Source organism: Lissotriton vulgaris, chromosome 10 (assembly GCF_964263255.1).
Source record: "Lissotriton vulgaris chromosome 10, aLisVul1.2, whole genome shotgun sequence".
NCBI lineage: Eukaryota > Metazoa > Chordata > Amphibia > Caudata > Salamandridae > Lissotriton > Lissotriton vulgaris.
Window position 1 is genome coordinate 29,642,489 of NC_141698.1, and position 72,089 is coordinate 29,714,577.

The 72,089-nt window shown below is 43.4% G+C and overlaps 1 protein-coding gene across 1 annotated transcript; it reads right to left on the reverse strand.

Annotated features, from left to right (window-relative positions):
• Positions 1-11,993: 11,993 nt before the first annotated feature.
• LOC147684408 (myosin-4-like) lies at positions 11,994-59,881 on the reverse strand. Its single transcript, XM_086940333.1, has 40 exons — positions 59,789-59,881; positions 48,294-48,512; positions 48,039-48,182; positions 39,209-39,365; positions 39,095-39,122; positions 38,866-38,986; positions 38,683-38,775; positions 38,521-38,584; positions 38,318-38,416; positions 37,724-37,827; positions 37,447-37,585; positions 33,188-33,306; positions 32,909-33,058; positions 32,647-32,817; positions 31,891-32,197; positions 31,698-31,777; positions 31,451-31,538; positions 31,229-31,346; positions 30,799-30,922; positions 30,576-30,712; positions 30,229-30,484; positions 29,899-30,141; positions 29,637-29,813; positions 27,703-27,848; positions 27,145-27,235; positions 26,643-27,032; positions 26,436-26,562; positions 25,273-25,391; positions 23,327-23,523; positions 23,055-23,238; positions 22,800-22,965; positions 22,364-22,488; positions 21,936-22,244; positions 20,283-20,486; positions 20,074-20,199; positions 18,490-18,660; positions 18,305-18,409; positions 17,998-18,093; positions 12,784-12,918; positions 11,994-12,142 (listed from the first exon to the last, which is right to left on the reverse strand). The coding sequence occupies exons 2-40, from the start codon at positions 48,495-48,497 to the stop codon at positions 12,122-12,124; spliced, it is 5,835 nt and encodes a 1,944-aa protein (XP_086796459.1). The 5' UTR covers positions 48,498-48,512; positions 59,789-59,881; the 3' UTR covers positions 11,994-12,121.
• Between the last annotated feature and the right edge of the window lie 12,208 nt (positions 59,882-72,089).

Genomic DNA, 72,089 nt, shown 5'->3' on the forward strand with positions numbered 1-72,089 from the left:
TGTTAGCTGAATCCTATAGGCCTGAAATGCATTTCCCTTGGAAGCTCTCGCATTAGAATTATTAGGTGAATTTCATGTGCACGTTGGATTCTGTTCTTTCTCATGTTTCTGTTGCAGGTTGAAGAATCATCCTTGTTAGTTAGATTACTGTCTTTTTTTAGGAGTTAGGCAAGGAAAGAAGGGGATACTTTGAGTGTTGATGCTGATAATGAAGAACTTTCTCACCGGAGAGACCCTGGAAAGCAAGGTTATCTCACCAAGCTCGGGAGCATCATTGCCCAATGGAAAAGTACCTATGAGGAGGCTGCCTGACCAGATAGCGTGGCTTGTGAAGGATCCTGGAACGCCACCTGCCCTATTGATGTATCGTAACTAGGGAAAGAGCCCTGGATCTTCTTCCTTGCCTCAAGAGAGAGAGCATGTTAGAACGAGCTCTGTCTTAGTAGCTGTATGCTGCTTGACCCAACTAATGTGGGGAGGCTTCTAAGGAAGACTCCCATGCTGACACCTTAAGTGATCCTGACCCGAGAGTGCTTAATTAGGGATGTCACATTAGTGCTAGTGTAGGGACAGATTAATGCTTTATTCCCACGATTCCTCGATGCAGGGAAACTTGGAAGTTTTTTCACTAATCTTTTGCATCCTGATCCTTGAACTAATTATCTTGTGCATGTTGCACCGCCTTAATTTCATTCGTAGATTTGGCTTTGTATTAGTCCCAATGTATTCCTAAACCCTCATCTTGATGTGCCTGTACGTTCAGTTATTTTTGGCTTTGTAATAAACCAACTAACTTCATTTGGTATTCTGTGATTCTTAAGAGTTGTAGTGAATTGAAATTAAAAAGATTGACCCGCTAACGAATCCTCTCCCCTCAATGCTTTCATGCGGAGAAAATATACAATTGACTAGAGGTTCTAGAGCCGATTTAGAATGTGGAAAACCCGACTCCTTCATGCTTGAAGGTGGGAGGTTCGAGGAAGAGCAATGGAGCATTTCATGAATCTCTGTCAGTGCCTGAAATTTTCAGTTTCTTAAGTAAGGTGGGGTGAAGGACTTTATAAGTGGTAAAGGCAGCTTTAAATTGAGCCCTCCCTCTATGGCCAACCACTGAATGGAACGAAAAATGGGTGGGATCTGTCCTGACATGAAGCATAGTGCTGCATGTAGGACTGCTCTGAGTGGACCTAAGTGGCCTTTAGGAATGCCAGAAAGGAGTGCAATCCAGAAGTTAAGTCTGGAGAGCATCAGTGCCTGGACGACAGATTTAAGGTCTTGTGCTGGGAAGACGTTCCTGATTCCCCAAAGCAGCTTTAGCTGGAACCGGGCATTTTAAGGCATAGAGGAGAAGACTCTTTCAAGGTTAAGATACTTGTTGAGGGTGAATCCAAAAGATTTGGCATTCTATACGATGAAAGGCTGGATGAAAGAGTTCCATCCAGTCTTGGATTTGAGTAGTACCTTTCTACTGTCATTTAAACCTGTGTAGGATACCCTATGTTACAAGGACCAGCTAATCTCTTATAATGGACCTCAGGTTTTCTTGGAATTTCTCCCTGTCCCAGCAGAGAAGACACTGACAGAACTTATGAAATGTAAATCGGTCTCTCTAGAAGACCCTGGCCCAGAGAAATGGTTCAGGTCTCAGGCCTTACAGCTTAATCTTGCACTTAACGAAATTTGGTGGAATGTGTCTTTCGAGACAGGAATTTTTTCAGCCGCATGGAAGGAAGCCGATTTGCTATCTTTGTTAAAAAAGCCCAATGCTGATCCCAAAGTTCTTAATAACTTTAGACTAATCTCTCTACTGGCAGCTCCGGACAAAATACTGGAGAAAGCGTAAAAGCGAATGGACTTCTACATTACTCCTACTCTGTCTTCCGGTTTCACAATAGAACAGAGAGAGTGCTGGTAGAAGTAGCTGATTCAGTGAGAATATCCGTGGACAGCTGCTCGGCTGCCATGTTAGTGCTGCTGAATCTTTCAGCTGCTTTCGATATGGTGTCTCACTCAATCCTGCTGGAAAGATTGGAACAGATGGGCATTAAGGGACTGGCACATGACTGGATCCGGTCTTTTCTTGAAGACCACATTCAAAGGGTTTTTCTGCACCCTTTATCTTCTACTGTCAAACAACTCACCTGCGGAGTGCCCCAAGGCTCAGCTTTAAGCCTACTGCTTTTTAATATTTATCTTGCTCCGTTGGCGGCCTTCATCTCTTCGAGAGGGGTGAAAGTAGTCTCTTATGCAGATGACAGCTGGTGTTCTCTTTTAAGGAACATTCCGCTGCAGCCTTTGATAAATTTAAGGACTGCCTGAAGGACATTGCTGGCTGGATGAACAAAGATTGTTTGAAGTTAAATGCAGATAAAACCAAGGTCTTGTTTTTTAACCGTATATCTCCTCCGCCGCTGTGCCTCTGGTGGCCAGAGGGGTTGGGTCCCCTGCCCACCCCAAGGATTCGGTTAAAACCTCGGAATTAGATTGGAGACAGAGCTTACCTTTGCGACACAAGTCAGGCGCATTTCCGCTGCGTGCTTTGGAAAAATGAGAACTATTAGGACATTCCTACGCTTCCTGTCATAGGATCACAGTCCATGCTCTGGTTCCTTTCCAACTAGATTGTGGCAACTGTCTCTACTCTGGGTTGCCAGTTTATTTGATCCACAGGTTACAGACAGTGCAGAATGCATCCAAGGCTAATCGTAGGGTCCATTTTCTCCAGGACATTTCACCACATCTGAGACTACTACACTGGCTCCCTGTGACCAGGAGGATTGAGTTTAAGGCACTCACCCTGGCTTTACGAGCCTACCAAGCCAAAGGACCTGGCTATCTATGTCAAAGCTCATTCCATATTGTTAGGACCGGACTTTGAGATCCTATCAGCAGCGCCTTCTCACTGTCCCCCGTTTCGCAATAATGCAACAAGGAGGTAGGTCCTTGAGAGTTAAGACTTCCAAACTGTGAAATTACAAATTCCTTGCCCAGCCACCTGTGTTGATTGGATACAGAACAGGATTTCAGAAAGGCTTTAAAAACCTGGCATTTCAGGAAGGGGCAGTAGTATCTGGAACCTCCCAGTTTGACCTGTCTGCTATCGCCGGGACACCTCTTCTGAGGTAGCTGTGCATAGGTGGCCATTCATTCATTCTGTTTGCTCTAGGTTTAGTTTGAGGTGATTGTTTGCCATCAAAGTTTCAATTCTGTTCAGGGGATGGGATAAGCAGGTGAGTCTTTCAGGCTCGATACCTTGAGGTAAATTTGGGTGTCGTCAGTGCAGAGGGATTCGAAGTAGAGGTTGAAAACATTTGGGGAGAAAATAGAAAATTGGGGTACCCCTTGTTTATAGGCTGACTGGATCTGAGACGGCGTTCCCAATTTTTACTAGTGGAGAGTTGTTTGTTAAGTATGAGGTGAACCCTTTAAGACCAACACCATCAATACCCATTTGATGCGTCATGGTGTCTAACTAAGCCTAGTGGTTGAGTGTGTCAATCTCAGCAGAGAGGTCTAAGGAGCACAATCAAACTTTCTTTCTGCCCATAACCAAAAAGTCATAATGTCATTTGAATCTTTCACTTGTCTTGTGCCCTACAGGATTCCAATGGTCATCCTTTTCCTCTTTGCTGAATAACATTTACATGTGTCCTTTTGCTATCCAGTGAATTTCCAAATGTATACAGCAACATAGAAGTAACAATTACTCCTACACTTTTAAGTAACTTTACTACTTTGGGCTTTTCACAAAACCAAGTGTAATGCTGGTCAAAAGTGTAGACTTAAACGTTGCCACTCGCTGAAAATGGGGGTTTAGCCACATTTAAAAAGTGAAAGTTACTACTGCCAAAAAAGAAATAGTAGTAAATCAAGCACCACACATGGACAAATACTGGTACTGCTTTACCCTCCCATAAAAACGTATGAAGAAAGGGACTTAAAATAAAAACCGGTATGAAATAATTTTCAATTAATTTATTTAAAATTGTTTACATTAATATCATACATGCAAATAATGTAATATTTAAAAAATATATATATAAACTTATTAGTTGATTATTAACTATTTTAACCGTGTTTGAATTTATAAATGAAAGATTACATTTTTAAACTAATTAAATTATTTTGATTTAATTCTATGCATCCCTTTTAATATAATTGAATGCATAAAAAACATGTTTTCTTTTACTTTATGTGGGAATTGATTTTTCTTAATCTTGACTTCAGGAAAATTATGTTAATTTAATATATTTAAATTATTGTCAGTGAAGTTAATTGTGTTAAAACATTTCGTCTTTTATTCTATATCTGCAATACATATATAAAATTAATAAACCTTATTCTTTAACTTAAACATATTTTCACTATTTTTTTAATGTTTAATAATTGTTTTAACTTTCCCTTGTACAGGGGGATCTCCATTCTGACTGTGGAGTCTCCCTACTGGAAAGTAAAAAGTTTACTTAACTCAAAAACAATTAGTATAAAGTGTTCTTGTTAAACATGAATGTAAATTAAGTGTATGTATTTATTTCAAATTTAGAACAAAAAATGCTTCTGCACCATTAAGTTACCTATTAATGAAATCATTAATCAATTTAAATATATTAGGTTAAATAAAAATGTTTTTCTGCAGTTTAAATGTAAAAATAATTTCTCACCGAAAGTGAAAAACTTATATTTTAAAATTGTTATTTCGCGTTAATAATTATTAACAATGTTTGATAGAATTAACTAAGAATAATTTAATTTTATTTTAATAAACATGAATCTGATATTAAGTTATGAATTTAAAGACGTTTTTTAAAATATTTGATAATTAAATAGGAAATATGTTTTATCATTGGATTTTTTTAAACATTAAATTATATTTATTTCTATTTTTAAATATTTGGAATTGTTTAATTTATTTTAACATTATTCATATGGGGTATTATTTTAACTCCCTGTCTCAACTCGTTTCTATGGGAGTGTGTTGCAGCACCAGTGGCTGCCCATGTGTGGTGCTAGACTTGCTCAAGCTCTGAGCTGGAAAAATTTACTAATTTTTTTTGGCTCCCTTTTTCATAGTACTATTAGACTTGCCAATTTTAGGGTGTTCTCCCCTCCAACTTTTTGCCGCCTTCCATTTTTTCTGAGCTTGTTTTTGCTGGCATTAGAACTCTGCGCTTGTTACCATACATAGCCAGTACTAAAGTGCATGTGCTGTCTCTTTAAAACATGGTAATATATCTGCTTGTCCCCAATTGGCATATTAATTGTAAGAAATTGGGTTTCTGGTTGGCAAAGGTACGCACTCTGTCCGAACAGGATCTACAATCCTAGTCAGGGTAAGTCAGATACACACCACAAATTAACCTGTGCTCACCCTTTGGTCGCTGGGTCCAGAGCAGTCAGGCTTAACTTTTTTTTTTTTTTTTACTTTATTTAGCATTTTGGTAAAGACAAAGTAAAGCACTGGGTTCATATAAATAAAATGTGGGGTACAGTCGCAATCTATTACTGAGAGCATTATTTGCAAAATGCAGCAGGTAGAACAGACGTAGAAGGTCACAGAAATGATACACACAAGATTTATCCCACAATTCCTCTCTGTTTACCAGGCCAAGCATACCTCTGCATCATCTCCACCACTGTATATATAGCGGGCAGATTGATTCTCCCTAGCCCACCCCAGTTGGCTCCAAACCCTGTTCTTGTTGAGTGGGAGAGTCTTGCTGCTGCGCCAAACGGGAAGCTCTGAGCGAACCCCAGATGTCTTTGGGTCTGGAGGACGGAGGGATAGTGCCGGCATATAAGTCACTTCTCGTTGAACAGGAAGCTAAGCTCTGGAGCCAGCCATGTATTGTCGAAGCCTTCTTGCCACCCCAGTGTATTGCAACTTCTCTTTTAGCCAGGAGTAGTGCAACAGAGACAAATCTGCGAGTCTTAGGGGAAACTGGACCACGTATCCCAAAAGGGCAATCTCGGGCAAGGGCTTTATCGGCATCTGTATCATTTTACTTAATGTTTTGTGTACTGCTACCCAGAACGTGTGTATGCGTGGACATGTCCAGGCAAGGTGTGCAATGTCAGCTTGGGGGGACTGGCACCGCTGGCATTGGTGCGACCTAGTAGAATCTATTTTGTGTGCTCGGGCAGGTGTAACATAAATTCTGCGTAAAAACTTGAAATGTATCAATTTATGTCAGCTATTGAGGGACACCGTTTTTGTAACCCTGCAGCATGCCGTCCACTGCTCGTCCGTGATTGGGTTGCCCAAGTCTGCCTCCCAAGCACTAGGGACCCTGTCGTCTTTGATTGGGACTAGGTCAGCACACGTCTTGTACAGTTGAGATATAAGATGTACTCCCTTGCTGCTGCCGATTACCAATGTGAGGGGAAAGAACGATTGAGGTTCTAACGGATATTCTGGGAACTGAGCCTGCAGGGCTGAACGCAGTCTAGCTAACACAAATCTGTCAATAAATGTGATGTCTGGAAACGTGGCTACGTAGTCTGGATCGAATATGTGGCCCCCCGGAAACAGATCCCCCATCGTGACAATATTAAATTTAGCACAAGTCCTTTGCACCAATTGTTCCCCTGTTATTGGCAACCATTTGGGTTAGGGAGTGGAAGGGCAGAGGAGTACAACCCCTGAGCGGTTAAGATACGACTCAACTTTGCCCATGCCCAGATTGTGGTGGAGACAGGCTGTATGTCTTTCGGATCCTTAGGGATGCCAGTGGGTAAAATGGAGGCCAGAGCGTTCGGCAAAACGAAGTCTGACTCTGGTCGCAAAAATGTAATCCTAGCATCTGGGTGGTACCATGTTTGTGCGAAACTACATTGTGCTGCCAGATAGTACAATGCAGATCTGGAACCCCAAACCCTCCTCTATCGCAAGGGAGCGTCATTATCTGCCATCTCACCCTGGGTGTCCTGTTGCCCCACACTAGTCTGAGCAGGTGTGAGCGGAGAGTGTAAAAGAATTTGTTCGTGAGTGGGATTGGAATTTTATTGAAGAGGTACAGCAACCTCAGGAGTACAACCATTTTGATAAGAGCTACTCGCCCCGCCATGGAGAGTGGGAGTTTAAGCCAATAGTCTATCTGTGCCTCAAGTTTAGAGATCACTACTCCGTAATTGCGACGTATAAACTGGTCCGATTCCAGATGGATGTGCACCCCAAGATACTTAACTGAATCCGTACCCCATTCCAGCGGACATTGCGGATCCCATTGAGTCGTGCCCACCGTGAGGAGGAAGATAACTGATTTATTCCAGTTGATCCCCAGACCAGAGAAGGTGCAAAAACGGAGGATCTCTCGGATAAGTGGGTTCAGGTTTGTTTGGGGGTCATCTGCATACAAAGAAACCAGTAATGGACCCGTGTTGAACTGTAGGCCTCTGTGTAGGTGTTTTTCCTGGAAATGTCGTATCAAGGGGTCCATTGCTAATATAAATACTAACGGTGACAGTGGGCAGCCTTGCCTTGTGCCTTGCGATAAGGGAAAGGGAGCTGACAGGGTACCATTAAGCTGGAGCCTAGCCGTGAGTTGACTGTATAACAGAGCTGTGGTGTCAATGAATCCCGAGGCATTCCCATACGTTGCATTATGGACAGGAAAAAGGGCCATTCCAGAGATTCAAAGGCTTTCTCGGTGGCTAGAAGAATTGCTGCAGCAGGAGTTTCAGGGTTTATTCTGTGTAAAGTGTTAAATAAGGTGCGTAGATTGAAGGCAGTGGACTGATGTGGAATGAAACCTGATTGCGCTGGTGAAATGATGGACTCCATAAGCAGGGCTAGACGACATGCCAATGCCTTAGCAAGAATTTTGTAATCTAAATTTGGGGAGACTGGATTCTTTTTTAAGCCTGGTAGGCAGAGAGTTCCACAGGCTAGCAGTTGTAGCCAAGAAACTCTTGCCTCCCCATCTAACCTTGTTGACTGCTAGGAACAATTAAAGTTCCCAGTTCGGCAGATCTAAGGGCTCTGGCGGGAGTGTATGGTTTTAGAAGTTTCTTCAGCTGTGTAAGACCCATGTTGTTAAGAGATTTAAAAGTAATACTTAGTGATTTAAAATGAATTCTCTTGGCCACAGGTAGCCAGTGGAGTTGGACAAAAGCTGTGGAGACTGAATCAAATTTAGAAATGCCCAACAGTATTCTTATTGCTTCATTATGAGCCGTTTGACGTTTGTTAATGCTACGCCTTGGAGCACTGGAGAAGAGGACGTTGCAGTAGTCCAGTCTTGAGAATATCAGCACTGAGGCCACAGGTATTGCAGGAAGAATTTTCCTCAACATTTTCATGATAGAGAAAGAAGTAGTAGTGACCAAGTTGATTTGTACCTCAGAGGACAGCTTGGTGTCAAAGATGACTCCTAGGTTTTTGGCTTTGTACATTGGATTGGGTAGGGAGCCAAGTTAGACCAGCCACCAGTTGTCTGTCCAAAAAGATGAAATGTTCCCCAGCAGCAAGTCCTAAGTCTTGGAAGAGTTCAATTTCAGACAGTTGTCTGTCATCCATTTTGATATATGACTTATACAAGCGCGGAACCTGGATGCTGTCTGGCTGGCAGAACTGCTCACCGAGACGACAATTTGAGTGTCGTCCACTTACGACACTATGGCAAAGCCATAGCTTCTTACTAGGATGGCAAGAGGGGTGCATAGAGGTTAAAAAGCGTTGGACTCAAAGAAGAGCCCTGGGGAACCCCGCAGGGCAGCATGAAGGGGGATGACACTATGTTACCCAAAGCAACTTCCTGAGATCGCTCAGACAGAAAAGATTTTAGTAGGGACAGCTCCTTGCCCCTTATCAGATGGAACTTAGCCGGTCCTGCAGCAGCCCATGATTAACAGTATCAAAGTCCGCTGACAGCTCCTGGAGGTTCAGAGCTGCATTCCCCCCACTGTCTAAGATCTGACTAAGCTCCGCCATGGCGGTTAAAAGAGCCAGCTCTGTGCTATGCTGAGCGCGGAATCCAAACTGGGGGGAATCCAAGATGGCGTTGTTATTAATAAAAACTGATTGTTCAGTATTTATCACCCTTTCAATTACTTTTGCAGTAAAAGGAAGTCTTGATATCGGTCTATAGTTGAGGGGCTCCCTAGCATCCAAGTTAGGTTTTCTTTCGTAAAGGAAGTATAGAGGCCTTCTTCCAGTCCGTTGAAAAATGCCCTGTCGTGAACATGGAGTTAAAAATCACTGTTAATGGAATGGTTATCATTTCTGGTGCGATGTGCAAAATCTTAGGAGGGCATGGGTCTGAAGGAGAGACAGATTTAGTAGCAGCAATAAGTTTGGCAGTTTGTTCGACGGTTAAAGTAGTGAAGGAAGAAAAGGTCTGGGGGGCTGATGCCGAAGGATCCTGACAGGGGAGGTTGACAGAAACCTTTTGAGTTCTGTTCTGTTGGAGTAATTAGGTTATCTTCAAGTAGCCACCTCCTCTCTAATTTGCAAAACAGTTGTTTCTGGGCTCTCAGGGTGTCATTGAACCATGGTTCTAATTGTGTTCTTCTGGACCGATGACACTGTTTAGGGGGGAGCTAATTGTATCATAGCTGAGTCAAGCCAAGAGTAGTATTGAGCAGCCGCTTGGTTGGAATCAGTGGACAGATTAAGAAGTGTTTTTAGAAGATTTGAGTTTGAAGAACTAGTCTCAACTTTCTTCCAAGGGCGACTGAAACAGAGTTCTCTGGGTGCTTTAGGTTTTTATGCGCCAATTGAATATCGAATAGAACAGCCTTATGATTGGACCAGACAATAGGCAGAGCTCCGGTCCAGCTTAAAAGGGGATTGTCTGTGAAACTACCTTCTAAACAGTGTCTCACAATGTGGGTTGAATCCAACACAAGTTGTCTCATGTCTGCGCTATCCATTTGATCTAAAAGTGCTTTTGTGTCTTGATCGGAAATTTTTCCCAGATGGAAATTAAAATCCGCCAGCACCATGAAATTGGGGTGATCGACTTTATGAGCTAAAAAGGTACCTAGATTATAAAAAAAAAGTGACCTTGGATTTAGGTGGGTAATAGGTAAAAATTCCATTAAAGGAGTGTTGGCCATACAGTTCGATTTTACAATCAAAGGCTTCACAGTCCTTATTGTCTGTATTCTCTTTAATATAGGACTTGAAGTTGGATTTGAGAATAAGGGCAATGCCCCCGCCTTTCTTCCCCGCCCGGTCTATTTTATGAATTTTGTACCCTATAGGTAAGGCCAACAATAGATTCGGGTCCGAGGAGGTGTCTGCCCAAGTCTCTGTAAGAAAGGCTATTTCTATCTGGTTACCCTCCATGAATTTTCAAAACTCAATATTGTTCTTGATTAGCGATCTCACATTAATAAGAGCGCAAGATATTCCTCTGGCGTGTGCCTTAATAGTGGTGTAGGTTTGTGTAGTTATTGAGGAATGCTGGATACTTAGGTTGCAGTTTATGCACCGAAATCCGCCTTGAGCTACGTTGGGGTCAATGCATCGTCCAGAACATGTTTTACCTGCCTGTTGTAGTTAGATAAGTGCGTCTTGGCTGTATTGTATTCTAGGTTTCGGACTGGAGATAACTGGCTCAAAACCAGACGCATGCCTGGCGCCGGTTGTATTAGCTTGTATTAGCTCCATTTGTTACGAATGAAATACATGATTTTACACAACTTATTTACATACACAGCTGAGACAACTAGATTTCACTTTTCTTCTTCCTTGAAGCTTTCTTGTTGTATCATTGTATATATGTTAAAATTAGTTGGTAATTATTCAACCTCATCTAAGGCTGTTATTCAGTCTACCTCTTCAAACATCCCATCTGTTCATTGAGCCTGTTCATTGACATTTTAGATGTTGGGCTTCATTTTGGCACCCACCTAGTCTGTAACCAGCCAGATCATTGTAACTGTGGGGCTCATTAGGATGGCGGTCGGACACCCTATCGGAGGTGGGATCGCCCGGCAGGATGTCAGCAGACCCACCAATAAAATTACAACACAACTGCCTCCAAGGCAGTCACTATGTCTATGTTTTGTACTGCGGCAAGTGCTGCCTGCTGCAGCACACGCCGCAGTGCAAAACATAGACATAAATCATATCACTGCACTATGCAGCAGGTATCATGCAGTGCCTGCCACATGGTGCAGGGCTATGTAGGGGGAACCTCAATGTCCCTTTCTGCCAGCCTTTGCATGTTGTGTAAACCGCCATAAAACGGCTGGCAGGGAGGGACATCATAATCCCTACGGCGGTGCCTGACAGGCACTGCCACCATTGTAGGTATTATGGCTGCCTCTTACTCAACGGCAGTCTCAAGGAGCCTGCCGGATGCATGGCAGTTGGTCTTTTCGACCGCCCGTTGAGATCAGTGATTGTGGCGGAGACGGCGGTCTTCCCCCTGACCGCTGTGGGTTGTAATTCGGCAGTCGGACCTATGGGCTGTCAGCAGTTGGACCGCCTGTTGGTGTGCGGTCCGACCTTCATCAAAATCAGGCCCTATATTTTTTTAAATAGACGTTTAGATAAAAATACCTCATACATGTGGTTAGTACACAAATACATAAACAGTTTTCTTTTGAAAATGTAGTAAACTGCAAATATCTATTGTAATTAAACACAAACACTGGATTCTTAGAGATAGACATCTAATCGTTGAGCCAAGATGACACATGCAACTTACCCTTTTGCCCAATTGGCTACTGAGGACTAACAGTGGGCTGCTTTATTAATTGATTAATTGAATAGTCCTTGGACATTCAACGTTCCAAAACAAATGCCTTCAGATGTAATACAAATATCACTCAGACACACACACACACACTCACTCACTCTCTTAAATTTGAATGTATATCCTTTATATGTGTATTTTCTAGATCCTTTGTGTATTTCCTTGGGAACGTCAGAGGTGTTTGTTGACCAAATTTAATTGCTGCTAAATGATCAAAAGACTCTCAAAAGAAGTACTCATGAGATTATAACGTGGAAAATGGTGATGCAGAGATAAATCAGCCAGACAGCTTGGTAATGCTTTTTATTGTGAAAGAGGTAGACATAAAGAAACAAAAAATACATAGAAACATTCAAAGAACTGAGGAATTTACATTTTGCAAATGTCAGTTTCTTTGCTTGTTGAGGGAAGCATGATCACTCTTCACTCTCTGTTTTCTAGGGGAAAATAAATGTAGTTTATTCAATGAGTTATGTGAAAGTCACATAGAAAGAGTATTGCAATATGCAGGATACATGATTACATTATTAAACCTATTGATACTAGGAAACAAGTCAAACACCTCAAGTAGGAATACATTGAAAAGCTTCAAACAATATGGTGGTGCAGATGTATCTTCATTTTAATGAATAAAACTCACTGTATTCAGTTTGATGCTCTTTTATGATTCAAATGTTTTTTATCAGAAATGATCAAAGATAGATATTATCATGTTCTCAGTCGCTAATGCACCAACATCTCACATGTATAGCAAGGAAAACCGACACTTTGGGCACATGGGTTCCTATATTTTAATTAAGGTTTGCTTTTTTGCTGTAGTGGAATTTGATTGTTGATGGTATAACCCTTTCGTGTACCTTTTTGACTACTCCTTGTATAACCCTTTTATGAACCCCCACCCCTTTATTACTGAAGGCTTTCAGTGCTACATTTGATGTCAGAAAAAAGTGTTGCTAATTCTGGAGCTTTGCAGTTAGGGATTGGCAACATTTAAGTTTAGGTAAAATGATAGAATAACCCTTGCAATGAAGACAGATTTGAGATCAGAACAACATGCTTTATGCTTCATATATATTACCTTGCTCCCAGCATCACGACTCTTGGTCCTGAGTTTATTGACTTGGGATTCTGCAATGTCAGCCCTTTCCTCAGCTTCTTCAAGCTCGTGCTGCACCTTTCGGAATCTGTTTAGATGAGCATTGGCTTGTTCCTCCTAATTGAAAAAAATCAACAATTTACTTGCATATAGTATGGAATATTTCATACAAATTACAAAGTTAAATATTTAATGGAGCCACACAACAGCCACATGTTTAAATTTGTTAAAATGGAGATAATGGACATTGGCACATACCTAATCCTTCACAGTTCTGCGTTTGGTTTGGGTAAGAAAGAACTTTTGTACATTTGCTATGGTTTCAACATTCGATTAGGACTCTATGCAGTTTTTCTCCTTTTCTCGATACTATAAATATAGGTGGCTTATGTTCGACATTCTTCATTACAAAGAGGCAAACCAGGTCAGTGTGCAGCATTTATCACAAATAAAATTTTGTTTAATCATCTGAATAGACTTTTAATTCAGCCTTCTTGGACTTAAAGGATGTTGTAGGCTGGCTCAGTATATACTGTCCACCTATGGTTTGGCACTGTGCACTGAGTTCAGGCAACCCTTAGTGAAAGTGTTTAGGTCCCTGAAAACCAAAGCTTTCAAGGTGTAGCTGTGGAGAGCAGCTAAGGCTTATCCTGGAGGGTGTAAAGCAGTTGCATGTACCACTATAGTCAACCAGCAAGCATTTCACACAAGTAATAACCACACCAGGTGAGTAGAAAAATTCTTTATATTCATTACTACACACTATACATTAACTTGATATATCTCATTCTCGTATATATCAATTCCAGATAAGGAATACTTAGAAAAGAGGTAAGTAGCATACAAAATCGCATTGGGCCTAACCGGGGTACCCAAACCATATAATAAAACAGTTTGATACAATGTGAGTACCAAAATGGGACTAGTACTCAAGGTTTGAGGACCCCAGGGGAAGCAGGGAACTGCCCAAGATCTGTAGCCAGGGACCCCAAGAACCCAGGTACAGAGTGGTTGCACCAGGTCAGCTGTCCATAGGACATCACAGGATAAGTCAGGGTTTGAAAATTAGAGTTCTAGAACCCTTCCCAAAGCACCCCAAAGGCACCACTTGGATCAAGAAAGTTTGGAGAGTCACCCTACCTCGAGATACCCAAAAGATATGAATATCTGCACCAGGGAGCACAGGTGCATGGGGTAAAGTGGTGTTGGAAACCACCAAATGAGCCAGTGGAGAATTGTGTAAGTACAGACGCTACATCGTGTTATGGACCAGGCTGGTGGAACCAGGACAAAGAATCCAAATGAGAAGAACCACAATGTAGAGAGGACAGAGATGAAACCACCCGAAGGCACAGCAGCACAATACCAGCCCTGATAGAAGACTCTTGGTGTAGCATGAAATAGAAGAAACTGCACCTGTGGGGACCAGGCGACATTGCAGGAGCTGTCCCACTTCAGTTGACAAGTGCAGAAAGGTCAGTGGCCGGTAGGACCAACAAGAGGCCTTGGCAAACGCAAACAACGGTTCATGGAAGGAGATGCTTGGTTGCAGACCAGCAAGGTCTGAGGGACTAACCCAGCAAGGGTAAGTCAGGACTGCCCCTCGGCACGATGAAGAGCCAGCAAGAGTTGGTGGATCCCTCTTGAGGACCCTCTGGCAGCAGGCACAGGAGGTTGCAAGGAAGCCTCAGCAGTACACAGGCGATGAAGGCCCACGATGCAGAGAATGCAGGCAGGATGACGTGCTTAGAGCTGTGCAGTGCTGGAGGCAGGGGTACTTGGAGCTTGAAGATCTTCAATGAAGAGAGCCAACAGGCCTTGGTAACACCAAACAGACACGGTGCACCAGTGATGGTCCACGTTGGCTAGGAAGGGATTACAGTCTCCCAACTTGCAGGGAAGACTGCTCAGGGCTCTAGAGAACCAACACACCACCACCTGTGTTGCAGAGCCGGACGATGTCCATGGGACAACAGGATCCGCAAACCAGTTGTCGATGTTGAGATGCTTGCAGATGCAGGGAAATTACTCCTTCACATCAAGGGAGATTCCTTCAGGCTTGGATGCAGGCTGAGTCCTTGGTGATTCAGAGGATGCACTGCCACGGAATTGCAGAGATTCAGAAAAGCACATGGATGAACATGCAGCAGAATTTTTCCTACCAGGAGCAGTATTGGCTTGAAGAGAAGCAGAGTTCCAGTGTCCACCAGCAGAAGTCTTTAAAAGATCTTAAGCGACAGGCAGTCGGTTCCAGAAGTTGTTGTCGGGACGAATCTCAGGACTCGCCATCAGGGTGGTCCTTAAGTAACCCTAAAAAGGTGAAGGACCTCTTCTCTGGTGACCCACCCATTAGAGGGGATCAGGGACAATATTCAGCTGTCCTAGCCAGTCAGATTCCCTTAGGGGCCAAGATTGAACATGGCAGAATCAAGAGGCCACATAAAGAAGCTCTGCGGCACCTCCCTTGGAAGGAGCTCGGTAGGTTGGTGGACACTCCCTTGTTTTTTGTGTAGTTTCACACCAGAGCAGGAGCCATAGGCTCCTGAACTGGGCAAAACTGGTTTATTCAAGGAGGGCCCCAAATATGCCCTTCAATGCAGTCTGGTGGCACTAGGAAGCACCCCACCCTAGCTAACTCTAAAGGAGAGGTGGTCACATCCTTTGTTCAGCTTCCCCTGCACGTGTGAACTCACCTCCTGTAGGGGTACCCATACACTTAGAACCAAGCACCCTGCCCTTGGACTGAAAGGCCTACCTTAGGGCTGACTTATAGGTTACAAGTGCAGTGACCAGGATTTAAGGGAAACCTTATATCCAAAGTGAAAAGGTGCAAACCCCATTTCACACAGACTGCAATGACAGCTCTGCAGGCACAGTTTGTATGGGCTTCCATGGGTGGCATAATACATGCTGCAGCCCATGGGAGATCCCTGGTGTACCAATGCCCTTGGTACATCAGTATCATATACTAGGGGCTTACAATTGTACCCTAGTAGGCCAATTGTGGGGTGTACAAGGTGCTTACCAAAGACTTTAGAGGTGCTGGCAGAACACTGTGGTACTGGTTAGCAGGATCCCAGTGAACTGCAGTCAAAACACAGTGACACCAAGCAAAAAGTGAGGGTATCTAGCCAGAAAGATGCTACTTTCCTTCAAATGGGAACTACATTTCTGAATAGACATACTATAGCAGACGCCAATCAATTGATTTAGACTTTGACTGGCAGGTTACTTCATCGCAAATGCAATGAAGTACCTTACCTGGCAAACACTCGGGCCGCCAACCTCGTTTGGAAACAGGGGGATCTTTGAATTTTGTTGACCGATCCTCCATTAGCTCTATCTATGGAATACTTCCTCCAACAGCCCAGGAGTAGGGGTCATCGGAGGAAAGATGTTACACTGCCTCACCTATTTAGGGTGGACGGTGTCATATCTTTTCTTCCTGTCTGTCACCCCAGGAAAAATCCTTACGGGTTTGGGACAGGAAAAGTCTATAGTAACCCTCTCACTGAGAGAAAACACCCAGGGTGTGGGGTCATTAATGTTTTGATTTTATAAAAGAAACTATCACTTTGGGAGTACGTTTTTGAAAACTAAAAAAGGTTTGGTGGACGACTCTCAAGGCCCCCTGCCGAATTTTACTACATTGAAAGCAACCGCTTTGATGGCAGTTCTCTGCATGTACAGAGATGACCGATGGACCTGCTTTGGCACGCAGAGTACCCCCAAAATGGAGAAGGTAATGTCCTCTTCTATCCCAATGAACAATACTGTCTGCCATGAGGCTCTTATTCCAAGTGGCTTGTGTTAAGTGTGATATTTATCGTACCCGCTAAATAACAACACTACAAGGCGTAATCTTTATGGGGTGGAAAGAGTAGCACCAGTTACTAGCTTTCCCCCTGAAATAGAGCATCACATGCAGATTGTGTTGGTTACCTCAGCAATCTCTGCAGGTTCCAGATTTACAAGGGGGCTTTTGCCCTTTCAAATTCTGTCAGGTTTAGCCTGCCAAAATATAACAGAGCATGCATATTTTATCACACCCCTTATAAGAAATGCACAACTCATAATTCCAGTAGATGCGGTGACAGGAGCTACCAAACATGTCGGAAATTTCATGTCAGCTCATAATGAGAGCCTTAATTGAGTTATGTGTATGCACTTTAGTTACCAAGATTATCCCTTAATTTTCTTCTGGTAAATTCTGTGTCTCAGCTTTATTTGATTCACTTATGAATTCATAAACATGACCCTGGGTGACCATTTGTGATTCAAACAGTTTAGACAGATGGCAGCAGCTCCAATTTCACTGAGGGAAACCTAGAGATTTACCTGCTGTAAGCATAGACGTCGTTTAAAGGCCACCAGGGGTCACCGCTGCGACCCCTGGCTTGCCCTCTGCTACCCCTAGGGCTGCCTTTGCACCCCGGGCCTCAGAGGTGGCAAATTCAGTACCGGGAACCCTTGGCCAGCTGGGGCTCCACTCTCTTTATTTTCTGTCAATTATTTATTAGTCTAATCGTGAATTAAATAACATGAATTATTGACTAATAGTGTATTAAAAAATGGGGTACAATAAGCTGGAATATCCCCTTCCATGGCAGCTGAGATAAGTAAAAAATGCTTTTAAAATTGTGTGTGCTTGCGGTGAGAATGTGTTTATATGTGAGAGAGTGTATATGTGTGAATTTGTGTACATGTGTAAGCATGTGTGTTTGACTGAAAGTGGAGGTGAAAGAGCGTGGGGATGCCACTTCCGCTAACCCTGGCATTTCGGTGGGTTCACGTCCTTGACTGTAAAGTGATTTTTAGCCACAAGTCTGCCAAAATCATATCTAAAACGTGGGCCTTCTGTAGGCTACCAACAACGCATCAAAGAGTTCACCAGTGTGTCCGTTAGTGGCCCTTCCAACTTCTGGTTTGTCCTATCATTCAAGAGACTGCAGCAATATCCAGGGAGCAGTGGGCTCAATCTTTCAATGCTAACATGTTGTCATTGGAAACCAGTGACACTCGTATCTCCTGTTCATGGCTTGTCAGGTGCATTAGATTGTTAGCACAATGAGTGATGTGTAGAATAATAAAAGCCGAGCACATTTCTGGCTATGGCACCATTCTCCAAAGAATTGAAATGTATGATTGGAAAATATCTGTATAAAAGAGTAAGAGACAAATACTGCAAACCCTTACCGTTTCCTCAGCCTGTCTCTTGTAGGCTTTAACCTTTAACTGCAGCTTGTCTGCCAGGTCCTGCAGTCTCAGGACATTCTTCTTATCTTCCTCAGACTATAAACACAAAATGTGTTGGATTCATTAGTAGGATCCATTCTTATCATCGTCTGCATTGGTGAAATGGAAAACGCTTTACATTTGTAAGCCATTTTATTTTTCATAAAAAAAGGATGCTGATTCTGTTTTGATCACAGAGAAATACATTGTTCGGAGTTCTATTTATACATGAATAAGGTTTAACTCCATCGTGATTAATTATACATACCTGGTATGTCAGTTCCTTAACTCGCCTCTCGTACTTGCGGACACCTTTGATGGCTTCCACTCCACGTTTCTGTTCAGCTTCCAGCTCGTTCTCCAATTCATGGACCTGAAAAGGGATTTGATATGATTATAGTGTTCTGTCACTGATCTCCACATTCAATGTTTAATCTCTGCTGTGCAACTCACTCTGCTCTCCAGTTTCTGGAGCTGCTTCTTTCCTCCCTTCATCGCGAGCTGCTCAGCCTCATCCAGGCGATGCTGCAGGTCCTTCACGGTCTGCTCCAGATTCTTCTTCATCCTCTCAAGATGGGAGCTTGTGTCCTGCTCCTTCTTGAGCTCCTCCGCCATCAAAGCAGCCTACATAGAAGCATAAGGTGGTGCTTAGTGTTAAAGTGGACATGTTTTTCTTCCAAGCACATTTTGTTTTTTAGTTAAAACACTTTTTTGTCCATTAACACCCACACTATTGTGGCAGGATTATGCATTTATCAAATTACTGAAGATAAAACCAGGTCTTGGGAGCTTTGCTGATTGAATTGTAAGTGTGTTCTTTCACTCCAAAAGATCTTGGTATAGATTTCATCAATGGTGTCACAAGAGGCAGCCAGTTGCACCACTACTAGAAACTTCCATAATGACTTGTTTACTTGAGTCGTTCATCTGCTACCTACACCACCATTACTTTCATATTCCTGCCTGGATCCAAACACACCTATAATGGATATTACAGGAATCTGCTTAAAGCGGTATCTCATATGTGACAGAATGCTAAGAAGACTTAAACAGAAATGGCAACTGGAAAGCTGGACTGAATTTAGAAAGTTGGATAAAGAAAGGCCTTTTTCAGCAATAGTGTTAATCCTATAAGTTTCCTTTCCTTGTGATCTCGCTTGATAACTAGCACACAGCAGATTCATAAAAATAACATTTGGTAGATGTTAAAGTCTGAAAAAGGGGAATGATAAGAAATGGTCTCTGAGATTCTGGCGATAAGATGAATGAGGGGCAACCTCTACTTCATTATTGCTGTGGAGTTTTGTACACTGAAGCAAAACAAGTTGAGTTACTCGACACACAAGACATCAGAAAAAGTGTCGTTACTCCTACACAAGGCAGGATACAAAAAATTCCAATATACTTTTTGGGCCATAAGTAGTCCATAGTCTGGTGTGCTTTCAAATTTATCATTCCAACTAAACTCAAGTATAAGGGTTTAGATTCTCTATGGTGAATGATGAATCATGCCAGCTACATTGGATTGTGAAATATAATAAAGGTGCTGTGGTAATAAAGCTTGATTGTACTGTCACACTAATGCTAGTATTTGTGTTTTAAATCACCAACATATAAGAAATCTATGCCCTGATTGTGAGTGGATCAGTGTATTCCGGCCCGTAGATAAACCCATATTTAAGCAGGGGCTGGAATTGAGAGTTGGTATTTATTTAACACACCAAATACCTCAACCTTCATTAATTTTCAGCAGGTCAAGTCTGCTGAAATGTATTTGAGGAAAAGCATGTGGAATTTGCTGTATCATGCACATTATGTTGTGTTAACCACCAGAATCCACGTTATTCCCCACCAACCCGTAATAGGTGGTATTTATTGAAATCAAAAAATAATATGCCTTGTGGTATCGTTAATTATCATATACGATAAATGCCACCTACGCTCGTAATCAGAACCCTGTTGTTTTTAGGTTATTTGAAACCACTAATAAAACATACTCAAAGCTTTATTTATCAAGAACTTTAAGAAGAAACCTACATCAGTGATGGCCTTCTTGGCTTTTTCCTCAGCATTCCTGGCTTCCTGGATGGCTTCCTCTACTTCACTTTGGAGCTGAGAACTGTCACTCTCAAGCTTTTTCTTGCTGTTGATGAGACTTGTGTTCTAAAAATAGATTCAGCCATTAACTTTACAAGCAACACCTTACGTTGGTATATCATGTAGCTAATGTAAAAAATAGGTTGTACCTGAGAATGGAGGAGCTGCAAACGTTCACTTGCATCAAGAAGTTCTTGTTCAGCGACTTTACGAGATCTTTCTGTCTGTTCCAGAGCAGCCCTCATCTCTTCAATTTCCGCCTGCTGCAGGTTGTTTCTGCGTTCAATGACAGCCACCTGTTCCTTTAGGTCCTCCTGTCCTCTAACAGCATCATCAAGATGAAGTTGGGCATCCTACCAGAAAATAAACACACTTCAAATAAATTACAATTATTCTTGAGTGAAAGATTGATATGGCAAATAATAATTTGAAGTATAAGGAACTCAAAGCAATGGTAGCAATTAATATATTGGCTTCGTGAAGTGAACAACTGTGTGGTAATAGAAAGGATTTTACACTGAAGCACATCCAAAATGTAACTTCAACAGTGTGGGAAATACTGGATTGACCTCTGTGGCATGAACGATCTAATAACCTATAGAACAATCTACATAACATTCACATAATTTTCCAATTACTCCAGTTCTGACATCACTGACCACATCTAGTAAAATAAATGGCATATCTTTTTCGAATTAACATATAACAGTTAAGTTTTAATTTCACAATACCTTTTGCTAGACCACCACCCAGAAACCTCTCCTGAAAGCCTTCTTTTTAATACTCGTTATTATAAAAAGTCTGTCTCTAAGTCCACACCCATTAGCAGATACCAAAACATGTATGGTCCTTTGTTGATTAAAGTGTATTGTTGGAAGTCAGTGCAGAAGAGAATATATTTATCAACCAGTGACTATAAATGTTAACTCAGAAAACTAGCCTTCTTTGTAAGTGTCATGCGTGAAACAATGATGTTTTTTTAAACATTTGTCACAAATTGGGGACTGTGTGATTGTTAATATAATTTCTACAGAATGGATTTCAATATTCCTTCTATCTGCCTACTGGCAAAACTATTCTTGTATCAATGTTAACAATAAATGTTGAATGAGTGAATGAATTTATGAAGTGTCTTGTTCCTTGTCCGAGTTTCACTCTTTCTTATAAGAAATATAATATACTCTAAAATACCTACAAAGAAATATTGCAAGACATTTTGGACTTCAATTAAATTTTCCCTGAGGTCGTGCATCTATATATGGGGAAATAACTTTTGAGTGAGTAGCATTATCTTATCATTATAATCTGGGGATATTATTATCCTGTGCATGTTAGAAATGTACACTTCTAAGTGATGCAATAGCAAGTTCCTGCGTAATGAACATTCCCAGGCTGTATTCATGCCTCTGCCTGCATGGTATGTTTTCCTTATGTTTGATGTCTAGTTCTTGGCTGACTGCAGCAAACATGCGCACAGAGTTCCTATGAAATAGTAAATTAAATAACAGCAGGAGTAAAATGTTAGTAGAAATATATGGCCCTGCTCAAACAACCATTTTTTATCAGGATGTTTAACTTAACAGAAATTAGCGAGGAAGTGACATATGTAAGGAGTAAACCACATCTACTTACAGAAGTACTTGACAAGTCGAGCCCCCCCTTTAATAAAATATAATGTGATTAATATTGAAGACCACTCTGTAGTTGAAAGCCTGATTAGTAATACATGTATTTTGCTGAAAATGTGTACAGTACAATAATGAAAAGCTAAAGATGCCGAAATACAACGTGAGCGAGTTTACCTTAAGTTGTCCCTGTACATTCCTCAGCTGCTTCTGCGATTCAGCGGCTTGGCGGTTGGCATGGCTGAGCTGAATCTCTATTTCATTCAGATCTCCTTCCATTTTCTTCTTCAGCCTCAGGGCATCATTCCTGCTTCTGATCTCAGAGTCCAATGTACCCTGCAGAGAATCTACAGCCCTCTGGTTGTTCCTCTTCAGCTGTTCAATCTCCTCATCTTTCTCTGCCACCTTCCTGTCGACCTCACCCTTGATCTGATTCAGCTCAAGCTGAATTCGCAGGATCTTGGCCTCTTCGTGCTCCAATGATCCCTTTTAGAACATGAAAATAAAAATTAGTGAAGTAAAGAACATTAACATTTTTATATTTGTATTGAACAATAGGCCCCTAGAGTTGTTTGGTTACTGCCAAAATGATAGCCTTCACTCACTTCCGCTTCTTCTAGGGCAGCCTGGAATTCACTCTTTTCTTGTTCAACTTGCTTCTTGGATTTTTCCAATTCATGGATGCACTTTCCGGTTTCCCCAATTTGTTCAGTAAGATCTGAGATCTCCTCTATAAGAGAAATAGATTTAGCAAGCATAGAGTGCTGATGCTTTAGTGTGTGCTTTGTGCTTCATTGGCGAGAACGTTTTTTATGCAACCTATAAATGACAGCATTCTATGTACAACATGAGAAATCATTACTGGTTGGAAAGGTTAATGGTTTCTGTCTTCATGCCTAAAAGACATAGAAACATTTATTGATATAATGGGCCTGATTAACAGCTCCTTATTTTCAGTACGATTTCATTGTATTGGCTAATCTTTATAATCATCAGAATTAGAATAATTTAAACTGCCTTATACAGAATGAAGAATCTTACGTTGCAGGTTCTTGTTTTCACGTTTCAGGGTTTCAAGGTGATCCAGAGACTCTTCATAGGCGTTCTTCATTTTAAACACCTCAGTACTCAAGGATCGGGTATCCTTTAGCGCTGCTTCTAATTCAGCCTGACCTTCCTCATACTTCTGTTTCCAGTCTGCTAGAACCTGGTAAAAGAAGTTTTATAGTGTATATTACAAATCTGAATTGCAAGGGAACCTTAACGCTTTCTCTGAAGTTTTGTGTCAGATGTTACCTTATCAAAGTTCCTCTGTTTCTTGTCGAGAGCGGCGGCAGCACCGTTGGCTCTCTCCACATCCACCATGAGGTCCTCCACTTCAGCCTGCAGTCTCTGCTTGGTCTTTTCCAGAGAGGCGCACTTGGAATTCACAGCTTCAACCTGCTCCTCTGCGTCCTGTAGTCTCTGAGCCAGCTTCTTTCTGCAGTTTTGGAGGAAAACAAGAATATTGTGGATCATAAAAAAACAGCCAATCACATTCTTGCACCTTGTTACTGAATTGAACATACTTGGCCTCTTCCAATTCTTCTGTGCGCTGAATGGCATCGGTTTCATACTTGGTCCTCCATTGGGCAACTTCCCCATTGGCTTTGGAAAGAGCGCGCTGGAGCTCAGCCTTGGCTTCCTGCTCCTCCTCATATTGTTCACGGAGCAGATCACAGTCATGTCGAGCAGATTGCAAGGCGTGTGCCAGGGCGTTCTTTGCCTTTAATCAAATAAAAAAGGTAAACACTCATTCACACCTACCCCGGTTCAGTCAACACTGTCGAAAAGCCTCCCAATTCAACCTAGTGGTCTTCAAGAAGGTAACATGAATGCTTTGAGGATGGTTCTTGCCTGCAAATCTGCCTTTGCAAACCACAGGGTTTGCACACATAAACCTTTTCAGTACATCCCCAGATCTAGCCTCCAAAGCCAGACTGAGGAAGCAATGTGTCCAGATTCTATTTCTTCTTAGTGGGTATATTATGCTGGTTCTATTTAGAATTCAAGTCATCTTGAGGTTCTTTACGTTATCATCAACATAAGAACTACCCTTTATTTTGTAATAGGGAATCTTGATAATAAGATACTAAGCAAAGATATGTTCCCTAGATATCATTTTTAAATGGTTGTCAGGGGCATTTGTCCCATTAGTACAGCCTAGCGGTAGTTTACGCTCCACTAGAGGAGGACCTCTCACATGATTTAAATATCCCTTCCGGAGAAGCACCGATCTTGTTATTCAGGGAAGCCACTAGAGTTGCAGCTCTACTGAAGCCACTGAACTTTGCCAAAAACAAATTGTGTTGGGGTCATTATTTGGTTTAACGGCCCTGTCATGCACGGCTGTCGTAGACAGGGAAGTCTAAAGATGATTGCCCCACCCTAAATTGAGCAGGGTAACTGTCACTATGACCTGGCGGTCCGGGGTTAGATGTGCTGCCAAGTCAGGGTTCATGCTAATTGAAACCGTTGGGGCTCTGCCGGTGTAAGCCTGCAGCTTCTCAAACCTCTAAATGAGGTGGGAAACTACATGTTTTGCAGTTCAGGAGATCTGCTGATTTATGGCGGGCCTCCTACACTTGTGATTGTGCAGAACCTCAAATATTAATCCACAGTGAGGTGTTTCAAGAAAATTCCTAGGGAACCCTTGTTTGTGTAGCAATGGTCGCTATCCTGTTTCCATGTACAAGGATATCAGAAAGCTTACCCACACTGAACTGCAAATGAGCCTCAACACCACGCTTAGCTCTGTTGTGATCCTGGACTTAAGCATCGATTCTGTGGAACACATGTGATTTTGTAATCTATGGCATCCTCTAAGACTTACAGGTAACGCTGCTCTCTTTCTGACAAGACCACAGACACCCAGATATGCAAACCTACTCCACAAGTAGTAGTTGTCCATCCCTAGCGTTCAATTTGGGCTGCTCTTCTTCTGGCACTTCTGAAGTAAAGGGATTTCACTATTCGAACATTAAATATTCTTCCTGGATTGTTATTGTGAAAATGACCGGTTACAATTGTGTGCTGCATATGTTTTCAACTGTTTTGAATGACGCACCAGTCATTCTGGGAGCTTGGAAATTGATGAACCAACTCTAACCTGGAACTCAGGTTTGAGGATGAAGGGAGAGTGATGCACCGTTTTTAAATATTAGCATAGTGTACGTATATCCTATCTCAGACCTATAGACAGCAGTTCAAGATCAAATCTTTGCTTTTACACTTCTGGAATGCTCCAAAGGGTGTAGGTTTAAGATGAATCCAAGAGTGTCTGCGGCTCTCTGTTTTTAGGTTTCCTATAGAAGCACCCTGCCAGAATGGAAGATTTGTAAGGATGTGCTGTGCTGTTTTTGACAGTTATGCCCAATTGTGCCTAAGTGGATGTTTTTGTGATGTGTAAGATGTTAACTATAGCAGTAATATTTCCATGGAACACAGTTAATGATAAAGTCGGAAAGAAAGATACCTTTGTCTCTTCTTCCAGCTGTCTCTTCAGTTCTTCTGTCTGCTGAGTAAAGGCTTGCTTGCCTCTTGTGAGCTGAGAGACCAAAGATTCTTTTTCTTCCACTTGGCGAGAGAGTTCACCTTTTATCAAAATGAGATAACCATGTAAGTAACTTTATGGTTCATTTGAATATTTGACAGATTTTTGCGCAATTCTTTATTTTTTTAATAACTTCAGAGTATAAACTGTAAATTAATGTATATCTGTATATACATGTTTGTATATATATGTTTGGGAGACCTTTAGATAGGAAATATATAGTGTGACAGAAAATCAACGTTTGCACAATTAGCTTCAGTACTGTTACACATACCTGAATTTCACGCCTTAGCCCATTACATTCTCTCATTCTTGAAATAGAACAATGATAGCTTGTATGTCATACTACTAAAAGCAAAAATATTGTCTGGCTTATAAAAAACATTTTTAAAAGTATTGCTCTGTTGAGTGTTGAGTTAGTATTATTACCTCCAGTGTGGTGCTATTTTTGCAGATAGTATGTAGAATGCACTACTTTTCTAAGACAATAGTTATGCCTTGATATTCTGGTACTATACCCATTAATATGTATGAATTACTCATGTGTAAACCTGTAGTAGGTGCATGCTACTTAACTGTTGATTAATTAATTAAGGTATTTACACTGTGCATTATGCGGACCAAATCATCTCCTGGCATTGTGAGGTACTTGGGGGGTGTCAACCTTGCATGTCTTGTGCAAAGAATATTAGAAACCTATTGGGACTCTTCAGGATTTTAGATTCATTTCAGTATTAATTCAAAAACTGCACCTTAAGAGTGTACATGCTCTTGTGGCCATTTTCTGATGAGACTAATGTTGGTTGATAGTAGAGTGGCACATTTTGGTTTATATATGGAACCTTATACAAAGGTCGGGCATGTGTCCCTTATTGGATGCTAGACAATTCTTTACTTGACTGTGATCCAGTGGCTAGTCTTTAGTGTCACTTGTGGTTTCAGGCAGGGTTTTACTCTAAACAAAGTGACTCTGCACAGCTCTGAATTGTTCTTAGTAAGTACAATCTTGGTGTAAATATGAAAATGTGTGTGCTGTACTTGAACAAACTGGAATCTCCTACGCAAGTTATAACTGAAATTCTTACCGTTTTCTGTCTGAAAGCGTGCCTTCTGTGTACTCAGGTCATTAATAAGACGCTGATGCTCATCATTTTTGGCCTTAATCTCGCTGAGCTGATCCTCAAGTACACGGCTCACCTTCTCCAGGTTTGCCTTGAGAAGAAGAGGAATTGAATTAGAAGTCTTTAGAGAACAGTATTTACTGATTAGAAGATTGCTTGTCATTGGCTTACCTTGGATTTGGAAACATTCTCCATGTTGCTGGCAAGGTCATCTATTTCCATTTTGTATTCACTCTTTTCTTTCTCCAGCTTTTGCTTGACCCGCTGCAGATTGTCGATCTGTTCCCCAAGTTCTGCAACACTGTCTGCATGCTTCTTACGAAGGGCAGCAGCAGTAGCTTCATGCTGTAGAGTGGACTCTTCCAGGTCTCGTCTCAGTTTCTGGAACTCTGCTTCACGTTTCTTGTTCATTTCAATCTGGGCTGAAGTTGCTCCACCAGCTTCTTCCAGTCTTTCACTGATTTCTTCAAGTTCCCTGGAGAGATCAGCCCTTTGTTTCTCAACCTTTGCTCGAGCTGCACGCTCAGCTTCAATTTCCTCCTCCAGCTCTTCAATGCGCGCCTGATGAATGAAATATCACATTCTGAGAATGACATTCTAATGATAACATTCCCCACTTCTGCTATACTAACTTCACTAACTAAGCTGATAATTGATACATTAAAGTCAGTACCTGGAGTTCTTTGATTTTTTTCTGCAGCTGGGCTGCCAGAGATTGTTCATCTTCAATCTTGCTCTGAACTTGGCTTAATTCAAAGTCTTTCCTGAATTTCACCAAAAAATGCATGTTAGTATATTTAAGGTTCTTATCTGCATGTTATGCTGACCTGCTTCAGAGTTGCTAGTTTATCCGTATTAAAACTTTAATACGAATCAAACAATAAAAAGTTACAATAGACAAATTCATACATAAATCAAATGTGCCTGATTTTCTTTATAAATAACAAATTCTAATAAAAAATAATTTTATGCGAGAAAAGGTTGAAGACAGAGAAGAGGAAAAACAGAAATCGTTGTCAATATCAATCTTCACAATGTTACTACCCTTTGACAGTGATGTCTATCTTTAAATTAAGCATTTTGCAGTAAAAGAATTTACCACAAATGTTATTTAGAAGCTATGGAAATTATGTAGTTCATTCTTGTTCTAATCCCCAGTCTTGCAAATTTCCTGCATTTGAATTGAAACATTGTAACTATATAGCTTTATATCCCCCTTACATGTACTTACTTCTTCAGTTTTTCATCACTTTGCTGTTTATCATTCTCAAGATCCATCACAGTTTCCTGGGACAGCTTCAGGTCACCTTCAAGCTTCCTCTTGGCCCTCTCAAGGTCCATGCGAAGTTTCTTCTCTTGTTCCAAAGATCCTTCAAGCTGAGTATTTAATTTAATATCTTAAATGCCATGATGATGAACAGGGTTCAGTTTTTTATGAACATCAATATGGTCATTTTTGGCAAATTGATGGCATACTGCTATATTGCCAAAAGTACATTGTGTACTATTTTGGCAGACGTGCTTTTGAAAAATGTACTTGTTTTCATCTTCATCGGTGCTTACAGAAAGAGTTTGCTTAATCCAATGTTTTGCGCTCCAGTTTTTAACATCTGCTTATAAATATCTGTGGTATCAGACTTATCTGGAATGAAGTAATCCCAGGTACACTGATTGAGCAGGCGTATTATTGTGTGAATGTGATAAGTTTAGCTCTTTTATGTGATGGCAGGATCCATAATGATACGAACCATGTCCGAAATAGACTATTATTGGTTAAAATGTTTCACCCAGGAGATTTTAAGGCATTGCTAAATCACATAAAATGAAAGAAGCTATTTGTTAGATTTGTGGAAGGTGGTAGAGGTTTGTTTCTATGTGGGTGGGTGTGTGCATGTGTGTAAGTATGAACACAAATGATTTAGCTAAAACGCTGTAAACATGTTCGTTTTTGTCTCAAATATCATTGTTGAGGTTTTGAGCATAGCGTAGGCCAAAATTAGACTGCATCATATGTAATGGTAAATTGAAATAATGGCTTCAGGTTACCCTGGTGTCAGACTTACTCTGCCTGTCATGGATTCAATAATACTTTGCTCATATGGAGTTATTTCATACTGGAGCATGACATTAGGTGGTAGTAAGTTACCCAGAGGTATTGTACAACTGAAAGATATTTTTACCTAACTACATAGAAAGGTGTTTTATTTTCATTATATATCAATAATTAATGCAAAGTCTGTTTAATACATACATTATTTATTAGGCTTGTAAAGGATTACTTTTGATTCATTCTCATGACCAAATAAATAATTGAATACTTCTCACTGAATCTGTTTAACAACACAGCAGAACCTTCCTGTGTACAGAGTTGTATGGGTCCTGCTATATACCATTCTAACAGACAATTGTTTCTTATCAGTTAGTACTAAGTCAGATGCTCTTTCAACCTCGAAAGAGGAGCCCACTCTGGGAGAAATCTGTCTTTTAGTACCTTACAGTTTTTTTTAACCAATTCAACCTTGTGTGAGCACATGGTCTTCAGTTCACCACATTTTCAGCAATATGTACAGGTTTCACACACTATTTAATCCTCTCTGCCATCAAGGATTGACCCACTTTTCAATACAATGCTCCTCAGCGCCTCCATTGAGTAGGTGTGGAAAGATCACAGAATTGAACTCTCATATAGCCTTCTTTGCCTTCATTTCATGCTGCTCCTTTCATGGCCAGTGAGACTAGGAGTAGCAAGGACAGTAGCAGGAGTACCAAAGGACAACACGGAAAAACTACAGCTGCATCTTTTGGCTGCCTATAATTGGAATCCATATGTAAGAGTTTTAACTATATTTTACTCTAACACACAATGTCATAAAATTAGTTGTTTTGCGCTTAGCTATTTCTCCCTGAAATAATATGTGGGCTGCTGCACAAATAGACTCTCTCAATGTTGCTCAAGTGGTATAAAAGCATTTGTTGAATGATGTGTCTTTTATGTTACTTAAGGTAGTACATGTAACAATGTGACAGAATTGTATTGCAAATAGTGGTAAATAGTATTAGAGAAAGTCTTTGGAAAGGACTGTTTGCCATAAAATAATGTGAATCGTCAACCTAAGGTCTCCTTTCATGCTCTTTGAAACACTTTCCTTTTAAATGTATACTTACATCATCCACTTGCTGTTCCAGCTTGGTTTTGGCTTTGGTCAGAGTGCTGACTTTATCTTCCTCTGCCTGTAGGTCATCCAGGGTTTGCTGATGGGCCTCCTGGAGAGATTTCTTCTCTTTTGAAACTTTTGCAATGTTTTCATCAAGCACAGCCATTTCCTCTGTGAGATTCTTCACCTAAAATATTCAGATGAATACAAATAATTTAGGATGCAGTTACTTTCTATATTTTTGTTAATCTAAACAATCTGTCTACATTTACCTTATTTTCTGTGGCATGCTTTTCCTTCTCTACTTTGGCAAGAGTTAGCTCAAGGTCATCAATATCTTTCTTGAGCTCAGAGCATTCATCCTCCAGTTTCCTCTTCTTTGCTGTCAACTCTGCATTACTTTCCTCCTCATCTTCAAGTCTTTCTGTCAGCTCTTTCACTTTAGCTTCCATTTGGATCTTATTTTTAATGAGACCTTCGCATCTTTCTTCTGCATCTGCCATGTTTTCACTTTCCTAATAGAATATTGAATACAGAATGTGTTTAATATTTGTTTTGTAAAAGTATAGTTAGTTGTCTTTGACTTATGAACTGTCACCTACCGCTTGAACCTGTAATGCAAGATCATTCTTTTCCTGAAGAAGGACAACCATTTTCTCCTCCAATTCCTTCTTTCTTGCTTCAGATTTTACCAGAGCTTCCTTTGTCTTTTCAAACTCTTCCTTCATGTTTGCCATTTCCTTTTCTGTCTCAGCGCTCTGCAGAAGTGGCTTTATCTTAAAGTAAAGCTTCATCCATGGCCAGGTTTTAACATTCATGAATGATCTGATATTGTACTGGATGGTCATAATGGATTCTCTGTTCGGGGTAAAAACAACAAATGTATTATGAAAGGTTCAGTTTGAGTCATTGTTATAGATTTTAGTGAACTGTGCATTTTAATAAATACCTTCTTTCCATCATCTTCCTGAATTCTACTCTCATGAGGAATCCCCTGCAGGCAGCCTGGGTTCGGGTGATAAGCTCTGCTAGCTTTTCATCTCTCATCTCTTCTAGGGTACCAAGGAGGCCGGCTTTGAAGAACACCTTCAATGAAGAAGTGGACGATGAACACTTACTGGCGTTCTTAATGTTCCTTATTTTAATAATTAAATATATATATAATTTCCTACCTTTGTGTGGCCAAACTTGTACTGAGTATGGTCAACATCAATGGAACCTAAAAGTTTCTCACTAGCCTTCTTGCTGTCAATGAAGGCACCATCAGGGATAGCACTTGCATTTAGCACTTTGTACCTTAAATAAATTATGATTAAACTTAGTTTTACGGTCAGTTCACAAATGAAAAATGTGTTGCTACATTGTTTTAATTAACATAGTTCTGGGATTAATGCTACTGTGTTATACTACAATTTTATGTAACTGATGTATAGGATAACGTTAATACATGATTTACAATCTAAAGAATATTATGAAAGTTAAGAAATTCACAACCAGTGAAACCTTGCTTTTATTGCAGCTTTAGTGTAAAATCATGTTTTATCTATAAGACAGGGTATATTCAACTATATTTCACACAGGTGTTACTTGCAATCTTTTTACCTCTGCTTAAAGTCACCATAGAGGATCCTGCTTGGAAATCCCTTTCTACAAATTCTGATGCCTTCTAACACACCGTTACATCTCAACTGATGGATCAGCAGATGATTGTCCATTACACCTACAGACAGAGAGTCGAGACCATATCAGTTCACGTAACACTCTCATGCAACACAGTGATACTCCAATACTGTATGAATGGGTAATCATCAAATGACACTCTACCTGGAGTCTTTGTCTCATTGGGAATCAGGCAACGCACAAAGTGGGGATGAGTGCTCCTCAGGTTAGTCATCAGCTTGCCCAAGTTTTCCTGTAACAGGGGAAATACAAGTGTTTAATACACTAAACACATAGAAGCCCACTTGTAAAATATCGGGTAAAACAAACACCTCTCAAGCAGTGTTGTCTGGTATATCATGTCACAGGACTAATTGTACCACAGTGACCTACAGTTATCTGTTACACTTACCCTGAACAAAGCAGACACGGTCTGGAAGGACCCGCCCTTCTTCTTCTTTCCTCCTTTTCCACCAGCAGCAGCTGCAGCTTCTAATATTTGAAAGTAACAAAATATTACATGCATCAGGCATTCTGTCAAGATGACTTTGTTTTATTCTTGTTGCATTTTGTACTATTTGCATACAATATAGCATGACATTTACCGATTTCTGCTGCAGTAGCGCTGTAAAGCATGGACAGAACTTTAAGGGATGACTTTTGGTACAGCTGGATGACAGATTCATTCAATGGATCCTTGTTCTTCTCCAGCCAGCCGGTGATGTTGTAATCCACAGTACCAGCATAATGGACCAGGGAGAAGTGAGCTTCAGCCTTTCCTTTGCCTGGCTTGGGTTTCTCAAAGTTCTTGCACTTGCCCAGATGCTGGTCGTACAGCTTGTTCTTAAAGGAGGTGTCTGTAGACTTGGGGAACATGCACTCCTCTTCAAGGATGGAGAAAATTCCCATGGGCTGAAAAGAATAGATGTTATGGGTGAGCACTTACATATTTGTAACCTTACTAAAACATTATTCACAATAAGCAAATTCACTAAGCAAATCTGAAGAACAATAGTACCCTTACTACCTTCTTAAGGGTCCATCTAATCTTCCTAGGCAAGTTATACTGCCCTGGACTTTAATCAATCGAGATATTCATGTTATGCTCTCTACGTCTGTTCCTGTGCTTTTTTGTACTGTTATCCCATGCTTCTGTACTCCACGACTTTTACTGTGCATTCGTACTATTATCCCATGCTTGTTCTCTCCTTCATAATATTACCTGTATAATGTGTCATGGTATTCTTTATGTATAATTCAACTCTGATCACTGGAAAGCGCTCTGATATCCGCAAGGATCTTGTTCGCACTTTATAAAACCTTCAAAATAAATAAATAAAAAATAAATAAATATGACCCACCTTCTCAATAAGTTCTATGCAGGCAGCGAGATCCATACCAAAGTCAATGAACTCCCAGTCAATGCCTTCCTTCTTGTATTCCTCTTGTTCCAAGACAAACATGTGGTGGTTGAAGAACTGTTGCAGTTTTTCATTGGTGAAGTTGATACACAGCTGTTCCAGGGTGTTGAACTAAAACCCAAACCAATTATTGTGGATTAGATATTTGTTGATTGGTCCAGCATTCCACTTCACCACCCCCTCTTTAGGATGTTAGACTTACATCAAAAATCTCAAAGCCTGCAATATCCAGGACACCAATGAAGTACTGCCTGGCTTGCTTGGTGTCCAGCTGTTGGTTGATACGGATCACCATCCACAAGAAGAGTTTCTCATAGACAGACTTAGAGAGTGCGCCAATGGAGTTATAGACCTGATGGAGGAAAGATTACCTATTAGACCTTGAAACAATGTACTCAATAAAATATTTGCAGATATTTTTCTTCATAAAAAGCAATCAATATTCCTGAGAAACACATGCAAAAAAAAAAACCACATTTACCTGATTAACCGTCTGCCCCTTGGTGACAAATTCATTGCCGACCTTGACTCTTGGGTAGCACAGTGCTTTGAGCAAATCCGCTGAATTCAAACCCATCAGGTAAGCAATTTTGTCAGCAACTAAAGGTAGAACAGATGAGTATTATATTTCTGCTCTTTATATTTAAAATTTTCTATGTCACTTCTGCTACTTTTTTATGTTGACCTTTTAAACCGTTTCACATAATAATTTATATGATTTTCAGCTACACATGTTATCGCCCATTCCACTTAAATGTGTTTTTTTAATTTGGTTCTTCACTTTCAGTACATTCCTGCTCCCTTATAGTCAATAGGATTCTGTGGGCCCGATTCACAGAATGAACTTAAGACTCAATCCTAAACGTACTACTATTTTGGTATTCACAGAATGAACTTGCTACTTTTGGTATTCACAGAAGTTAGGATTTTGTCTTAAGTTTGTCTTAAGAAAAACTTAAGACAGACTTAAGACTGACTTAAGACAGACTTAAGACAAATCCTAACTTCTGTGAATACCAAAAGTGGTAAATTCATTCTGTGAATGCCAAAAGTAGCAAGTGCATTCTGTGAATACCAAAATAGTAGTAAGATTAGGATTGAGTCTTAAGTTCATTCTGTGAATCGGGCCCAGTGACATTAATGTGTCTGTGGCCCTGTCTGTGTAGTAACTGCATCGATATTATTAGACTGGTTAAGTGTATATTTTCTTAATTAAATCATCTATAGGAGCCTTTTCGCACTTTTAATATGACATTTTCATTGGGTGGGTATGTTTAGTGAGTCAGGCAATCAAACTTTATTTGCATGTTAAACACACACATAGAAGTAAATATATAGTTAAAAGTCAATTCATGTGAATTTCAGAGAATTAAATTAATTAAAGATTAAAAATATAAAACCTATACAATTACCATAGCATACTTTTCCCAAAAAAAACTGCAGGTTTAATATAAATATTATCTCTAAAACAAATCTCTGCATTACTTAATAATTGGACAAGGTGACAGGTTGCTCTGCATTGTACATAATTAAATTGTTTTAAATATGAAATATAAAAACTTTTTAATAAAGACTACATAGAATTGTGAAACAAATTAAACGTAGGAGGAATTTAGTGCCTACCACATCACATTGACAAATTTGAGACGAGAGAGAATGTTGATAGCCAAAAGGAAAACAAAGTAGATAAACAATAGTTCCTGACAGGAATATAAACAGTAATGACCTATCCCCTCTACCAAGCACCAAACACTGTTAAAAGCCATTTCCATGTCCAGCTTCAGGGAAATTCTTTCTTTCAAAGCTGGTTTCATGATTTCAGCCTTTTTCCTCCTGAGGTGATTACTCACAATATACCATGCTTTCACTGCCTTCTTATCTTGTGCAAGTATTAAAGACGGATTGTCAAATAGATGGGAAAGGGCTTTTCTACTTAAGGTTTCTGATACATCAACCAACCAGCGAATACCAGAAGCTTTTTCTAGGCTTAGGCAGTTCTTTTGGCTGATATGATTAAGGGTTTCTTCTGGATTACTCTATACTGAAACCACAAAACCAAAGGTGCCAATTTAATGTGATCTTCCATGTTGCTGAGACCTAATTCCCCATGGACAATATCTGAAGAGGATATCTAACAGCCTCTTACAAAAATGGTTCTCCTCTATCAATACATTGGTACAGTTAGCAAATCTCCACACCCCAGTGCCATAGGCTACAGTTGGAACTCACTGTCATTTATAGATTTCAAAATGTGGGATAAGTCCCATATGCTCAGAAAGGCGTGGTATACTTAGTGCCGAAATTCAAGTTTGGCGGTCCATCGGACTGCTGAACCCGTGGTGGCCATCCCTGGACTGCCAGATTGGCGTTCCAACCGTCATATTACAACTACGGCTTTGGGACCACCACAGGACCGCTGCAACTGTCGGGGAATCCCAATCCCGCTGGGGTGGTGAGAAATCTATTGGGGCCCTACAGGGCCCCCTGTTTTCTCTGTGCACTCGGGGTGCATGCAGGGGGAACATGTTGTGTCCCCATGTATTTTTTCACCCCCTGTTCTTGCAAGGAGAGAAATGCACAACATTATGCATTTCTATCTCTGCAGGAATGGGTTCTGGCACTCCTATGGCGATGCCTTCCTAAGGCTCTCCTATGAGCCATAGAAAGGCATCGCTGCAGGACCGCCTGCCAGGATTATAACTCGTAATCCGGCGGACTGACTGAATAGAGGTTTGGAGTCTTGGAGCGGGGCCCTGGCGTGTCGGCCCACTCCAAGACTGCCAAACTCGTAATCAGGCCCTTAATTACTTGCATATGTGTCTGGTGGACTTTAGCCAGGTGATGGTGACGTGAGTAGCCATTGACTCTGAGGAATCAGAACAAATGCCTAAATATGAAAAATTATTAACAACATTTGAATGGCTGGAACCATGAATGATGGCTGAAATACTTTTTCGTTTGTAGCCACAGACCAAAATCTGTGACTTCCCAAAATTCATCAAGAGATCTAAACTTGACATGAATTCCACAGATGCGTCGACCAACGAATGTAAAGCATTAGGTGTTAATGCTATGAACACAGCCTCTTCTGCATACAGCAGAGGCGGTGGTGGTATGTTCATCAATCTATGTACTAATAGGCCCACTTGTTACATTCCAAATCAGAGTGGGCCGGATGTTTTAATAAGGTAGGCTTATGTTTCAAATACTTTTCGCATAGGAAACTTTGAACAGCATTTAAAAAGAGTTGGGAATTATGGCCCAGATGAACGACCGGGGCATTTAGCGACTCGCAAATTGCGCTCAATTGTGAGTCGCTAAATGCCATGTACAATAGAGTCAGAGACACTGTTTGCGATTCCCAATGGGGTCGCAAATTAAATGCCTCATCAATATTCATGAGGCACTCTCAATTTGCGACCCCATTAGGAATGGCTGGCCCTCCCATATATGGTGGCCTGCTGGGCTCAGCAGACTCCCGTGCCTGGGACTGCTTTTCAATAAAGCAGGAATTCTTTTTTAAATGCTGCCCGTTTTCCTTAAGGGAAAACGGGATGCTTTTTTTTTTTAAATAAAATGTTTTTGTTTCATTTTTTTAAGGATAGATAGTGGTCCCTGGGACATCTGACTCCTCCTAAAAAATATTTTGCCCTGCATTTGCGAAGGGGAAGGGGTCTCCTGGGGACCCCTTCCCATTTGCAAGTGCATTACCACCCTCTTGGACGGTAAATTGTGATTGTTTTGCGAAGGGAATTGTGATCACAAAACATTCATACATAGGGTATTGAGTCGCAAATAGGAAGGGACACCCTTGGAACGCCCCTTCCTAATTACATGTTGCAAATCCTATGTAGCAAATAAATTGTGACTCTGTAAATAGGGTTTATTCATGGCCCTTTTAATTTTTGCATGCGCAAAGGAGTCACTAACCAGTTTGCACATGCAAAAATGGGTCGTATATCTGGCCCCCTGAGAATGTGAAGGGAAACGCTTGTCAAGGCCGAATTTACTATCCACAAGAGTCAGCCATTTTCTCATCTGCAGTGGCCCTGGGAGCAGATTTAGGGGCCTCCAGGAGATGTGTCCTGCTAAGTACACCTTCTGCTTCAGACACCTGCTGACTGGGTGCTGCAAAGAGCCTGTCCTTCAGTGCTTTCATGCAATATGTAGAATGCAGGAGACTAAATAAAAAGACTCCTTAAAATCTGCTATTCAGCTATACCCCAGCAAAAATATTCTTTTTGTGCTTTTACAATCTGGGCGGGGTGAGGATAATCACAGTGCAAGAGGTTGGGAGGAATAAAGCAACACAAGAGGGAGAGATCTAGTAAATACATGCACTTCCATGGGATGTTGAAAGAAAAAGGAAAAGGTAGCTCGTTATATGTGAGAAGTTGCAGGATACACGTCATCCAGTCCAAAGGATCACAAAGAGGCCATGCTCCACAGGGAGGAAAAATACAAGAAGAAAAAGGAAAGCCATTGAGGAAGAAACAAGCAGATGAGAGTGACACTGAACAATGTTGTAGCAGGATACCCTTTCAGCCTAGGGTAAAATTAGTGTATTTCTGCAGCTCACACTGATCTTAAGGTATGCAGTTGTTTCTCCTTAACCCTCTAATGTTGACCTTTCTACAGTAAGGCCAGTTTCACTTTGAATAATGAGATTAATCCTCTTAAAATTAATGCATTTTAAAGTCTGATGCTATTATCTAAGATGAGGGTTATAGCATGCCCTACCTTCTGTGCCGTCGGGTTCGGCCTGCTCCTCACGCTGTTTCTGCTTGAACTTCATGTTTCCGTGGTGCATGACTGCTCCTGTCAGCTTGTAGATGGCGATCTTCTCATCTTGGTTGAACCCCAGGATATCGATGGCACTCTGTCATGAAATAAGGGGGATCCTTTTATGAATGAGAGACCTGCCTAATGGAATGACCATGTATGGTAACGTTTACACCCCTTTCTTTTAGCAGGTTTGGGTGAGTAGGCGAGGAATCCCCAGTTCATTGTCACTTACATCTGTAGCCAGAAGTTCTTCTTCGTCATCAATGCTCTTCACGGCAATCTCACCCTGGCTGACGGTTGGGTAGTCATATGGGTTCGTGGTGATGAGCAGCATTTCTGTTGTAGACAAAAAAATTGAATGCATTAAATAATGCAGTAAGACACTAGGCAACCGCCTACATATTTATGAATTCCGTTTGTTTGCTGTACTTTTATCAAAAACTCTTGCAGGTAATCAATGTGTGCTGCATTTCCATTATAAAAATGGAAAATCTATCAATGATGACAGCAAGTGCTAAATGATCCGTTTACACTTTGATCTTGTTAGTGAAATCCACCAATGCAGAATTTAGATTTCTGGCCACATGTTTTATTTACTACAATTTAATATCAATTCTGCAATACTTTGCCTCCTAGACAATTTGATTGAGTCATATTAATCATTCACTAAGTTACACATTTTTCTCTCTGAGACTGTTATTCTAGCAAACAGGACTCAGTGAGCCACAATATTTTGGTTTTTTTTACGCTACAAAAATATAATCTTTTAACACATACTTCTATAGAGTGCAGATAAAGGGAGATTTGAACCATGTTAGATACTAACCAACCAGCTCTGGCTTCTTATTGGTCATGATCTGGTAGAAGATGTGGTAGCTTCTTTCTGCTGACAGCTGGAATGTGACTCGGGACTTTTCCAGCAGGTCTGTAATGCAAACATAATTGATGACAAATTGCTAAATATATATCTTTTTCGTTTGGGATATGTGTCTGCGTGTATATTTAAACGTAGATATATGTATGTCTTACATGTTTCAATATCTGCAGAAGCCAGCTTTCCTGTGGTTCCAAAGTGAATTCTGATAAATTTACCCTAAAAAGTAAATAGAGGGTAGAATTAAATCAGGTGTTTATTAAGAGACAGCAAATAGTTTTTCAAACCTGTGAATTGGAAGAAATTGGAAGTCTTACAAAACGGGATGAGTTGTCGTTCCTCACGGTCTTGGCATTACCAAAGGCTTCCAGCAGAGGGTTAGCCTGGATGATTTGATCTTCCAGCGTTCCCTATTAGAGAACCAAGGTTTCACCATCAATTAAGTTGTCTGACATACATATAGTGTGTGGTGTTAAAATGAGTTGAGCAGAGAAACAAACCTGCATCTTGTTGCCTGTGCCGGCAGCTTCTTTTTTCTTGTCACCACCACCAACAGCAATTGTTGCAAAGTACTGGATGACACGCTTGGTGTTCACAGTCTTTCCTGCACCAGATTCTCCGCTGTAGAGAAATAGTAAATTCAGAACAATTCTTTTAAGTGCTTCAGCCCCATAAAGCTGGTGATGTAAATTAAGCACATCAACTTTCTACTAATGATGTATTACTTACGTGATCAGGACAGACTGATTTTCACGATCTGTTCAAGAAATGTCAGAAACGATTGTGTTAAGAAATGCTATATTTGAGTAACAATTATAACTGTTAAATCAAGTAAACCATCACCTGTCAACATGAACTGATAGGCGTTATCAGAGATGGAGAAGATGTGAGGTGGGGCTTCCTGGCGCTTCTTGCCTCTGTAAGCAGCCACTACCTCGGGGTTGTACACTGGCAACCACTTGTAGGGGTTCACAGTGGCACAGAAAAGACCAGAGTACGTCTGAAATTAAAGAAAGGGATTTAATTAAATGTAAAAATATATGACTGGCCAAAGCAAAATAATGAAATTAAAGAAAGGGATTTTAATTAAATGTAAAAATATATGACTGGCCAAAGCAAAATAATTTAAGGCATACATCTATTTTCAAATTTGTCAGTGAATTGTAAGGTTTTTTTCAATAACACACTTTACAAACACCGGCTCCCACTGTGCATGGTCTTTAATAGTGTACAGCGGGCTTGGCCCACGGCCAGGCTCTCCACCTCACTAGTCCTGTGTGCCCTATCCCTCCTCTTTCTTTGTTTTCTCCCTCTCTGTCTCTCTTCGTCTCCCCGAGCCACCCGTTTTCTGTATTTTTTTAAGGTCTTAACAATTATGAACTGAATCCAGTTCGCAATTTATTCCCAAAATGAAAATCAAATTCACTTCTTAAAATTGCAACTTACTCTGTTCGCATCTTATTCTTCTGTCTTCTGGTACTTGAGTTTTTCCACGTCACTGGGTGCCCCTTAGCACACAACTGGGGTCTGCCCATTACTGTGTATCCCCCCCCCCCCCCCCAGCTCAAAAGTCCTGAATCAAACTTGACTTATGTATTCAAAATGGCAAAAAAAATATCTCCAGAGACCTTCACCAGCTAATGTGAAAAAATACCAAACGTGATTGACAAGGGGCTCAAATCACTGAATCATGACTTAAAAGAGTATAGAAATAAAATAGTGTTAAACTTTCGAGACTGCTCTGCACCATTTTTGCAGGCTTATACCTCCAAAAATACGAAAGGGAATGATACTACATCAAAGGAAGCACTTTCTGAGGAGGGTTGTAGGTTCAGGTGAAGTTTGACGTAAATCTGTTAAGCACTATTGACTGTACACGCAAGCAGAATTTTCCCTTGCAAGGATCTGCATGAAAATTGTCATGCCGGGACTCACCAGACTACGCATGCAATGGCCAAATTCGATGCACATATGTCTATGGGGTTAAAAGCTATCAGCTTTTCAAAAAATGCCTTTCAATGGAAAACTGTCCTGAATCATAACTACAAAGTGATGACTGCCACGCTGTTATAACCACTCGTTTTAATCTACGTAAATTATTTTGGGTGCTTCTCTGCGTTGTGGAAATAGGTTATCTTTTGTATTGTGATAGACCCTAAACGTGGCATCCATCACTGCCCAGATATGAGGATCTTTCCATTTTGGGCTGAGTTTGCTGGTGTGCTTTGGGAGCACAGGTTTACTCTCTAGAATTGGTGGAACAGAGTGGTGATGCACAAAGGGATGTCTGGCAGTGGTGGCTGATACAAGTAAAAAGTGGCGAGCGGGTGGAGGGAGCCCAGTTGGAGCACAGGAGGGGAACGCAGGGGTGGTGGTTAACATAAATAAATAAAAGACTTCCCTGATGCTGCCGGCCCCCTTGCATCTCTGCTCTCCTGCTCCCAGTAGTCCCTGGGAAACATCACAGGCTCCTCACCCACTCCACACACTGCTCTGATGCTACACCTAGCATGAGAGCAGCATGAGGATTGGCCTGAGCGGGCTGGTTTGATGCTCGCTCAGGCACAGGGAGTCTGTGCTGTTTCTCCACCCGGCTGCGGACGGCCCGGGACCAGGGTTCGATTCCCGGCGCGGCAGGTTTCTGGACCAGGGTCAGCGGACTCGATAATTCTCTCGCCTCGGTGCCCACTCTGATCAGCGATCACACTCGGCAACTCTGGGCATTAGCTTGCCTCATCTTCACTAACGGCCCCACCAGACCGCCGGGGATGCCTGGTCTCACCCTGGAGATACCCATTAAGGGACCATCTCTCAGGGAAGCCAGGAAGGGTTTCGCAGCGGTCGAAGCGCCTTGGGACCCTACGGGTAAGTAGTGCGCTATATAAATGCCTATACATATACATTTACATTTGTCTGTTTGGCCAGCCTAAGACCGCCGGCCAAACAGACAAGCGCACTTGTAGCAGTGCGCACCACTCCTAATCAGGATGGCCCAGCCCTGCCCTTGAATCGGCATACCGAGCATAGCAAGGAAAACTTGAATGATAATAACATGCTTTATTATCATTTTATTGTTCCTTAATTCACTGCTCAGAAAGCAGTGGGGTGTCGCTCCTCCGCCTTAACGGAGGAGCCGCCGCTGTGTCTGGCCTTCTTAAGCTTCCACTGACCTGCTTGCCCTCTCAGTGCTTTCTCTCCTCCTACCATGTTTGCTGCATTCTCGTAGGGTTGTTAAACTGTAGCTTTGCACAAGCTATTGTATAGTGTCAATCAGTATATCATTCGCACTGATTTACTCATTGGGTGTGTGGACTAGGGACAGCTTTGTCTGTTTCTGCAGTGTATTATACACTCACCGATAAACGCATCGGTAAACAGACATAATATCGATTCCAAAATATCGATTGGACAAAATATCGAGTAAAAAATATATTCAAAAAACACAAGGGGTCCCTAAATGGTGGGGGTATATACCCTACGGCGTAGACTGACCCAACCAGAGGCTCAAGGGGTATCTACGCTGTCAAGGACGAGATTGTATTTCACTTAACATACACAAAATTTACAAATACAAGCTAACAATCAGTGTAGGAACCTTGTCTAAGAGTCATCACATTAGTTAGGAGACTATAATCTTTGCCAGTGTAAAAAAACAATTTATTAAAAACAATACAGTTTCAATTTACATTCATAAAACAATTATACATTCGAATACAAATTATTTTTTAAAAAACCCAAAAGGTCGACGCAGTGTTTCGGTGTCTTGTGTTGATAGTAACACCTTCTTCAGGACGGGGTTTGTGATACTTAAAAAATCTCTCAGAGATTTGAGGGATTTAGGGCATGAGGATGCAGTTTTTTTCAATCATTTATCTGATTCTCATGTGCTTCTCTTTGTTCGATGTTATTTAGTTAAAATTGTTCCACCTGGATGTTGGAATTCATTTATGTTATCAGTGCTGTATCAGGGGTGACCACCGTATATCAATTCGGCTATACAACATATGACTTTAGTTGTATACTGTTGGCAAAGATCCAACTTGTCTTTTGTGGGTAGAGGCCTTCAAATCTGTATCATTCCCTTCTACCAGTTCGCTTCCTATTCATTACGGAATTTCAGAATAGCGCTTTTTTGAGCGTATCGGCCTCCCTGTCACCTGGTCCTCATACAGCTTCCCCATGGAAAAAATATAGACTGGACAAAATATAGACTAGACAAAATATAGACAACAAAAATATCGACTAGAATAGCCAAAATATCGAATCAAAAATATATACTAGACATAATATAGACTAGATAAAATATAGACAACAAAAATATCGAAAATAAGGTAAGTTATTAATATTTAATAATATTTGTGTAATATAAATCTGTAGCGGGTTGTGGGTTTATAGGGGAATAGGGTGGGAAGTAATTTAATTATAAATAATTAATTATGTAAATTTAATCTAATTGTTAATTAAATAATAATTGGTAATTAATTAAAACATAATTGTTAATTAATTTAAAATGAATAATTGATAAATAATTAATTTTTAGTAATTGATTTTCTGTAGCGGGTTGTGTGTTTACAGGGGAATAGGGTGGGAAGTATTTTAATTAAAATTAATTAATTATGTAAATTTAATCTAATTGTTAATTAAATAATAATTGGTAATTAATGAAAATATAATTGGTAATTAATTCAAAATAAATAATTGAGAAATAATTAAATTTTTGTAATTTATTTTCTGTAGCGTGTTGTGTGTTTATAGGGGAATAGGGTGGGAAGTAATATAATTTTAAATAAATAAATATGTAAATTATTTATAGTTTTATATTAATTGGTAAATAATTAAAATATAATTGGTAATTAATTTAAAATAATTAATTGGGAATAGTAATTTTCACCCCTACGCTATCCAACGCTTTCCCTACTGTTGCACCCACTGGAGTGGGAATAGTAATTTTTACCCCTACGCTATCCAACGCTTTCCCTACTGTAGCACCCACTGGAGTGGGAATAGTAATTTTTACCCCTACGCTAACCAACGCTTTCCCTACTGTTGCACCCACTTGAGTGGGAATAGTAATTTTTACCCCTACGCTATCCAACGCTTTCCCTACTGTAGCACCCACTGGAGTGGGAATAGTAATTTTTACCCCTACGCTATCCAACGCTTTCCCTACTGTTGCACCCACTGGAGTGGGAATAGTAATTTTTACCTCTACGCTATCCAGCGCTTTCCCTACTGTTGCACTCTTTGGAGTGGGAATAGTAATTTTTACCCCTAAGCTATCCAACGCTTTCCCTACTGTTGCACCCACTGGAGTGGGAATAGTAATTTTTACCCCTACGCTATCCAACGATCTCTTTAATGTAGCACCCACTGGAGTGGTTACATTAAATTTAAACCTTTTGCTATGCTATGGTAAATATAATCTATATGTTTTATTAATAACATGTATTTAAATATATATATATGTATTATTATTATTAATTTTTAAAGTTACATTAATTATGTAATAATGTTACATTTATTTAATAATTTTAACTATGTTTATATTAAATATATTTAATATTATAATAGTTGTAACTTATTTTAAAGACATTAAAAAACGATATTTTGACAGTCTATATTTTTAACACTCGATATTTTAAACTCGATATTTTTGTACTTACCTTAGTGAAGATAGAAAGTCGATATTATGTCCCTCGATATTTTGGCATCGATATTATGGCAACTCGATATTTTGGCTGTAGATATTATTTCAGTGATCCAAACGCATCATAGCCTTAGTGATACGAACTATAGAAAGTGGCTTTTGGCAGGTCTGCTTCAGCCATTTGTCTATCATAGTGTCATTCGCACTTTGCTTCAGTCCAAAAGACAGTATGTGTAGAGTTGGAGACTGGTCCTGAACCCTTCATCTACTAGGCAATGCCAGTCACATTTTGTATGAGTGCAACGAATAGCCATTCTGTGTTTGGCTTGTGAGACAGTGTCAGTTAAGGTATAATGTCTGTTTATATTTTCTGCACATAGGCAGGGGTAAGTATCAGTAGGGGAAGACGTACCTTCTCTGAAGACATCTCATCTCCCCATCCCCAGCACAAACACGCCCAGACAAAGAATAGGGCATTTCACGACATCGCCACACCCCTGGCCCAGCCTTCCTGAAGCTGTGAGAAAGTGTCGATAAATAAATATCACAAACTACAGGAGCAGAATTTCCAGCACCTACTAGGTCATCCAATGCATTCCAAGTCCTTCATTTATCTCTGTGATGCGTTGCACAAGTTGGAGACTAGTGATTGCAGCTGCTCTACTGATGGTTGCCCTGTTAAAGTCAGGCATCAATGAAAATCTGTTATTAGGCCAATCTCTTCCTCACAGCCCATGCCCAGGTCTGCTCTGACATTTCTAATGGCGCATTGTTAAAACAGTGCTTAAATAAATACTTGATAGTATACCTGCACGAGTGCTGACATGTAGACATGTGTGTCTTTATTTGTGTCGTTATAAATATATGTGTGCCTATATGAATGCACACTGTCTTGGGATTTGTGGATACCTGCATGTCTTTGCTATGCATCTGCACTTTAACTTGATGTGTGTGTGTGTGTGTGTGTGTGTGTATGTGTTTGTGTGTGTATGTGTATGTGTTTGTATGTGTGTGCATGTGTGACTGTGTGTACTCGTACCTGTGTGTGTTTGTGCATGAGTGCATTAACCGATGACTGCATAGTATAACTTTGTGTGTATGCACTAGACCAGTGCCAGGTCTGTTGATGTTATCAATGCTTATTTTTGCAATTATGCTGCTCTTTTATCATTACCAGAGCATTATTTTGCACAGGCTCCTGTTTCAGGCAGGCATCATGCCTACAGGGAATCAGTGGTTGGTGGTTGGGATTGGTCAGAGGTCCACTCTCTGTATTTAGCTTCTGCTTGGGGCAGACATCATACCTCTGGGACTCAGTGGTTGGTGGTTGGGATTGGTCAGAGGTCCACTCTCTGTATTTAGCTTCTGCTTGGGGCAGACATCATACCTCTGGGACTCTGGTTGGGGTTGGGATTGGTCAGAGGTCCACTCTCTGTATTAAGCTCATGCTAGGGGCAGACATCATACCTACTGGGACTCAGTGGTTGGTGGTTGGGATTGGTCAGATGTCCCCTCTCTGTATTAAGCTCCTGCTTGGGGCAGACATCATACCTACTGGGACTCAGTGGTTGGTGGCTGGGATTGGTCAGAGGTCCCCTCTCTGTATTTAGCTTTTGCTTGGGGCAGACATCATACCTATTGGGACTCAGTGGTTGGTGGCTGGGATTGGTCAGAGGTCCCCTCTCTGTATTAAGCTCCTGCTTGGGGCAGACATCATACCTATTGGGACTCAGTGGTTGGTGGCTGGGATTGGTCAGAGGTCCCCTCTCTGTATTTAGCTTCTGCTTGGGGCAGACATCATACCTACTGGGACTCAGTGGTTGGTGGTTGGGGTTGGTCAGAGGTCCACTCTCTGTATTAAGCACCTGCTTGGGGCAGACATCATACCTACTGGGACTCAGTGGTTGGGGTTGGGATTGGTCAGAGGTCCACTCTCTGTATTTAGATCCTGCTTGGGGCAGACATCATACCTACTGGGACTCAGTGGTTGGGGTTGGGATTGGTCAGAGGTCCACTCTCTGTGTTTAGCTTCTGCTTGGGGCAGACATCATACCTACTGGGACTCAGTGGTTGGTGGTTGGGATTGGTCAGAGGTCCCCTCTCTGTATTTAGATCCTGCTTGGGGCAGACATCATACCTCTGGCACTCGGTGGCTGGTGGTTGGGATTGTTCAGAGGTCCACTTTATGTGTTTAGCTTCTGCTTCAGGCAGGCATCATACCTCTGGGACTCGGTGGTTGGGATTGGTCAGAGGTCCAATCTCTGTATTTAGCTTCTGCTTGGGGCAAACATCATACCTACTGGGACTCAGTGGTTGGTGGTTGGGATTGGTCAGAGGTCCCCTCTCTGTATTTAGCTCCTGCTTGGGGCAGGCATCATACCTACTGGGACTCAGTGGTTGGTGGTTGGGATTGGTCAGAGGTCCCCTCTCTGTATTTAGCTCCTGCTTGGGGCAGGCATCATACCTACTGGGACTCAGTGGTTGGTGGTTGGGATTGGTCAGAGGTCCCCTCTCTGTATTTAGATCCTGCTTGGGGCAGACATCATACCTATTGGGACTCAGTGGTTGGTGGTTGGGAGTGGTCAGAGGTCCCCTCTCTGTATTTAGATCGTGCTTGGGGCAGACATCATACCTCTGGCACTCGGTGGCTGGTGGTTGGGATTGTTCAGAGGTCCACTTTATGTGTTTAGCTTCTGCTTCAGGCAGGCATCATACCTCTGGGACTCGGTGGTTGGGATTGGTCAGAGGTCCCCTCTCTGTATTTAGCTTCTGCTTGTGGCAGACATCATACCTACTGGGACTCAGTGGTTGGTGGTTGGGATTGGTCAAAGGTCCCCTCTCTGTATTAAGCTCCTGCTTGGGGCAGACATCATACCTACTGGGACTCAGTGGTTGGTGGTTGGGATTGGTCAGAGGTCCCCTCTCTGTATTTAGCTCCTGCTTGGGGCAGACATCATACCTCTGGCACTCAGTGGTTGGTGGTTGGGATTGGTCAGAGGTCCACTCTCTGTATTTAGCTCCTGCTTGGGGCAGACATCATACCTACTGGGACTCGGTGGTTGGTGGTTGGGATTGGTCAGAGGTCCCCTCTCTGTGTTTAGCTTCTGCTTGGGGCAGACATCATACCTCTGGGACTCAGTGGTTGGTGGCTGGGATTGGTCAGAGGTCCACTCTCTGTGTTTAGCTTCTGCTTGGGGCAGGCATCATACCTCTGGGACTCGGTGGTTGGGATTGGTTAGAGGTCCACTCTCTGGGGCAGATTTACAAGCCCCTTGCCCCACTTTTGCGTCACTTTTAACATGGGAAAAGTGACGCAAAAGTGGCGCAAGGGGCTTGTAAAACAGCTCATCTGTATTTAGCCTCTGCTTCGTGCAGGCATCATGCCTATTGGGACTCAGTGGTTGGTGGTTGGGATTGGTCAGAGGTCCACTCTCTGAATTTAGTTTTTGCTACTGGTACTAATGGTGGGTACGTTCCCTCCAGTGAAGTCATATACATGAGTAAGAGTGTGATATTCTGTGCTTGGTTCATGGAATGTATGGGACATACTCTTTTACATAAAGCTTCCTTTGCCTATATGTCTTCTGTAAATACTAACAACGTGCTCTGCAATTTAATGCTATGTTGGGTGTTGCTACTGTTCAATAGGCTAATTTATGTAAACTGTTTAATGGGTATAAACCCCCTTTGGTTAAACTCAACCTTAACCTATGACGAGCAAATGGCTGCTTCGTTTAGTTTGTGGAGCTAAATGGACTGAATCAAGAGGGGCCCCTCTGCACTCCTCAATTCAGAATGTGAAAGTATTAAAGGTGTACATTTCAGACACAGTCGCTGCTCATAGGTTTGCTTTTCGGGTGGTAAAGCACAGGCTGCGCTGATTGGTTGGACATTTCAGACACGGTCGCTGCTGATAGGTTTGCTTTTCGGGTGGTAAAGCACAGGCTGCGCTCATTGGCTGGACATTCTTTGGGGGTGTTCTGGGATATGTCTATTGACCTCTCAAACTTCTCTATTCTTACTTACATAGATCATCCAGGCTGCATACCGCTCAGCGAGGTTAAACAGCACGGAGGCTTCGTTCAGATGGGTCATTATGACCATGTCTTCAATCTTGTCATACTTGGGAGGATTCTGAGGGTAGACTTGGGTGTCTTTGACTGTTACAGTCTAGGAAGAAAGAAAGACAGGCAAAGATAAAGTTGGAGTTGAGCAGAGATGTCTGGCTGTATGATGATGCTAGGCTTGTGTACGCCGTTGTTGGTATAAGATTATTTTTACCCTTCCATCATCGGTCTTCACGGTGACTTTGCCACCCTCTCGGGCCGTGATGGTTCCTTTGACGAAGAGCTCTTTTTCGTCATCTACGAAGCAGGTGTTCTTGGCATCAAATGGCCTGTTTTGGGCTTCCAACCTTTCCTTTTCAGACTTACGCAAGTACTGCGCAGCCTCCCCAAACACCGCCATTTCTGAGTCCGACGACATGACTGCCGACAGTTACTAGGGTAAAAAAAACAAGTTGGTTATAAAGAATACATTTTACTCCTGCAAACATACCCCTGCGTATCTTTAAATTTGGTGAATGGAAAAAATGAATGTCCAGGGCTTTAAGTAGGATGAAATAACTGGGGTGTCACTCAAAGGGGTGTGGCTTAAAACACATAAGCTAAAAATCTGTGCTTAGCATAATGTGACGCCCGACTGGTATTTTTCTGCTTCTGTCATAGCATCCAGATATATGATACAACAAGTCATCATCAATTAAGCTTTATTCAACAGTTTGTCATAAAAGCATAAACCATTACATCAGCTCCCAATAAAACAGATAAAATCAGGTAAAATGAGTAGCATCTCTCAGTTAAAACACATCTATAATTTTTTTTTATAAAACAGTGCAACTAGAGCAATAAACACACATGGAAACCCAGCTCATAGTTAACAATAGAAAAGGAGCAGTACAATGTTGCTAGTTTGGGAGCCATGATCATGTATAAGTTCATATATGTACAAGTTTCTATAACAATTAAAGACATATACACTAAGCACATTAATCATGATGCCACAGTAGCTTTGGCTCTTATAGTCCGTGCCCAGCCTAAACTTTGTGATAGCATCCTAGTAAGGTTTTAAGTTTTGGACTGTTTTAACCATGAGGAATTGGCCCGTCAGAGTCAAGGGGTGACTTTTCCTATATGTATTGGTATCCACCCATCCCCAGTATATTCCCTTCATTTGTTCTCTGGACGGGAACCGGGCGTTCTAGGGTTTTCCCACAGGGCCACCAAACCAATGTTTAGCATAAGTGATCTAACCTGCTGTAACCATGAGATCTTTTTTAAACGGTAACAGCGTATCAGATCTTTAAAGCCCTTAGCATAGTGAGCCAGTTCCGGGGTTGTCCAGATTCTCCGCCAGTACATCAAGGGGCGTAGTCTAGCGCTATCTGTGAGTGCATTCCTTCCTAGATCGTAGAGCATGGGCTTTACCAGGGTGCTTTGCGGAAGATTCGCTAATTTTCGAAAGAAGCTATTCTCCGCTACAGCCAATTTAGACAATTTATCAAAGCCCCAAAGTTCTGCCCCATAGAGGACTGCACTAACGACTTTCATATTGTAAATAGTCAAAGGAGGACTTACTGGCTTGGTAAGGTATGCATTAAATTCGGACAATATGGTACCCCCTAACTGGCAATGTTTTAATGTGACCATGCCCAGATGCTTATCCCACTTCATATTATCCTGGATAATAACTCCTAGGTATGTGAAGTCATTCACCTTATCCAAGGGATGCTTATTCAATAGCATTACTCCTCCTGAGGATCTTTGCGGTTTGTATGTCATGTATTTAGTTTTTGAGACGTTTATCTCAAGACCCCGTATGTGACAAAATTCCTTAAAGAGAACGAATGCTCGCTGTAAACCATTCGGAGATTTTGCTATTAAGAGGATGTCATTGGCGAATATAAGAATCGGAATTCTTACGCCTGCCAATTTAGGTGCGTCCTTTGGAGTGTCCAAGAATTTTGCAACCCTGTTTATAAAGATGGAAAACAAAGTGGGGGCCATAACGCAACCTTGTCTCACCCCCCTGCCCACTCTAAATGCGGGAGTAACCTGGCCCTAACTTCCCCACCTAATCTTCGCATAGGTGTCCTCTTGGAGTCTAGCTACAAGAGATAATAGATCTTGGGGCATCTTTAAATCAGACAAAACTCTCCACAGTGTATTTCGAGGCACTAGGTCAAAAGCTGCCCTTAGGTCTACAAAGGCAGCAAACAGGCTGCATTTTTCCAGGACCACTGTTTTCCAACAAAGGAAAGTGAAGCGAAATGTCTGATCAATAGTGCTTACGCCTGAACGGAAGCCTGCTTGAAGGGGGGGTAAGGATGTCCTGCTCAATAAGCCAGTCCTGGATTTTATCTAAAACAAGGCGGCCCCTGATCTTTTGGGATTAGTCAATTAGACTTATGAGTCTATAATTTCCCGGATTAGACTTATCTCCATTTTTAAATATTGGGATGATCACAGCACCTTTCCAAGACTCCGGTATCGGTGCACCCATTGCAATTTCATTCATTAGAAGTAAGATGTAACGGCTCCATATAGTTTTATCATGGAGAAAAATATCGGCTGGAATGCCGTCAGGGCCTGGCGCTTTACCTCCCTGCAGGGTACCTAGTGCAATGTCGACATCCATTTTTAAGAAGGCAGGGTCGTCATAATAAACCAATGGGGGGGCAGACTGTTCCTCGTCAACATTACTAGACTCATATTGTGATTCAAAGTGCTTGACCTATTGTTCTTGGCTCACATAATTGACTGGTTCTGCATGGGTCCCACCTCTGCCCCATTTTACTACATCCCAGAAGAGTTTCTGATTTTTATTTTCACAGGCTCTTTTAAGTTCCTGCCACCTTTTTTCATCCCAAGATTTTTTTGCCATCTCCTGGGCTTTCTTATATTTATGCCTAGAATATCGAACTGAGGGCATATTACCACCCTTACTTGCTTTCCCAAGGGAGCTACGGGCTTCTTTTCATTCCGTATTAAACCAGGCACTTCCCTTTTTCCGGATGGTACCATTATTTTTACCAGTCTTAAGAAAATAGGTGCAAAGCGTTCTAAAGCACTCCCCGTGGAATCTAATAACCTCCTCAGACGAGGCCTTATTAAACAAAAGTTCCTCCATGACTGAAGTTGCATTAACTGCATCTACTGCCAACATCTCTAGAACTTCCGGTTTTACTAGGAGAATAGCCCATTTCAAGCGCCTCATATTATTTGATGGAATTGGAACAAGGGTTAACAAATCCCCTTTAGAGGGAGATATAACTATGTCTGCTCTAATTTCAAAGACCACAACTAGCGGGTTATGATCGCTTTCGTTGCGAACAACAACACTCATATCTCTTAGTTTGTGCCATAACTGAAAATGTATTAAAACATAATCAATTCGGCTTTGACTGGTGCCATTGTTAAATGTGGCAGCACCGTCTTTGTCTGACTGAGTTCTGCCATTTGTGGCCCTCAGGCCTTTCTCCATACAGAGTGAATTCATCTGAATTATGGCTTCTGTTCATTTTTTTACGGGAATTAGTTCTAATTTCGGGATATTCCACAATTCATCTTCGGGATCATAAAAATTAGAAGTCCTGTTTAAAATGGGTTCAAATGTCGGGTTAAAATCTCCTGCTAATATTACATCTCTGCTCCTAGAATGCTGGTCAAGCAGTGAGTCTAGGGAGGCCAGTACATCCGAGTTCTTTCCCTTAGTGCCCCTCGCAGAGATGTTGTACACATCAAGCCTTTTGCCCTCACCCCATGTGAATCTAAGTATTAATATGTCCTTACTGTGAGATTCTAAAACCTTCCCCACGAAGCCAACATCTTGGCGAACCCAGACTGATAGACCGCCCGATGGCCCGCCTTTACCACCTGCAATTGCTGAAACATAAAAATTCAAATAGCCTACACAATAGATCGTTTCCATTGCCCAAGTTTCCTGAAACAGGCACAAATCATGCCCAGAGATAAAAGATTGCCATTCAGGGGAGCTGGTTTTGGAACCCAAGCCCGCTATATTCCATGACAGGACAGACAAAGAGGTCATTGATGTCCTCCCTGAGGGCAATACAGACAAGGCGTTAGGCAGGCTATTAAATGTATCACTTCCTCCCTTATCCAGTATTATCCTTGCCTCAAGGGGAGTGGGACTCGAGAAGATGACAGAATCAATTAACCCAAGTACTTCCGTTGTTGGCAATAAGCTGTTTGATGCCGGCATACAACAAGTAACATAATACCTACAGCAAGTCAGGACTTTTGGCTATGTCAATGGTTGTTAGTTGCATGAGATAAATAAGCAGCAACTATGGCTTGTATATAATATTGAAAAAGCTTCCACTTAAAGCCCTGGGGACACCACGACAATGTTGCTGCTCCTGACTTTCACAGAGAGAAGGGAAATCAGAGGAAAATGACTCTCTATAAAGGATTTCCCTTCAACTTTCACCTGGCATGACGTCATGCCGTAGCATCTCCACTAGTGAGAAGTGAGCAGTGTGCGCATGCGCACATCCATGTGCCTGCTGTCACTGCAGTCTGAAAAAAACGGCCGCCAGTGTCTGAGCACAAAACAGAGCCCGATAGAGACCCGTTTCGAGGCCTCCTTTAAAAAGCTGCCTGTACTCAGCACCGGTGGGACCCAGCCCACTTAAAGCCATGTGAATGGCCTTTCATCCTTTGCAAATTATGTATATTGGATGAAGCTCAAAATATTACCAATAACCTATCCCAGATCAATTGGTCAGCTTAGTGCAGAGTGGTACTTCTGGGTTGGTGGTTGAGTCGGACTCTGATCAGGTAAAGATAAACGCTTGGTATCATTTCCAGTCTGTTCAGAGGCCTGTGTGGGATGAGCTCATGGTTTCTGTCCACTTCTCTGTGGATAGAAGTCCAATTCACCAAAGCCACCCACAATTCCCTCTGATTGGACCCCTGTGGTAGTCACTGCAGAGAGGCCAGCATTGATGTAGCTGGAGCCTGGATGGGCCTCTGCAGAGCAATCATCACCTTTGCTGTGCTGCAGCATGCGTGAAGCCTGCTGCGCTTGAAATACCTGGTGCGTTTCCAGCGCTCTCCCCCCTGCACCTTGCAGCACACTGAGGGGCAGATTTACTACTTCTGGCGCATCTCTGCTTATCAGCAGGGAAGCGCCAGAAGAGTTGCGATACATCTGCCCACCCGTGCCCCACCACTGTTGTGCCGCATGCGCACCATGGCGCACGGATGGGCAGATGCGTGTTGCATCCCCGTCGGAAAGACGGCGCATTACTGGAGTTGCGTTGCAAGCGCAAGGCAGCTCCAGCAAGGCTCGGGGGTGCCCTATCCCTAACATGCTGCGTCAATCCTTACGCCTTGTTGATTTCACTCAGCCACTTTTAGGAGGCGTTCCTGTGCCAGAACGCCCCCACCCCCTGCGCCGGAACGCCTTCATGTAGCGCAGGGCTTTCCAACGTGCGTCACGTTGGAAATACCCCGCAGCATGGCGCTGGCTTTGCGCCGCCGCTGCGTCACAAAACTGACGCAATGGTGGCGTAAAAGAGGCGCAAGGGGCTTGTCAATCTGCCCCTTAAAGCTCACACTGTCCCTGAAAGGGTTCAATCCTTACTGTGTGTTGACTCAGTGGCGGCTGGTGGACTTTGGGAAAGGTTGGCCTTATTGTAACTATCCAGAACACTAAGCAAACTAATCTTCCAAGGAAATCAGACTAAGATATGCATTAGGTGCAAGAATCTTTAAATAAATGGACTAAAAACTATAGATTGTAGAGGGAGTTTAATTAATTTGGATATATGCTCTCAAAGTAACTTTTGTAAGTTTACGAAACATAAATACCATCTTCAGTCTTGTCAGCCACCTATATCTAACACATTTCCTTTTCTCACCCTGCCTCTACCAGATGGAGTATCAAACGTGATTCTATACATTGAAAGGGGCTGAATTAGAAAAAAACACAAGTTTCAGAATCTCAGCTTTAGAAAGCAGACCGATCCCTCAGTTGAATGTTGCACAGTAAGCATAAGTTCACGTCATTCCTTAATTTACGCATGCATTTTGAAGGGTAATGTACTGTGTCTGGTCGTTGACTGTAAAGTGCTGTCCTGCAACAAGGTGGAGTGTGCCATATCTTTTATGGTAAGTGCTTCTAGGCAGAGAAGTGCTGCTGGCGACCCTGCAGACACCATGTGATCTTGTAGACTATACATAAAATGCACCTGTCTACAATTTCCATCCCCTTTATTGATAACCTTCACAGTATCAAGTCAAATGCAGCTTTGCAGAATGGCACATTGAAGCTGGGTCTATGCCCCAGGAGGTGCCCGGTCCCCCCATGGACTACAGAGGCTGATGCCCACCGTGCTGAGAAGTTCCATAAAGGGCTTGATTCGGTGTCCTTGGCAGCCCCTCTCAGAAGGTGTTCATCATCTGGGACCAGATGGTCCTAGAGGATCACGCGTCATGGACTGATAGATATCACATTTTGATCTCCCAGGTGATGGAGCAGGGCCGCGCGTGCTGTCGGTGACAGTCACTCCCCATGCCTGGGTCCAGGCTGGAGTACTGAGTGCCTGGCGTATGAGCTCCAACTACAGGCGAGTGTCGGTGCAGTCTCCGCCCGGAGTACTGAGTGCCTGGGGAATGATCTCCCACTACAAGCGAGTGTCAGTGCAGCCTCTGCCCAGAGTACTGAGTGCCTGGGGAATGAGCTCCCACTACAGGCGAGTGTCAGGGCAGCTTCCGCCCAGGGCACTGAGTGCCTGGGGAATGAGCTCCCACTACAGGCGAGTGTCAGTGCAGCCTCCGCCCGGAGTACTGAGTGCCTGGGGAATGAGCTCCCACTACAGGCGAGTGTCAGTGCAGCCTCCGCCCGGAGTTCTGAGTGCCTGGGGAATGAGCTCCCACTACAGGCGAGTGTCAGTGCAGCTTCCGCCCGGAGCACTGAGTGCCTGGGGAATGAGCTCCCACTACAGGCGAGTGTCAGTGCAGCCTCCGCCCGGAGTACTGAGTGCCTGGGGAATGAGCTCCCACTACAGGCGAGTGTCAGTGCAGCCTCCGCCCGGAGTACTGAGTGCCTGGGGAATGAGCTCCCACTACAGGCGAGTGTCAGTGCAGCCTCCGCCCGGAGTACTGAGTGCCTGGGGAATGAGCTCCCACTACAAGCGAGTGTCAGTGCAGCCTCCGCCCAGAGTACTGAGTGCCTGGGGAATGAGCTCCTACTACAGGGGAGTGTCAGTGCAGCCTCCGCCCGGAGTACTGAGTGCCTGAGGCATGAGCTCCCACTACAGGCCAGTGTCAGTGCAGCCTCAGCCCGGAGTACTGAGTGCCTGGGGAATGAGCTCCCACTACAGGCGAGTGTCAGTGCAGCCTCCGCCCAGAGTACTGAGTGCCTGGGGAATGAGCTCCCACTACAGGCGAGTGTCAGTGCAGCCTCCGCCCGGAGCACTGAGTGCCTGGGGAATGAGCTCCCACTACAGGCGAGTGTCAGTGCAGCCTCCGCCCGGAGTACTGAGTGCCTGGGGAATGAACTACCACTACAGGCGAGTGTCAGTGCAGCCTCCGCCCAGAGTACTGAGTGCCTGGGGAATGAGCTCCCACTACAGGCGAGTGTCAGTGCAGCCTCAGCCCGGAGTACTGAGTGCCTGGGGAATGAGCTCCCACTATAGGCGATGGTCAGTGCAGTCTCCGCCCGGAGTACTGAGAGCCTGAGGCATGAGCTCCCACTAGAGGCGAGTGTCAGTGCAGCCTCCGCCCGGAGTACTGAGTGCCTGGGGAATGAGCTCCCACTACAGGCGAGTGTCAGTGCAGCTTCCGCCCGGAGTACTGAGTGCCTGGGGAATGAGCTCCCACTACAGGCGAGTGTAAGTGCAGCCTCTGCCCAGAGTACTGAGTGCCTGGGGAATGAGCTCCCACTACAGGCGAGTGTCAGTGCAGCCTCCGCCCGGAGCACTGAGTGCCTGAGGCATGAGCTCCCACTACAGGCCAGTGTCAGTGCAGCCTCAGCCCGGAGTACTGAGTGCCTGGGGAATGAGCTCCCACTACAGGCGAGTGTAAGTGCAGCCTCTGCCCAGAGTACTGAGTGCCTGGGGAATGAGCTCCCACTACAGGCGAGTGTCAGTGCAGCCTCCGCCCGGAGTACTGAGTGCCTGAGGCATGAGCTCCCACTACAGGCCAGTGTCAGTGCAGCCTCAGCCCGGAGTACTGAGTGCCTGGGGAATGAGCTCCCACTACAGGCGAGTGTCAGTGCAGCCTCCGCCCAGAGTACTGAGTGCCTGGGGAATGAGCTCCCACTACAGGCGAGTGTAAGTGCAGCCTCTGCCCAGAGTACTGAGTGCCTGAGGCATGAGCTCCCACTACAAGCGAGTGTCAGTGCAGCCTCCGCCCGGAGCACTGAGTGCCTGGGGAATGAGCTCCCACTAAAGGCGAGTGTCAGTGCAGCCTCCGCCCAGAGTACTGAGTGCCTGGGGAATGAGCTCCCACTATAGGCGAGTGTCAGTGCAGTCTCCGCCCGGAGTACTGAGAGCCTGAGGCATGAGCTCCCACTAGAGGCGAGTGTCAGTGCAGCCTCCGCCCGGAGTACTGAGTGCCTGGGGAATGAGCTCCCACTACATGCGAGTGTCAGTGCAGCTTCCGCCCGGAGTACTGAGTGCCTGGGGAATGATCTCCCACTACAAGCGAGTGTCAGTGCAGCCTCCGCCCAGAGTACTGAGTGCCTGGGGAATGAGCTCCCACTACAGGCGAGTGTAAGTGCAGCCTCTGCCCAGAGTACTGAGTGCCAGGGGAATGAGCTCCCACTACAGGCGAGTGTCAGTGCAGCCTCCGCCCGGAGCACTGAGTGCCTGGGGAATGATCTCCCACTACAGGCGAGTGTCAGTGCAGCCTCCGCCCAGAGTACTGAGTGCCTGGGGAATGAGCTCCCACTATAGGCGAGTGTCAGTGCAGCCTCCGCCCGGAGTACTGAGTGCCTGGGGAATGAGCTCCCACTACAGACGAGTGTAAGTGCAGCCTCCGCCCGGAGTACTGAGTGCCTAGGGAATGAGTTCCCACTACAGGCGAGTGTCAGTGCAGCCTCCGCCCAGAGTACTGAGTGCCTGGGGAATGAGCTCCCACTACAGACGAGTGTAAGTGCAGCCTCCGCTCGGAGTACTGAGTGCCTGGGGAATGATCTCACACTACAGGCGAGTGTCAGTGCAGCCTCCGCCCAGAGTACTGAGTGCCTGGGGAATGATCTCACACTACAGGCGAGTGTCAGTGCAGCCTCCGCCCGGAGTACTGAGTGCCTGGGGAATGAGCTCCCACTACAGGCGAGTGTCAGTGCAGCCTCCACCCGGAGTACTGAGTGCCTGGGGAATGAGCTCCCACTATAGGCGAGTGTCAGTGCAGCCTCCGCCCGGAGTACTGAGTGCCTGGGGAATGATCTCACACTACAGGCGAGTGTCAGTGCAGCCTCCGCCCAGCGTACTGAGTGCCTGGGGAATGAGCTCCCACTACAGGCGAGTGTCGGGGCAGCCTCCGCCCGGAGTACTGAGTGCCTGGGGAATGAGCTCCCACTACAGACGAGTGTAAGTGCAGCCTCCGCCCAGAGTACTGAGTGCCTGGGGAATGAGTTCCCACTACAGGCGAGTGTCAGTGCAGCCTCCGCCCAGAGTACTGAGTGCCTGGGGAATGATCTCACACTACAGGCGAGTGTAAGTGCAGCCTCCGCTCGGAGTAATGAGTGCCTGGGGAATGAGCTCCCACTACAGGCGAGTGTCAGTGCAGCCTCCGCCTGGATGGGGCTGAAGCCCCAGTGCAGAGCTACAATTCTAGGGGGTCCCCTCAGAGACGTTTTAAGGCATGGCCAAAGTGGGCCCTGGCCCACAGCCCAGTCTTCCACAGGCCCCCCTGATAGAGCTAGCGCCAGTGTCTTGCCCTGATGACCGTGAATAATTCTTAAACATATTGTTTTAAGTACGATTTTCCTTTAATTTAGTTTTAATGTGGGTGGTGTATGGGAGGCTATTACAGACATTTTGCAGAGAAATGTTTACATTTTTCCACACCATGCAACATCTGATTCTTTTCTATTAGATCATAAGAGGACCTCACATGTGAGAAATTGAAGGGGGGGTCACAGAAATTATTTGCAATAATATTAATTATCTGATTATGTATTATAAAATTGAAAACACATGCCTCTACCCATGAATATTAGATGTTAAACACAATTATAATGTGTCCCACAGGGGGCATAAAAGAGCTGAAATGGGATCATAAATTCAAAGCTGATCCGAGCAAGGCCCCCAAAATACTTTGGCCCAGTGCTCCAAAATTCTTAAGATGTCCCTGCGCCCCCTCGATGTGTTTCACTCACTGCTTGGGGAGGGGGGGGGGGTCTGAAAGCTGTAGAGAAGGCTCTTGAAGGAAGAGTTTCTTTAGCGCATTCCGTTAAATATGGGACGCGGCACCGCAAAGACTGACCACCGCACAAGAGTTACACCAATCTGCCTCACGATGTAGAGAATCCCAACTGAGCCCATTAAAGTCTCAAAGTTACGGCCCCATGAAAGTCAGCCAGGTCCCATAAATAAATAGTTAACGACCCCGAAGCAGCTATTTAACTAGCAGTGGCATCTAAGCGCTGTAATAAAAGCCTCTTAATAAGGCGAGAGTCGCCTTCAGCCCCCTGGAGGGATGACTGCTGATCCAGCCTCAGAGACCTAACTGGGAAGCAAATGACAATTTGTCTCACACTGGACAGGTGCCAGGAAGGGGGGGACCTCAGCCCAGGCTCCTGGAAGGTGCACTACAGTACCTTGTTAGATGGGACTGTGTGCCCCTCCCTGGTTTCACCGTACGATTCATACTTCATCTAAAGCTCTTGAGAAATGTGACATTCCAGTGGGAGGAAACAAGGAATAACCTTCAATTAAAATAAACACGGATTTTCTGATTCGTGTCATACAGAGTTGTTGAATTTTTGAGATTCTGAAGGTTTTCCGGGTTGGTCTTAGAAGTTGGCCTCTTAATAGGTGTTATTTGCGTGTCCTGGATATGGATTTGGTACATGCATAGCAGTTTAGTGACACCATTACTCTAAAGTAATGGTAGAGTATATTCTTCACTTTGTAGCTCTCCCACTAGTTCAAAAAGCGAAGAAAAGGTATCCACAGATCTCACAACTAGTCGTGGGGGTGTTCTGTTTTGTCCAAGAGTGCATTTTAAGGGTGACAGTGTGCTGCCCGGTTTTTCTCGATTAAACTTCTTTCCCACCCCCATTTACCTTCTGCTGTTAAAGTCTAAACGTCAGAGGTTTGGAAATAGTGGAGTTTTGTGGGAGTGACTGCATCCCAGACCCATGGGAATGGCCTCTTGGCCCGAAGCGCAGCAAGTCTGGACTTGGAGTGCAAACGGTGTCCGAAACATTGGGGGTGCTTCTTTCAAATGAAGGAAGGCGAAGCTACGAAGATCTTTTCTTGGTGGGAACATTGGCAAGTTATCTGTCGCTCCTCCTCACACCATCGATGGGAGGCCTCACCTGAGTCTGAAGGCTCTGTGGGTGCTACCCTGTGCACCCGCACACAGGCTCTAGAGAGGCTTCTCTGCCCTCCAGCCTCGCTCACTTCTACGCGCTTTTGTATGCAGCTCAGCACTGAATACCCCGTGCACGGACTACAAGGGGAGTGTAAACCTGTTGATGCATGCGTTAACGTCCACCTCAGTGGACTCGAGTCTTACCTCTCAATGCCTTTAGCTTCAGAAACCAAATCCTTCCCGGAGCCCCTGCAAAAAAGCAAGCACGGTACAGTAAGTCCTTCCGATCAAACATCACATCACAGTTTGCTTTCGAGCAGCTTGAGCTACGTGCATGCATTTCCACTTTAAGTTAGGAATGCTTCATTTTTGCCACAATGCTTAGTTTTGCTCGGACTCGGTGTGAGGGGAAAGGGTGCCTGAGGGGATGAAGGGAGCCTGGAGTGAGGGAGTTCTTGCGAGGTACCTTTGCTGCACACCCTCAAACGAGCTGTAAAACGACTTAAATCAGCGCCCAGGGCTGCTGCACTTACCGTAAAGTCTGAAGCTGCAGCAGTGGGCCGCCATCCCTTCTTATATACAGGCCCATCTGCTGATTCAGCACGGGTGACCTTCTACTGGTGGAAATCAGAAACCGAATGCGACAAAATCAAATGTACACTTAACTCTATAAATAACAGCTGCAATTAAACATGATCGTGGATGCCAAGTGGCGGCGGCTATAATATAGATAGAACATTAGTGATGCCGGAGCTATGTGTGCACGTATGGGGCTCAGGAGCCTGTCTATGCCAGGAATCTGAGGCGTCTACAGCATCCCTCCTAATGCAGCTGATGGAGGAGGCGAGCCACCCAGGACCTCTGCTGTACGCCGGAGGGAAGTCCAGGGCTTCATTTGTAAAAAAAAAAAAAAGTAAGGCCCAGGGCTCTAATCAGGAGGCCACTGCATCGTGCACTACCCATCGCCACTGCTAGCGTTGCGAATGACATTACCTGCACAACTACTAACCAGCACACAGCTACCAGTGTGACAATTCAGACTATTTCAGGCCCCAAAGCTATAAAACTAGCTTGGGCGGCAGGTATGAGCGGTTTTTAATTCATACGGAATAAATAAACAGTTGTTGTTCTGCTCGTCTCTGAATTATACAAACAGGGGCACCATGAGGAAGCTGTCATAAATGCAGGTCTCTACAATTAAGTGTCTGTGCCAACAATTAACTGCTGGTCCCGAGCACCGGAAACCACTGGCTCAAATTAAGCACTAAGGGAAACAAATCCATCTAAGCAATATTAAATAAACTCTTAAGAAAGCCAAACGCCTTAACCAGAAGCACAGCTTTCCTCTGTTTGAATCTTCGGTCAGGGTGAATGTGGGGGAGCTGGAAAATCTTTCTCTAGGACCCCATGTATGTTGTCATCCCAGCCTTAACTATCACTTCTCCTCGATCGTCCTACGAGGCCTTTCAACAGTTCTTTTCCCCCTGATTGGGTTAAAAACTATGGGTTTAAAACACCTACGGCAGAGTTCCTTGTGTGTCTAGCAGTTTTCAGTGAACAGTGAAAATGTCAAGATACCTCTGGTGATTGATGTTCCTAAGGGAGAGAGGTCGGGTGTTTTGTCTTGTGGCAATTGTGTCTCACCATAAAGTAGTGCAAAGGATAAATATGTCTATTGTAAAGAACATGTACCATGCAGATCTCAAAACTTTTTTATATGTGGATAGCTCAGCGAGCCACTGCTTTTTCCATAAAGGTCCTATTTTTACTTTCAGTTCATAAGTTGACTATCCTTATATCGCACACTAACCTATAAACTGCCATTAACCCTTTTCCAGGGTCCGTCCGACATCACAGTGGCCGTGTGTGGAGGACGGCCGGGACCCCTCCGAATCATGCCCACCCATTATTTCACTGCACCACGGCGGGTTAAAGAGCTGCTGATCGTACAGCTTAGAACTTTGGGCCTTATTTATGAGGCCTTACGCCGGCGTAGCATCACTTTTTTGTGACACTGTGGTGGCATATGCAATGCGAGAAAAACTAAGGCGTGTAAAGGGTCTAAGGGAATGTTTTAAGACCTGGTGTGGATATACTCCCCAGTCACAAGCTAGATACAAACCACAGTATCCACGGGTCTATTCATAAAGACATACTAAATTTCTATGTGTTGGAGCCACATGAGACCTAAAGAACCCGTAACCACTAACCTGTACACCTCTTGTAGGCTAAAAAGAAATATCCTTTAAAAGAACGGATTCCCATCACTCATCATTGGTGACATGCTTCATCATCTGGGTCTCCTCCTAGTAACACACTAGTGTCACTAAGGGCTACAACCCTTTCAAAAGGAAAGGGGAGCTCGCAGATGTTTTTATGCTATTCAGATGGTAGCGATTAAACACGCTGTGGTTGGTCCTACAGATGTGAGCAATCAATACGTGTAGGGGTGATGAGTGCAGTGCAAAATAATGAAAGATAGTGAGTTAAAATTGAACAGTGAGAGAAGAAACCTTTTATTAATATCTCTCAAAGCTCAAGTTTAAAAACAGTGCAAATGACAATTAAAAAAAAAATTATTTATCAAAGAGGAGGGAGGAAAATTGATCACTTGATCAACGGACACTGATTACCACTCTGAATGGTGGAAGGTCCAGTATCAGCATGTGTCCGTATCTAGTACAGATGACGCAATAGAGGGGTTGCTGAACTGTTCCTGTAGACAAACTAGGGAGATTTAACTGGCGTGACCAAAGGTGTTTGAGTGACACCCTAGGGCATCCATTGTGTTGGATGTAGTTGCCTCACACACCCAGAAGGGTGTCATGCTTCATCATAGGCGTTTGCTCCTCGTCGTCTCTAAGGGTCTTGCACACATAATAGGGCTCCCTAGCGCAAACTGCCGGCAATTATCGATCTAAGCGACAGAGATAACATTACTCCCTGACCATCACAACATGGCCGCCACAGTACCTGCTTTTATCACGTGACATTTAACAAGCAGGTGGTTACGCGTTAGCGAACGCCGGTTCGTTTAAATAACACCGACCGCCGAGCTCATTTATCTACTCGAGCTCGGCGGAGATGGGTAGGTTTTCCCACGCGGACACGGGCAGATTGAGGTGAGTGATATCTTGGTGAGCACGAGAAAGGAGGTCAGAGCAATTTCACATTAGACCATTACCTTGCCTGCGATTGAAGCTCAGAGGCTTTACTTATGTGCTCCCTATAGCTACATCCATTAGACTCACCCCCGATGTACTGACCCGCCGACCCCTCATGTGGCAAGTAGTCCCTGACCATTAGGTGAGTAGGGAACGTGCTCATTTTCACAACGCCACTTGTCAAGCCACAGTGTGAGATTATTGGTGTCAAACCACAGTGTGATATAGCCGGTGTCTTCATTACCAGAACTGCTCTTTAAATGACACTGGATGTGAATAATATCCCTCTTAGACTGCTGTATTTTAACCCTTGTTTTTAACCACCAACTTTACCCTATCACACTTTCCCTCACGTATTTAGTGTGTGTGTGTGCTCCCCACAATGCACGCTGCACGCTCGATACACCCAGGCATGCACTGGTTGTGCTCAATGGTTTACAGTACCACCAGCATGCCACATCATGTTCATGCCCTGGCGATGACTTGACTTGTTTTGATTTACAGGAAACGTTGTAACCATTGCTTGTTTCTTTATTTTTTCTCTGTGTTTAGGCATAGGAGCTTCCACAGAGGTAACTTACACCACACACATGACACAAGCATGTTGTTGTTCTTCTTCTTCTTTGCACTTTTTGTAAGGTCCTGATGAATCGCGGGTGATTTTACCCTGAGCGAGAAACATGTCGACCAGTCTCACTTCTAGCCTTCTCTAGGGTCACTCGACCTAACCTGTTGATACCTAGCGAGCTAGTTCCACGTTTTAATTGCAGCCAGGGGACCCCCAGAATAAAGTGAATTCCGGTACCCCTTGCTACATTTTAATAACCCCACCAAACTGCATACCATCCTGCCCACACACCCTCACTTCACCATAAGGCTGTTGGATAAAAAGATCTCCGCCAAAGAGCCCCTCTTTGAGGTGAGCCCGTCGGGGGTTGCACCGCCTTCCCGACGAGGAGCAAACGCCTATGATGAAGCATGACACCCTTCTGGGTGTGTGAGGCAACTACATCCAACACAATGGATGCCCTAGGGTGTCACTCAATTACCTTTGGTCACGCCAGTTAAATCTCCCTAGTTTGTCTACAGGAACAGTTCAGCAACCCCTCTATTGCGTCATCTGTACTAGATACGGACACATGCTGATACTGGACCTTCCACCATTCAGAGTGGTAATCAGTGTCCGTTGATCAAGTGATCAATTTTCCTCCCTCCTCTTTGATAAATACTTTTGCACTGTGCCAACCGTGGGAGTTTCCTCTCGGTGGGTTAGATTATTCAGATCCCCCTACTAATTGATCCCACACCATCGTGGTGGGTCATATACGGTCCACACCCCACATTGGGTTTGGAACCTTTTCTCCTCTTTGTTTTCTCTCCTTTTTCCCTACCTTCTGTGAAGGACCCCACCCCACCGGGACCAGGCTCTCTTGACCTTACCACTATGGAGGGACAGGGACTGAGTTTTGGTGAGGAGGATGCAGCAGCGATTATGAGGACACCCTCCCTTTTTGGCATTGACATAGAACCTGCCACGGGGAGTAATACAACCGAGTGGCAATCCCTGTCCGACCTCAAACGAGAATGGATAAGAATGACAATACACGGGACTATGATGGCTGAGTATTTTAAAGCCAAAATTGCTCCGAATGGCTTGATCGTTAAGAACTTTCGCAGAATCTTCTGGGAGGACGGACGATTTAAAGTCGAATGGTCACAGATTTAATGGAAGTGCACCCATGACCTCCTCATTCTTATCGTAAATACAGCTAAACGATTAGCAGATGCGCTTTTAGTCAAGATCCAAGCAGCCGAGGCTGCCTTGAAGACTGCGGTACAGAACCCGGGCTTCAAGACAAAATTGGCTGAGTTAAATAAAGAAATGGCGGAACATAAAGAGTACCCCATGAATCAAAAGGTAGCAAAACTACAAAAAGACATCAAAAAGTTTTCAAAGGAAAAAGCCTATCCCTATCTAAAGGATGACTACGTCCCCCCTGGTACTAACTATAATTCTGATTCTAGCACGACTTCATCAAGGAGGGGTTCCAACAGTGGCTCTGACAGTAGCGGGGAAAATGATCCTGCACAGATGGCTACTAGGGCAAAAAGAGGAAGGGGACGTGGACAACATAACTTTCCAAATTACCCTAACCAGGGACAACCAGTGGGTCCCCCTTTTTGGCAATACCCACAATTCCCCCATTTCCAACCACCTTTTGCCCCACAATATCCTCCATTCTATCCCCCCCAAAACCCTACAAACCCTCCTTTTTTAGGCAGAGGCTGGGGCAGAGGGCGAGGGCGAAAAAGAGGGAACGTACCAGAAAAGAGAGTTCAATGGGAGGACACACGCCCCCAAGGGATGGACACGAGGAGCACGAACCGATCAGGACCAAAATGAGCCTTGTGGTCAATCTTTCTGGCCGTCTCCTCACAGAGAAAGAGGAAGAGGTCCTCCAGAAAGGTTTGGGCTTTGTTCCCACCCCCAGGATCGATCTATTCCAACAAACTAGAGAAATCCAATCATTCTTTAGAAAAATAAGATTGAAAACCTTCTTCGAAGGCAAGCCTTGCGAACCAACTGAAGACTCAGGTCTACATAATCCTTCAACCTTCACACCCCATAACGGGATGGTCCCAAATGAAGTCTTGACTTTTGAACAAGCCGTACTTAAAGACATCAATAAACTAGACCGACAGACACCGCACTCCAACATCTCTAGGAATGAGATGATTGTATTGAAATCACTGGCAGAAGACCCCTTGATTACTATTAAACAGGCGGACAAAGGGGGAGCCACAGTTTTAATGAATACTGTGGACTATGATTTGGAATGCACCCGACAACTCAATGATCAAAGATACTATACACCCATTCCAAGTGATCCAACCATGCGCCTACAGACCACAATAACAAGCTTGGTGATAAGCGCGGAATGTGAACAATGGATCACCAAAAAAGAGGCAGATTTTCTTATAAAAAAGGACCCAAGGGTACCATATTTTTATATACTGCCCAAGATTCACAAAGCAACCAGGCCAGTACCAGGGAGACCGATTGTGTCAGGGATAGACTCCGTATTGGAGCCACTCTCCCAATTCTGTGACCATTTCTTACAACCACTTGTGAAATGTATTCCCTCATACATCCAAGACACCACGGATGTCCTACGCATTTTGGATAGCATCCAGGATATAGGACAAATTGATCTCTTGATTACCCTAGATGTAGAAGCCCTCTACACGAACATTCCCCAGAGGGCCACTCTTGAGGTAATAGAGGAAAGACTGGGTTTAGAAGCTTGGGACTCTAACACTCCGCAGACTTTCATTATGGAATGTGCCACCCTAGCCCTCACCGAAAATTATTTCGAGTACAGAGGAAAGTACTATCACCAGACCCAAGGGACATCTATGGGCAGTACTTTTGCCCCTTCGGTGGCCTGTTTGTACATGGCGGAATTCGAAGGCAAACACATACACCATGAGTCGAATCCCTTTCGGGATAACGTTAAAATGTGGAGACGCTTCATTGATGACATCCTTATCCTGTGGAGAGGCCCCCCGACCTCCCACGAGGCTTTCTTTGAATGGGTCAACACACTGAACCCTTACCTACATTTCACCATGGCCTCCTCGCCAAACGAGATCTCCTTCCTGGACCTAACAATAAAACTGGAGGAAGGGTCTCTTAAAACCACCATGTACAGGAAACCCACAGACCGCAACAGCCTACTCCACTACAAGAGCTATCACCCAAGGGCCCTACGCACTAACCTGCCTTTCGGCCAATTCCTACGGATAAGACGCAATTGTAGTGATGTGTACAACTACAAGAAGGAGTCCGCAATCCTCTCTAGGAACCTACTTGATAGAGGCTACCCTAAAAGCGATGTCTTGAAAGCCAGGAAACGGGCCAGGAATAATAACCGAGAAGCTCTCCTTGAACGACAGGAAAGAGCCACTGTTGAGAATCAACCGATCACCTGTGTGACTACCTTCACCCCGTTGTCCAATAAAATCAGGAATACAATCAAACACCACTGGGGTATCCTCAACATAGGGGACATGGTTCTAGAACAACCGAGGTTTGCTTTTAAGAGATCACAAAACCTGAAGGATATCCTAATTAGCACCAGGCCCAAGAGTGTCAGGAAAGAAACTCAACAAACCTTGTGGCACTTGCCTCCTGTGACGGGCCATTACCCATGTGGCATGTGTGGGGTGTGCAGATACACTATGACTCTGAAGACCATACAGCTCTCCGAGACTTTCAAATGGGAGCTCAGACACCATACCAACTGTAACACGACACATTGTATATACATGCTAATTTGCCCGTGTGGTCTACAGTACATCGGGATGACAACCCGCCCCATCAAAACTCGCATCATCGAACATCGCAGCAATTTCCGCTGCAAAAAGACCCATACAAAAATGTGCAAACACTATGTAGACTCCAACCATAATGAAGACTCTTTGAAGTGGGTAGTTTTAGAATCCAGTCCGAACTGCCCCAAAAATGCCCTTTTCCGGAAGGAACAAAGATGGGTTCATCGCCTTTCTTCCGACAAACAGGGCCTCAATGAGGACATCCCCTGGCACTCACTTTAAATCAATCGTCCCATTTATTGTACCTAGATCATTCTTTTCCTCTTGTTCCAACCTCGGCTAAGGCAAAGCACCCAGTGTTAATATAATACTCATTTGACCGTTCTATTACTGATAACACCCCCTTGGCCTTTGCTTATACACTGTTATCCTTCCCGTGCAATCACACACCAGGGTTTGCACTAATGATAGATTATAATATGACCGATGCATTTGCACACCCCATCCGAGGGACCGCCACAGTTTGTTTCCGGCAGGTATTCTCCTTGCCACCTACTCCTTGCCCACTACATCATGGCCGCCACAGTGAGTGTTTACATCACGTGACCATCTACACCGAGCGGCAGTTCCGATATGCACGCCGGAATTCTGCGGTCTTACCATTGCACATACGGGGTCCTTCCCTTTGTTATCTCTAAGGGTCTTGCACACATAATAGGGCTCCCTAGCGCAAATTGCCGGCAATTATCGATCTAAGCGACAGAGATAACATTACTCCCTGACCATCACAACATGGCCGCCACAGTACCTGCTTTTATCACGTGACATTTAACAAGCAGGTGGTTACGCGTTAGCGAACGCCGGTTCGTTTAAATAACACCGACCGCCGAGCTCATTTATCTACTGGAGCTCGGCGGAGATGGGTAGGTTTTCCCACGCGGACACGGGCAGATTGAGGTGAGTGATATCTTGGTGAGCACGAGAAAGGAGGTCAGAGCAATTTCACATTAGACCATTACCTTGCCTGTGATTGAAGCTCAGAGGCTTTACTTATGTGCTCCCTATAGCTACATCCATTAGACTCACCCCCGATGTACTGACCCGCCGACCCCTCATGTGGCAAGTAGTCCCTGACCATTAGGTGAGTAGGGAACGTGCTCATTTTCACAACGCCACTTGTCAAGCCACAGTGTGAGATTATTGGTGTCAAACCACAGTGTGATATAGCCGGTGTCTTCATTACCAGAACTGCTCTTTAAATGACACTGGATGTGAATAATATCCCTCTTAGACTGCTGTATTTTAACCCTTGTTTTTAACCACCAACTTTACCCTATCACACTTTCCCTCACGTATTTAGTGTGTGTGTGTGCTCCCCACAATGCACGCTGCACGCTCGATACACCCAGGCATGCACTGGTTGTGCTCAATGGTTTACAGTACCACCAGCATGCCACATCATGTTCATGCCCTGGCGATGACTTGACTTGTTTTGATTTACAGGAAACGTTGTAACCATTGCTTGTTTCTTTATTTTTTCTCTGTGTTTAGGCATAGGAGCTTCCACAGAGGTAACTTACACCACACACATGACACAAGCATGTTGTTGTTCTTCTTCTTCTTTGCACTTTTTGTAAGGTCCTGATGAATCGCGGGTGATTTTACCCTGAGCGAGAAACATGTCGACCAGTCTCACTTCTAGCCTTCTCTAGGGTCACTCGACCTAACCTGTTGATACCTAGCGAGCTAGTTCCACGTTTTAATTGCAGCCAGGGGACCCCCAGAATAAAGTGAATTCCGGTACCCCTTGCTACATTTTAATAACCCCACCAAACTACATACCATCCTGGCCACACACCCTCACTTCACCATAAGGCTGTTGGATAAAAAGATCTCCGCCAAAGAGCCCCTCTTTGAGGTGAGCCCGTCGGGGGTTGCACCGCCTCCCCGACGAGGAGCAAACGCCTATGATGAAGCATGACACCCTTCTGGGTGTGTGAGGCAACTACATCCAACACAATGGATGCCCTAGGGTGTCACTCAAACACCTTTGGTCACGCCAGTTAAATCTCCCTAGTTTGTCTACAGGAACAGTTCAGCAACCCCTCTATTGCGTCAATTTAAAAAAAAGACAGTGAATAGAAAATAGGGGTCAACATGTTTCAGCAAAAAAAAGGATATATTCATCCTATGCCTTCTTCAGGACCACAAAATGTTGCTACTGTAATAGTGAAAAACCAAATATAAATAAGAAAAGGTTGGAACAGATACAACCTAGTCACCTGTGTTCAGGGATTAGAAAGTCCTCTGCAAGTGACGGAATACTGTTAGAATCTGTAAAAGAGTGAAAGAATGATCCAATTGTAAAGGTTGACACGACTTACAATGGGATTCATGAGCTCAAGACACTGAAACATTAGATAGTGACATATTTCATCATCATCTATGATTTGTGACAATTCATAATTGCATGTTTTTCATGCTTACCCGTGTTGCACAAGGAAAAGACCTCACCTCACCTGGCCACGGCTCAGGAAAAAGGAAGCACCGCTCTATGAGAGAACATAGGAAAGAACACAAAATATTCATGGAAACCTTATTCTCTCTTTACCCTAATTTATTTCATGTTTAAAAGGAGCACCGTGCACACAAACGACAACTGGACCCAGAACTAAAAACTAACAATGCTGACTTATACACTTGTCTGTTCAATTCTAGCATGATATATACTCGGGTTAAAACTATTTCTATATGAGAGTATGCATGCATACTCTCCAGTGCTAAGTCTGTACTGCAACACAATTTTTATTGATGAGGGTGCCATTTCACTACTCCACAGCTTTCCAAACTGTGTGGCGCGACACGTTACTGTGTCGCGCCCCATGCTTAGGTGTGTCGCACAATCAACATGCTGTTTAGATCACCCCTGCGGGCCTTCCAGCAACAGGCAGAGTGGCGCTGCAGGGGCTCTAACATGAATAACAACAAAGCCTTATTAGCACATTAAGTGGTCGTTTAAAGATGCATCTCCCTGCGGCGCTCTGTGCAGAAACACAGCCAATGGAGAATTGTAAGTGAAGTCATTGTTTGTTTACTTACAAAAGATGTGTGAAGGTGTGGGAGGGTAAAGGTAGTAAGCAACTGGTAACTGTTCTCAACAGTATGAAAAATGTAGATTTGAGATAGGAAGAAGTGCTCCTTTTCTGAGCGCCAAGAAGTCTGAAGCGGTGTGAAAAGTCCCAATTGTTTGGAAATGTAGCTTCGGTGGAGATTGCGGCAGCATAATAATACCAGTAAACTGCAGCGCCGATGCTAGCGCCTTGGCTGTCAGGAGTGGAGCGGCGGGGTTGGGGTGGCAAGAGGAATGTTCCCGAGAGGTGAAGATAGCCTCGAAAGTGGAGCGAGGCAGGGAGTTCCGCCTTTATTTTATTTATTGTTTTATGCGTTTTTATAAAGCGTGGACTTTACCCGAAGGTGTCAGAGGCTTCACAATAGGAACAGTAGCGTTACACGAGGAGAAAATTACAAGTGGGCATGTTACAAAAGCAAACATTACATTATATGAGGCAAAGGTGACAACTGAGTATCGGGGAGGTGTAGCAAATGAAAGTGTGGGAATGATGTTTGTCAGCACAGAGAGGGAACACCCAGCAGTGCTGGGAGACGACAGGACAGAGGCGAGCTATGGAAAAACTCTGGCGGTTTAGCAAGCTTTCATAACCTCTGGTGGGCAATGAGAGATGAGATGGAGTCAGTCACACGTTGGACTTCACCTGTCACGCAACTGTCCCAGCCCTATTTGCTTCTGGAAGCCACCGGCCTGCCGTGAAATCTGCAGATTTCCATGCAGGCTAGTAGCACTCTGGCACCAGCGCAAACCCAGGAGAGAGCCAGGGTGTCCGGAGAGCACAGTCCACGTTCCGGAGCCATGAGGACATGAGGGGAGGTTCCGCTCAGAGGTAGCAAGGGAAGGGGGAGGAGAGAATTTCAAGCACAAACATCAAAGGCTCTCTGCACAGCTTATGAGCAGATCTTTCCTTTTTCTTTCATATTTTATACAGATGACAAAAAATGTGTATTAACTCCTTGTCTCTTGGACGAAGACGGGTAAGAGTCTGTGCATGTGCAAGGGTTCTAAACCTAAACAAGCATTTACAATGCAATAGGTCTCGCAGCATTAAAGTTTGAGTTATTGGCATTGTGTATGACAATGCCAATAGTTTTAACTTTCACAAATGTGACACCTATAGCATTCCTATTGCAATTTGTGTTGTATTTACGTGACTTAGATGTATCGATATTACAAATAACAATGGCTTTTAATTTTTTTAAATAATACTTAAATAAAAGTTATTGTAATTTATAATGACAATAGTTTAACATTTTGAAAATATCTTTTGTAAATTAGGTGCCATGCTTACCAGTAAAAGGCTGGCTCTAAGGGAGTCAGTTTTCGGTAAGAATGTCAACAGGCACCAAAGGCACACAGCTGCCGAAGATAAAGTGCGGCGGCAGTTGTGCCAATTTTAATAAAAAAAAAAAAAAATCATGATTCTGGGCAAATTAGTTGACCTCACTGTGCATAAAATTGTAAATATGTGTGGAATGTAACGTGATTGTAAATATATAAAATGTAATTTCACAAATGTACAAATCTCCTGTTCATGCTCTGTTACCAACCATGTGGGTTTTCATCCGATCCATACAAACATACGTACATTTTCTGGGGGTGGATGTGTGTGGGTGTGTGTGTGGGGTTGTGTGTGGGTGTGTGTGTGTGGGGTTGTGTGTGTGTGTGTGTGGGTGTGTGTGTGGGTGTGTGTGTGTGGGGGGTGTGTGTGTGTGGGTGTGTGTGTGTGGGGATGTGGGGGCTGTGTGTGGGGTTGTGGGGGTGGGGTGGGTTGTGTGTGTGTGGGGGAGGGGGGGGGGTTGTAGGTGGTTTGGACCAGCTCCCTGTGCTCGCTGGCGTTACCGTGTCCCTGATTTTTTTTTCACAAAAAGGTGTG

Coding starts and splice junctions, on each gene's coding strand:
- LOC147684408 (XM_086940333.1), bottom strand. CDS start 48,497: ATGTCGTCGGACTCAGAAATGGCGGTGTTTGGGGAGGCTGCGCAGTAC. Junction 38,987..39,094: donor AATCAGTCTGTCCTGATCAC/GTAAGTAATACA, acceptor ATTTCTCTACAG/CGGAGAATCTGGTGCAGGAA. Junction 37,586..37,723: donor AAGAACTTCTGGCTACAGAT/GTAAGTGACAAT, acceptor ATTTCATGACAG/AGTGCCATCGATATCCTGGG.